General features: G+C 37.8%; 1 long non-coding RNA gene and 1 pseudogene across 1 annotated transcript; both read left to right on the top strand.

Annotated features, from left to right (window-relative positions):
- The first annotated feature begins 20,296 nt into the window (after window positions 1-20,296).
- LOC132521883 (NADH dehydrogenase [ubiquinone] iron-sulfur protein 6, mitochondrial-like) lies at window positions 20,297-20,651 on the top strand (annotated as a pseudogene).
- Window positions 20,652-41,412: 20,761 nt separating this feature from the next.
- On the top strand, window positions 41,413-43,407 carry LOC132521882 (uncharacterized). The gene is made up of 3 exons (XR_009540980.1): window positions 41,413-41,455; window positions 43,063-43,147; window positions 43,284-43,407. It is a non-coding gene; the product is annotated as an uncharacterized LOC132521882 (long non-coding RNA).
- Window positions 43,408-72,089: the final 28,682 nt, after the last annotated feature.

Below are 72,089 nucleotides of genomic sequence, written 5' to 3'. Positions count from 1 at the left end.
TTTAGAGCCAACTACTTTAATTTCAGTTGTCTGTGTGGTTAGTAATTGGATAGACATCCACCTGTCCCAGTTGTATTAGGCTGAGATCCTTCTCATACTGATGTTGCTACTGAACTCAGGTTCAGCTGCTCACCACTCAAAACCCAATAATTAGAGAGGCAAGTGTCAATAGAAAGAAAAGTTGCTTTAATCAGAAAAGCCAGCATCTAGCACAACCTTCCAAGACTTAACCAGGAAGAAATCGAAAATATAAACAGACGAATCACAAACACTGAAATTGAGAGTGTGATTAAATGAACAAAAGTCCAGGACCAGACGGTTTCACAGGTGAATTCTATCAAATATTTTGAGAAGAGCTAACACCTATCCTTCTCAAACTCTTCCAAAATATAGAAGAGGGAGGAACACTCCCAAACTCATTCTACGAGGCCACCATCACCTTATTACTAAAACCAGAAAAAGATGTCACAAAAAAAGAAAACTACACAACAATGTCACTGATGAACATACATGCAAAAATCCTCAACAAAATACTAGCAAACAGAATTCAACAGCACATTAAAAGGATCATACACCATGATCAAGTAGGGTTTATCTCAGGAATGCAAGGATTCTTCAGTATACGTAAGTCAATCAATGTGATACACCATATTAACAAACTGAAGGAGAAAACCATATGATCAGCTCAATAGATGCAGAAAAAGCTTTTGACGAAATTCAACACCCATTTATAATAAAAACCCTCCAGAAAATAGACATAGAGGGAACTTACCTCAACATAATAAAGGCCATATATGACAAACCCACAGCCAACATTGCTCTCAATGGTGAAAAACTGAAAACATTTCAACTAAGATCAGGAACAAGACAAGGTTGTCCACTCTCACCACTATTATTCAACATAGTTTTGGAAGTTTTAGCCACAACAATCAGAGAATAAAAAGAAATAAAAGGAATCCAAATCAGAAAAGAAGAAGTAAAGTTGTCACTGTTTGCAGATGACATGATACTATACATAGAGAATCCTAAAGATGCTACCAGAAAACTACTAGAGCTAATCAAGTAATTTGGTAAAGTAGCAGGATACAAAATTAATGCACAGAAATGTCTTGCATTCCTATACACTAATGATGAAAAATCTGAAAGAGAAATTAAGGAAACACTCCCATTTACCATTACAACAAAAAGAATAAAATGCTTAGGAATAAACCTACTTAAGGAGAAAACAAGACTTGTACGCAGAAAACTATAAGACACTAATGAAAGAAATTAAAGATGATACAAACAGATGGAGAGATATACCATGTTCTTGGATTGGAAGAATCAACATTGTGAAAATGACTCCACTACCCAAAGCAATCTACAGAATCAATGCAATCCCTATCTAACTACCATCGGCAATTTTCACAGAACTAGACAAAAAATTTCACAATTTGTATGGAAATAAAAAAGACCCCAAATAACCAAAGCAAACTTGGGAAAGAAAAACAGAGCTGGAAGAATCAGGCTCCTGGACCTCTGACCATACTACAAAGCTACAGTATTCAAGACAGTATGGTATTGGCACAAAATCAGAAAGATAGATCAGTGGAACAGGATAGAAAACCCACAGAAAAACCCATGCACACATGGTCACCTTATTTTTGATAAAGGAGGCAAGAATATACAATGGAGAAAGACAGCCTCTTCAATAAGCGGTGCTAGGAAAACTGGACAGCCACAAGTAAAAGAATGGAATTAGAACACTCCCTAACACCATACACAAAAATAAACTCAAAATGGATTAAAGACCTAAATGTAAGGCCAGACACTATAAAACACTTAGAGGAAAGCATAGGCAGAACACTCTATGACATAAATCACAGCAAGATCCCTTTTGACCCACCTCTAGAGAAATGGAAATAAAAATAAACAAATGGGACCTAATGAAAATTGAAAGCTTTTGCACAGCAAAGGAACCCATAAATAAGATGAAAAGACAACCCTCAGAACGGGAGAAAATATTTGCAAATGAAGCAGCTGACAAAGGATTCACCTCCAAAATTACAATCAGCTCATGCAACTCAATATCAAAAAAACAAACAACATAATCCAAAAACGGGCAAAAGACTTAAATAGACATTTCTCCAAAGAAGATATACAAATTTCCAACAAATACATGAAAGTATGCTCAACATCACTAATCATTAGAGAAATGCAAATCAAAACTACAATGAAGTATCCCCCCACACCAGTCAGAATGGCCATCATCAAAAACATCTACAAACAATAAATGCTGGAGAGAGTGTGGAGAAAAGTGAATGCTCTTGCACTGTTGGTGGGAATGTAAATTGATACAGCCACTATGGAGTACAGTATAGAGGTTCCTTAAAGAACTAAAAATAGAACTACCATACGATCCAGCAATCCCAGTACTGGGCATATACCCTGAAAAAACCATAATTCAAAAAGGGTCATGTACCACAATGTTCATTGCAGCTCTATTTACAGTAACCAGGACATGGGAGCAACCTGAGTGTCCATCAACAGATGAAAGGATAAAGAAAATGTGACACATATATACAATGGAATATTACTCAACCACGAAAAGAAATGAAATTGAGTTATTTGTAGTGAGGTGGATGGACATAGAGTCTGTCACACAGAGTGAAGTAAGTCAGAAAGCGAAAAACAAATACCATATGCTAACACATATATATGGAATCTAAAAAAAAAAAAGTGGTTCTGAAGAACCTAGGGGCAGGACAGGCATAAAGATGCAGACAGAGAAAATGGACTTGAGGACACGGGGAGTGGGAAGGTAAGATGGGACGAAGTGAGAGAGTGGCATGGACTAATATATACTACCAAATGTAATATAGATAACTTGTGGGAAGCAGCTGCATAGCACAGGGAGATCAGTTTCGTGCTTTGTGACCACCTAGAGGGGTGGGATAGGGAGGGTGGGAGGGAGATGCAAGAAGGAGGAGATATGGGGATATATTTATATGTGTAGCTGGTTCACTTTGTTATAAAGCAGAAACTAACACACCATTGTGTTATAAAGCAATTATACTCCAGTGAAGATGTTAAAAAATAAATAAATACAATGAAAAAAGAAAAAGAAAAGCCAACAATCTGGGAAGGAGATGGACTTGTGTCCTGAGACCAACTCCGAAGATTCTGCTCAGCCATGAGCGTTTTTAAAGGGAAAAATGAGAGAGAGAATCTCAGTGAATCATCAAGACAGGAGGTTGAGGTCTGTATCCCTCTCTATAGTTAGATTTTTAAGTTTAGAGGGGAACAGAAATAGGCAAACAGGAAAGGGACAAAAGAGCTGCTTTCATTTTTACTCTGTAATCCCTAGAGTTTCCAAACCTGGTCTATAAAATCTAAAGTCTGGCCCTCTTTTTGCCTGAGAGTTCAGATTCTCATTAATTAAACACCAGTTAATGAGAACACAACTAATCACAACCTCAGCTAACCAAAAGTATTTGCTAAAAAGCAATTTAGAAGCAGACAAAAGATCATCCTAATGTGGAAACAGACACACATCTTTCAGAGGTTGACCCAAACCCATGAAATCCCTCTAGCTCTTGAGTTTCCTGCAATCCAGGACAGTGAGCCTGTTCGGGCAGATGGAGCTGCATCATGGTTTGAGCACTGGAAACAACCCAGGTTGGATTTTTAGAATGTGGCTTGGAACCCAATTTCCTTATTTTTTTCTCAGTGTTACAATGTCTAAATGACTTAGACTCCTTGAGTCTCAGTTGTTCACCTGTAAAACGGGGTGATAATTAATGCTGCCACGAACAGTTTGCAGCGGGTTGGAGATGTTTACTGTAAAAGCCTTACACAATATATTGGAAAGCAACTCTTCTGCCCTTTTCCTGTTTGCCCATTTCTGTCCCCCTCTAACCTTGAAAGAACCTAATTATAGGAACGAGATCACTAGTCAGTTAACCTAACTCCTAACTTATGCTCTCCTGAGCACACAACATGCCTTGCCTAACCTGTTGATTCTTTTCCTAGATAAAAAAAAGAATCAAGAATTAAGCAGTTAAAAAATGACTAGCTCTCTACCCCCAACACCCCCACCCCTCCCCAAGGAATCCTGTAGACAGATCATGTGGGCAAGACAACATCTGAAGAGAGAGTCAGCCAGTCTGCACGCAATGGAGAAGGATGCAGAACCCAACATCCTGCCTCAATGATTCACTGAGATTCTTACCACCTCCCCCCATTACTTTCTTTTAAAAACTGTCATGACTGAGCAGAATTTTTGTAGTTGGTCTTAGAACACGAGCCCACCTTCTCCCCAGATTGCCAGACTTTCTGATTAAAGCACCTTACTTTTCTACTGACACTTGTCTCTCAAAGTATTGGCTTTTGAGCAGCAGCAAGCAGCTGAAGCTGAGTTCGGTAACATGTTCATTGACAAATTACTTCACAAAATCGTTCACAATTAGTCCTGAGTTCCTCTTAATTGCCTGGCACATACTTGCAGAGGTTCATTCCTGGATTCCTGGGGGGCAGGGGTTAAGAAGGGGTGTGGGACAAGCAACTGCAAGTATGTTTGGCATATAGTACCTGATCATTAGATAATGGCTATTATGACTTCCTTCATATCACACAAAATCCTTAGTGAGACAGATAAAGATCTAGTATCATAATGGCTTTGTTGTATTTCTCTGTGGGGCATGGAGCCATGGGGGCTTGATTTAAATATTTTAACAAGATTTTCAAAGAGGAATTATTTTTAATGTGGTTTAGCTTAAAGCTTTAACTGAGAAATTCAGCTAACTGAAGCCCTCACTTATATTCACCGAGATGATATCAGAATGATTTCTCTGATTTTGGTGAAAAAACAATTGAAGAAAAAATGGTCCCAATGACACAGGGCCACTTTTCTTAAGTAAAAATTAGATCCAATCTCCATCCTACACAAAATAGTTGCTATGCTCGTAATATTCTTTTACCTATGGTGGGTTTATAGAAAAAGTAAACAAGATATTTTATAATCCGTATTTAGCGATGTGCTTATATAATTAGAGACATTTATGAATCATCTTCATTATGCATTTAAACAGTTCATAAAAGTTATGAGTCCAATGTACTTACAGCTTTTTGTTGTTGTAAACCTTTAACTACAAATGCAGTAAGAACAAAGCAACCAAAATGTGCATATTCTGGAGGCTTCACACCAGCCCCTGCTTCAATCGTGCATGAATTAACAGAAATGAATTTGCAGCATTTTATTTCTTGGTGTAATGGAGCTCAAGTATTTCATAAAGCGTAACTATACAGAAAATTCCGAGCTCATTTTAGAATAATTAGCACATTGATGTTACTTGTGTAGTTAAAAGGAAATGTTAAAATTTTCCCCTGGTAAGCACTTTTTTTTTTTTTTTAGCATCTTTATTGGAGTATAATTGCTTTACATGGTAAGCACTTTTTGAAGGCTCACTCTGTTCTCCAAAGTGAGCAATCTTTCACTCAGAAGAAAGCTGGAAGCTCTGTTTTTCCTGCATTTCATCTTCTTCCTCTTGTACCTCGATTACAATACTAGTGTATATTCAGACAAGTCTTAATTACAGCCTGAAACAAGTGAAAGAACCCCTGTAGATTAAGCAGATAACTTTTTTAAATGATGCATTTACCTCCAGTTCCTCCAGCTCAGTCCTCTGAATAATTAAGGCTGAACTACAGGAGACCTAACATCTGCACAAGAAGATGCCTTCATTTAACATTCTCACCACAATTTGACAGTCTCATATCTCTTTCCCCCACCCCTTCCGTAAAAGGAAAGTCACCCTCCTGGGAGGAATAAGAAACTAACATTTACAGAGTTTCTACTCTATGTCAGGCAGTACTGTGTGAGGTCTGTCACCTTCCACACTTTTTGAATGTTCACACAATTCTATGAGGTCAGCAAGGAGCTTAGTCATTCCTGTTTTGCAAATGAGGATAGTAAGTCTCAAGAATGTTAAGTAAGTTTCCCAAAGTCACAGATCCCGGGGAAAAGGGAGGATTTAATTCAAATTGGTCAAAATCTGGACTCTGTTCTTGCTACATTCTGTGCCAGCCCAAGGTGACTGACAGCTTAAGGGAACAGAGGCTACTTGAGCATGGTCAACAAAAATCTCAACATAAATTCATTTACTTTTATTTAATTCACTAAAATTATACATTGCGTAGAAAGTTGTTAGAAAAGCTAATAAAATTGCAACCTCCTTCCTACTCTAGGAAATATGAGCACGAGATGGCGGAGGGCTTTACTGCCAAAAACCAGAGGGGTGACCAAGGGGAACTTGGTAAAGTCCAGGAGCTTCTCTCCATTATTGCTGAGATCTGATGAAGAGATTTGCACTATAAATTATTTTGACCTCCTAGAGATAGCTTCCCAGATAAGATTTTGATATTTGAAACTATGACAAACAAAAGGAAAAATTAATAAGAAATGGTATGATTGTTTCTCATAGCCATTGACTAGCACTTACTGAATGACTACAACATCATAAAAGTGATGCTGGGTTTTGGGAATAAAACTGAAAGAATTGGATGGATCTTGTTCTTACAAAGCTAGAGTAAGCATGAGAGATAGACAAAAAAAAAGTAGATACTTGACAATCTAATGAGGTGTATGTAAGACAGGCATCTAGCAAGATAGATGCTAAGGTCAGATGCTTTGTTTTGTTCACTGATGTAACCCAAGAGCCTGGCATAAAATAGAGTCTCAATAAATCCCTACTAAACGAAAGAGAGCTGGGGAGCACCTAAGAGTGACACTGCATGCAGATTTGGTAGTGAGTGATCAGGGAGGTGATGTGAAGTTTCCTGAGAGGGAGTGATAGCTTAAAAAGAAGGAGAGAGAGAGTAGGAGTTAATCTGGTAGTAGGTGATGGCTGAGAGAATGATATATGCAAAGGTCAACAAGAGATAAATGACATCTACTTCTCTGGGAAAGAAAATGCTTCCACAGTCTTGGTGCATGGGGTCTCAGGGCCAAGTTCAGGGGCTGAACAGGGAGGTAAAGAGTGCAGTGAATGCTTTTAGCAATGGGTGTGAGGAGCTAGAAACCCTCTGGATTAGATTGCTGGGTCTCATCTGCTGATTACAGCAGGATTTTCCAAAATACATTTCAAGGATTCCTTTCTTAAGGAAATTTAGAAAATGCTGGGGTAAATAAAGCTTGTTTGTTTGTTTTAACTTACTATAGAAGTTTAATAAATCTGTCAGTTGGAAATTTTGCATATATCATTTTTAAGCTTAATTGACCATAAGAAGTAACTTAGGAAATCAGTTTAGAAAACACTAAACCTTAAGATGTTGTACAAAGTCAGCTACAAAGCTCAAATCTGCCCTATTCATTGGTCAGTTCTGAGATTTGTTGGGCAGTGTCAACTGAAAAACAACATACAACCTAAAACTTGAGAATTATATATTACTTGGTAGACAAGACTGAGGACTTAAGCCTAGGAGACAGCATCTCAGATGCTCTGAGGGACTGCTTCGAAGAGGCAAGGGAGGGGCCAGGATCTATAGGAGTTTTTGTAACAAAGACCAGGTAGTCAGAACATCAAAAGATTACTGTTAGTTAAAGAAAACCAGACATCTCAGGTTAAGGAATTTAGCACTTCTCTACGTATGGGAAGATGTAAGAGTCTGGGATCACTGAAATCATTCCTTTGATATGCACCTCAGCTCTCTGGGGCAAGGATCCTGTGCTTTCTCATCCTGAGTCTCCTCAGGATCGTTAGGGGTGGCTTCAGTGGCTGACTGCTAGATGGGGGGCATCCTGTCTCTATCATGAGCTCCCTCAGTGCTCACCTTTGGGAGCAGCTGTAATGTGATGGCTTGATGGCTGAAACGTCCTTTGTTTATGAATATGGAAGCAACGTTTTCTCATTTCATGTGGTTGGGGTGACCTCTGGACACACATGTGCCCATGAATCACCAGTCTTTTGAGCATTCTGCCATATGGCCAAATCTCTACACCTTGGTTTGAGTTTCAGATTTCTACTTACCCACTCCTACTGGTTTCACATTCTTGCTGGGAATAGATTTTTGACCAAACCTTCTCTATATTTTTGGAATCACATCACTGTTCCTAATTCTAACAAAGTATCCTTTTGTTCCCAGTGAAAGGCTCTTGTCTTGTCACATAAAGAATTCAGAAATGTGACAGGGATAAGAAAGTAAAGTGAGGATTTATTTAAGCAATAGTACACTCTCCAGGGGAGAGCGGGCAGGCTCAGGTGAGTAGCTGCCCTGAGTTTCTTTGGCAAGCTGGTTATGTGAGGCATAGAATGAAAGGGCAGAATATTCATTGGGGAAGGGGGGACTTGGGGTTGTATTCCCTGATTTTCATCTCAGCTCCACCTTCACAAGGGGAAGAGGGATTTTTGTCCTTATTTAGTCTTTTTTTTTAATTAATTAATTTATTTTTGGCTGCATTGGGTCTTTGCTGCTGTTCGCAGGCTTTCTCTAGTTGTGGCGAGTAGGGCTTACTCTTTGTTGCAGTGCATGGGCTTCTCATTGTGGTGGCTTCTCTTGTTGTGGAGCACGGGCTCTAGGCTCAGTAGTAGTTGTGGTGTGCAGGCTTCAGTAGTTGTGGCTCACGGGCTCTAGAGTGCAGGCTCAATAGTTGTGATGCATGGGCTTAGTTGCTCTGTGGCATGTGGAATCTTCCTGGACCAGGACTCAAACCCGTGTCCCCTGCATTGGCAGGCAGATTCTTAACCACTGTGTCACGAGGGGAGCCCCTGTCTTTATTTAGTCTTTACTGGAAGGGTCATGGTCTTGGTGCATGATGGGAACTTCCTATCTGCAAGGCTAATTTTATTGTAATGAGAGCATAATGAGCAAAAATTACATTAGGATGCCGGAGATTCCCTCCTTTTCCCGTCTTTCTTTGTCTGCCTTCAGGACACTGATCACCCCAACATGTGTGGTTTCCTGCCACCTGGCCCATGCCCTCCTTTCTCTGCTCATATCTAGCTACCTGCCTGCTTTAACACTTTCAAATGACTGGAACTTGCTTCTCTATGTTCTTGTGATGTACTTATCACAAGAGATTCCCCACTCCAGGCTTACACGTATTATGGTTCCATCGTGAATACGCTTTGTATGCTGACTGAGCCTCTTATAGAATTGAAGCTCCTTACGTATCAAAAGTTCATGCATCACAACCAGACCTACCACCAACCTTTGAATGATACTGCTTACAAAACTGCTGATCATCCACCTTGGAGTTTGGCCCCTCAATGAAGTCAGAGACCTCAGCTCTGGTCTTCCTGGTCTGGGCACATTCTCTCTGACCTCCAACCCTCACCATGCTGTCAAAAGCTGTCATGCTTTGAAACTAAAACACCCTGAACAATACAAGAGAAAAAATAGGCACAAATAGTTACTAACATAGCAACATTTGTTTTCACAAATGTAATGTGTTTTAAAAATGCAACTTGTTTTATAAAACTACAACATTTGCTCTTACACATTTGTTGACTCTGGTTTATTTTGCTCCTTCCAGATCATTGCTAGTCAGTGCAGCTAATTTCTACAGGAGGCGATGACAACCCCATTGTCTTCTAATTCAAATTTCCTTTTCCTTGGTGCTTCCATAGTAGATGACTCTGTCTTCTTCAGTCATAGGTGATGATCTTCATTTCTTATCTTCCCAATTGAAGGTCTTTATACTCCTTATTCATCATATTTCTTTGAACAGATTTTAGATAAGCTTCAAGGACACATCTTGGGCATCTGATAAAAATGTCCACAATTGTGGTTGTTTTTTGCTAAATTCCTCTTACACCTCTTATAAATATTGAGATTATTACTCTAAAAACACTTAACTTGAGGAATATTGCAATGGTGCTATAGACAGAAAACCAATAATTTCCCCAAATCTAACCTAAAATTGCCCATACATTTTTCCAAAATTTTGACAAACATTCTCAAAAGAAATAGCAAGTTTTTCACTAAAATATTAATATCTGTACAATTCTATGAAGAATTCTGATAAAATGCTAAATTGAGGTAACCCATATTCAAGGCCTAAAAAGGGCCTGCCCTTCTGCCTGTGTGTCTATAGAGAGAGCCAGCCAAGTCCAAGAAGGATGCTGAATCCACTTATAACCAAGCCACAGGGACCAGGAAGAGAAAGAGAAAGGGAGGTGACAATTCCAAGAAAGGTTGCATTCAACCTCCAGTTAAAAAGAGTCAGGGAACCCAGGCACCAGGTCCCATGGCTGTTTGGGCTGATCTCACATTGATGGTTTGAGTTATCAAGTGTGGTTCTAGCTACTAGTGTTAGTAACAAAGAGAACCAAATTGTGGGTGAGAGAAAGTCTGTTTATGATCCTAACCAAAGCAAACTATAATCTGGCCTTGGCTTGAAGAGGAATTTTGTGGGGAGACAGGAAAGATGCTATTGGAGACTTTGGACAGCCAAGGCAATCTTTCTTGTCTTAGAGCCCCATCTGCAGAGGCCAAAGTGGAGGCTCAACTCAAAAGGGCAAAACTCTGGAGTAAACACGTGGCTACCCCCAGATTCTGTTTTCTCTGCCAGCACTAAGGAGCCTCAAATCAAAATCCTAATGCAGCAGGAAATTTTGAGATGGAAAGATAATGTTTATGATATTAGTGTAGTAGTTAAGATAAAACAAAACCAAAGGAATAAGAAAAGTTGTGTGTGATTGAGATGTGACAAAAGTAGAGGCAGCATGTGGCTTAAGAAAACTTTGGCCTTCTCCCCAGTTTGGGGGAGAATCACATGCCAAAGTCATTGCTCATCTCAAGGCCTCTGAAGACAGTCTTAGGGAAGGTCTGTACTAGCAGGAAAGGCCTAAGAAGTTCTTAACTCTCTTCAGTTTAGGAAAAGCCTTTGACAGAAAACAATGTGATGGGGGACTTATCCCCACTTGGTTTGGGATCATGATCCTTCAGACAATTTGCCTCAGATGCTAGGCATCCTTATGAGATAAAATGGTACATAAAACGTAGAATAGTCTTTTCAAGAACTGGTTCAGGAACAACTGGATATCCACCCACAAAAGAATGAAGTTGAACCCCTATCTCACACCATACACAAGAATCAATTCAATGTGAGGCGATTGAATCAGTAACTAAAAACCTCCCCACCAAAAAATGTCTGGGGCTATTCTATCAAATATTTTAAAAAGAATTAAGACCAATCCTCTAGGGACTTCACTGGTAGTGCAGTGGTTAAGACTTCATGCTCCCAATGCAGGGGGTCCTGGTTTGATCCCTAGTCATGAAACTAGATCCCACGTGCATACTGCAACTAAAAGTTCACATGCCACAACTAAGGAGCCAGCGAGTCACAACTAAGGAGCTTGTCTGCTGCAATTAAAGACCCAGCACAACCAAATAAATAAATATTTTTTAAAAATTCAAAAAAGGAAGACCAATCCTCTAAAATTCTCTTATAAATAGAGTAAGAGCTACCATTTCTAACTCATTCTATTATGTCAATGTAATTCTGATACCAAAGCTAGTTAAATACATCAAAAGAAAACAAAATTACAGTCCAATGTCTCTTATCCAAATAGATGATAATGTGCTTTAAATATACTAGCAAACTGAGTCTAACAATATATTAAAAGGATTGTATCATGAACAAGTGATATTTATCCTAGGAATACAAAGAGTGTTCAATATATGAAAATTAATAAATGTAATATACAAAATTATTGAAATGAATGAAGAAAAAACACATGATCATCTTAATTAATGTATAAAATGCATTTGAAAAAATCCATCACATTTTATAATTTAAAAAAATGAGTAGAAGTTACTTCTTCAACATGATAAAGGCCATTTATGAAAAACTCAGAGCTCATATCATGCTCAATGGTAAAAAAGTGAAAGCTTTTTTCCTAAAATCAGGGAAAAGAAAAGTATGCCTGTTTTGTCATTCTATTCAACATTATCCTGAACATTTCAGATAGAGCAGTTAAGCAAGAAAAAGAAATAAAAGCCATCCACATTGGAAAGGAAGAAGAAAAAACTGTTTGCAAATGACGTGGTCTTTCATATAGAAAATGCCCCAAAGACACAAAAAATATTAGAGTTTGTAAATGAATTCAGCCAATTTGAAGGGTACAAGATCAACACTCAAAAATGTGCTGTGTTTTTATATACTAGAAATGAATAATCCAATAAGGAAATTAAGAAAACAATTTCATTTATGATAGTATCATAAAGAATAAAATGCCTAGGAATAAATTCAACTAAGGTTCAAGACTTGTACACTGAAAACTACAAACATTGTTAAAAGAAATCAATAAATACTTAAATAAATAAAAAGACATCCCATATTTATGGATTGGGAAACAGAAGATTGTTATGATGCAATACTTCCCAAAGCAATCTACAGATTCAAAGCAATTCCTTTCAAAATCCCAATGACCCCTTTTGCAAAAAATGGGAAAGCCAATCTTAGAATTTATATGGAATTGCAAGGGACTCTGAATAGTCAAGACAGTACTGGAAAAGAAGAACCATGTTGGAGGACTCACACTACCTAATTTCTAGACTTACTCCTAATGTACAATAATCAAATAGTGTAGTACTGGCATAAGCATAGACCAATGGAATACAATCAACTTCCAATTTGCCCTTCTATATACAGTTGACCCTTGAACAACGGGTTTGAAGTGTGCAGGTCCACTTTTACATGGATTTTTTTTTCAATAAATACTTACTATTGTTCTTCATAATCCGAGGTTGTTTGAATTCCCAGATGTGGAACCACAGATACAGAGGGCTGACTGTAAAGTTATATGCAAATTTTCCGCTATGTAGAGGGTCAGTGTCCTCTAACCTCTATGTTGTTCAAGGGTCAACTGTATTACCATTTGATTTTTGATGAGGGTGCCAAGGTGATTCAATGAATACAGAACAGCCTCTTCAACAAGCGATGCTTGGATAACTGGATATCCACTTGCAAAAGAATAAAGTTGGACCCTTACTTCACATCATATGCCAAAGGAACTGAAATATGAGTAGAGAGCAAATGTAAAAGCTAAACCTATAAAGCTTTATAACCTTGAACTTGACAATGATTTCTTAGATATGACATCAAAAGTGTAAGCAGCAACAACAAAAAAGATAAATCGTGCCTCATAAAAACTTAAAGTTTTGTGCATCAAAAGAAACTAACAGAAGACTGAAAAGGCAACCGAGATCATGGGAGAGTATGTTTGCAAATCATATATTTGGTAAGGGACTTGCATCCAGAATATATAAAGAACTCAACGACAACAATCAAATTTTTAAATGGGTAAAGGACTGAGATAGACATTTTCCCAAAGAAGATGTGCTCTTATTTTTAATCTTTAGAGAGATGCAAATCAAAACCACAACAAAGTGTCATTTTACACCCACTAGGTTGGCCAGAGTCAGAACAAAGGAAAATAACAAGTATTGCCAAGGACGTGGAGAAATTAGAACCATTGTTTACACAGCTACCAAAATCAACAGCTAACACACATCTCCAAAGCCTATCAAGTAAGAAATCTGTTAATCTTACATATAAATAAAATAAGCAAGCTCATAGAATTATGTGTGGTTGATCTATGTCATTTGGGACTAGAAGAGTCATTAAGTTCAATAAACTCTGGGTTAATAATGAGAACGTCTATACAGCATTTCCAATTTCACCACTATGACCTCTGTAGCTGTAATAGTCAATGAGGTAATATATTAAACAACTGTTTTGACTTTTTTCCCTGTCGATGAATTGACAACTCCACAGGGAGGAGAAGTTACTCAGCAATAATACTTCTTTTAATTTATGCAGTAGTACTATGAAATGGGTATCATACCCTCACTGCTTGAGGTTCAGATAATTTAAGTAGATTGTCTAATGTTACGTAGTCAATAAGTGTCCAGGAATGAAAGCCTTTGATATCTTGCTCTTCCTGAAAAAACATACTGCTCCCTGTAGCTCTCATGGAGTATTTGCAAAAGAACTACCCTTAAATTTTCTCTATCACGTTTCTTTCAGAAGATAAGCCCATTTATTCTCTCTCTGAGGGGAGGAAGCTGGAAAGGGGTATAGGTAATCTGGCTGGGGAGGGCCTGACATGCCCAGGGCCCTGGTAAGGGTACATAGGATTTCTGTGCACAAGTTGCACCTCGTCTTTTGTTACTTGTTTCGTGGGTAATTGGAGCTGCCATGGCCTTCTGAGCTTCTGGTCTATATTTAGGCTGGGGAGGGATCTGTTCTTTCTGGCCCAGCTTCTTCAGCTGCCTCTGCTTAGGCCTTTTTCTTCAATGGGGAGGAACTAGAAACAGGCAGTGTGGACCTCAGGTTACAGTTATGCTCTGCAGTCATTTTATCTCAGTAAAGCTTATATTGCTACCCCCTATTTGGCCATCAGTTTTTTTAAAGTATTTTCTAATATTTTGAGCTCTGGAGCAAAGAAAGGATGGGTCTTGGCATTTCAAGTTCCAACAGATCAGACACTAGTCCTCAAAATGTTTGGTGCTTGAAGACCATCTGTAACTTGAAAACTATGCGTGTAAATTTGCTCGTATTTATAAAGAACCTTGAAATGTTTACATTTCTGAAATCCTAGAGTTCCCTTCAAATACTTGTTACCCATATATCAAAAGCATTCAGAACAGTCTCTGACACATAATAGATACAATATATACATATATGTAAAAATGAATGAATGAGGAAGCAATCTGAAAAGCAGACCAAGATTTACACACATAAATGTTTACAGGAACATTACATGCTGAGATAAAAAACGTTGGAAATAAGTGTCTGAAAAACAGAACTCTGATAGGCCTTATGATGAATATCTATCATTCAACAAAATATGCAGCCAAAGATTTGCACTTATTAAAATATAATGACATTTTAAAAATGGAACTGATACAATACAAACAAACAAAATAGGACATACAGTTACTTACCTGCATTTTAATTCCCTGGAACTTAAAAGTATTTGTAGGAAAGATGTAGACGTATTGGAGAGCATTCTAAGTTGGAAATCTGAGTTCACATCTCACACTGTTCCTTCCCAAATCCCTCTGTGGAATAACACAGTAATCAAAGGTAACCACCTGTTTGCAGACAGAGATGCAGCGGATGGCCAGACAGGGTGCTCACTGCAATGGACTGCCCTGATGAGGGGATTAAAGGGCCAAAACCCAGCCCAGTTTCCTCTAAGTCATTCACCCTGAACAATACAGCAGTCATCTAGGGGAAACGCACCCTTCTTACCAACACCATGTGGCTTTGTGTGGCAGAGCCTGATCCCAGCTCTCCTGAGATTGACTGCAATTGTAGGTCTTCTCTTTCCATACCACCTAGTGAGAGCTGATGGATCAGCAATGGAAAAGAAGGTTAGCTTCTCCCAGACTACGCAACTCAAACACAATGCAACTTCCTTCTTTGATAGGCAAGAGGTTAATTTGTTGAAAGAGTAAATATATGATTTATCAAGCAGGAATGCAATCAGAATTAAATAGTTTTGATATAGTTTCCCTCAAATAACCACCTGTAGGATTCATTTTGCATCTTCTGTCTGGAGTAAAGTTGAGGAAATGAGACACTGATGCTTGATGTTCGAATGGATTCTGGCCTCTGGTTAGTGAACCTCCAATGCCTAAAGGACTCCTGCAATATTTGTGCAATTCACATTTTTTAGTCTCTTTAGCATGTGAATTGATACCAAATAGTCTACTCAAAATACCCCTACATCTTGTCTGTTGTTCAATTCAAACAGACAGTAGGACTATGACCCAGTAATCTTTATCAATCTTTCAAGGAGATTTGAAAGCAAATACTTCCTCTGGTACTGACTGCATTTTGCCGACTATCGCAGGTGTGCATGGGACTATATGTAGCAAATATTCAGGGAGGAAGGCCACGTAGCAAATCCCACCCCTTATTTCAGTAACAGGAAAAGCAAAGAGTAGCAAATAAAAACAATAGATAGACTTTATAGGGTGCTATGACTTGAGTAGTTGCACCATTCAGACAGGGAAAAACCAAGGACAGCAGAGAACACAGTATCCCTTTCAGCTGGAAAATGTGACTTGTCTTCTGCCAGGCTCTGAATGATGATCTGGAACCCGACTAGCTGGCAATTGGACAAGTACATGCAAATACTTGTCTAACATGGCATACAAAAGGCACAACCAGTTTGGAGAGACTTGGATCACTGTCTCATAAATTTTAAGTACATACCTTACACTTGAGTAATACCACTATTAGTTAGCTATCTTAGACTCTTAAATACTTGCACAAGGAGACATGTAACACAGTGTTCTTTTCAGAACTGTTGATAATAGGAAATAATTACAGGAAATTAAAATGCCTACCAGAGGAGAAAAAATAATTAAGTTGTTGCTCTTCTTTCAATCCATCAGTTTAAAATAACAAATTAAATGAAGCACAGATAAATAAATTATATATACATGTATCAACATTGATATATCACAAACATAACAATGTGAAAAGTTGCAAAGGGGCATATTGTACAATGTCAGATATGAAAAACCACATAAAATATTACTAGACTTTTTTATAGACATAAATATATGTTGTAAGGAATAAAGCAGCTACAGAAGGCCACATACCAACCTCAGTAAAATTGTTACTTCTGGCAAAAGGGAAGGTTGAGCGGCTTCAAGTGTACCTGAAGCTTTTATTCCTACAAACAAAAATGATATGAAACAAATACAGAAAAATGTTGACATTTCCTAACTCAGAGTGGTAAACTTGGCTTATTTTTATATTAATGTCTGTCCTTTTTATATGACTGAAATGATTCAAATGAAAACAAATTAAATGTCATAGAAGTTAGCCATGGCATGGTTGTCCTCAAAAGTTTATCGCTGGCCTCAACATTAAAGCCTACCTACTAGACACTGGCATTTGAAGTTTTCTTCCCAAAATGTAGACCGATTCAATAGCTTCATTGCTCAGCCTCTTGGAAGGCAGTGTGCAATGGTGGAAGTCACATGGAAATCAGAGTCAGACAGACTTCATGGTACGAATTTCTTGGATTGATTTTAACCATGAGAAAATAATATTGCACAAGACAGAGATCTGTATCTTAATGGCTGTTAACTCCTTACCTTTCCCAAGACGAACTTTCTAGATTGGCCAAGTAAATCTTGGTTGAAAACAAGCTACCCATACATTTTTATAGACTGTGGTATCCCTATTTTAAGTGCTTTCTGTGCTGTGAAAGTTTAAGTGCTCTGCAGTGTTAACTAGCCTTTAAATAATTCAAATCCTTTCCATTTCTGCCTTCTGTGTAATTACCTACAGCACTCATTTCAGTATTTAATCCTTCACGTCCCCATTATGCTGCCTCATTATGTGACCCTGGAAAAGTCAATATACCTTACAAACCCTCAGTTTCTCGGTCTTTAAGTTGAGATGTTGTAAATGATCATTCAGCTCCTAAAGGATTTTTGGCACTACTATTTTACAAGTTCAGGATCTTATAAGTGTATAACTTGTCTCTGAAGTAGAAAGGGATGTTATAATATTATGCTCCCATCATGTAGATCTGCAGCTTATCTAGGGTGGCAGATGGGAAAGATGAGTGAGAGGACCAGTATAATCCCCTAGAAACCTAACAAAGTTCTTTGATGGAGAAGGGTATTTTCCGTTGAAACAAGCCTATTCTATATTGTAATGTAAATTTATTTTAGAATCACTGAAATATATACTTATATAGAAATACACATTGTTTGAGAACAAATATGATAAACACGTGTGTGATGGTGAAGAAATAGAAAAAAAATGAGTGAGGAATCATTCCAGTCCAAACCGACTGTTAACAAGGGGCATGATATGTCTGTTAACTCTGAGGGATGGTCTTAGTACACTACAGTTTAATTTTAGAATGCTGTTGTATATGACAAGTGTATATAAGGTTGTTTTTTGTTTGTTTGTTTGCTTTTTTCTAAGTACAGCTAAGTTAAAAGACAAACTATTTCTTGTTTGTGGGTCTTAATAACTACATTGGGCTTGAACTCTAGATTTTTTTTTGTCATGTTTCCATTTTGAAAACATTCTTCTTGAAATCTCTATGCTAGAAAAGAGGATTTTATCAAATTAAGTTCATTTTAATTTGCCTTTGGGCATCACTAAATTGAGTCGAGTGTTAAATAGCTGATCCTGGTTATAAAACTTTAAAAAAAATCTTGTTTCTCAGGTTTCAGAAATGACTAAACACTACAGATAGCCAAGCCAACAACAATACCATTTACTTCTCCAAAAGGTAATTTATGCAACCTTATTAATACTCCTCATATTTATGTTTTGGAAAAAGTAGGGATAAATAAAGTCTTTGGCAAGAATGAACATTTTACAATGTCCATAATAAGGTGCAGTGAATACGTATTTTTGCCAAATTGTCAAAAAAGACCTAGTTTTTAAAACTAGCTGAACCTTGAAGCCAAAACTGATTATCTCTATCATAGAATTAACTTCTGAGATCAAGAATAAATCTGGAAGAGTGAGGTCAGCAAATTGATGGAGTAGGAAGCTCCAAACTCCTGTTCCTTCACAAAAACATTAAAAATAAGCAGTACTTGTCAGAATCTACTTAGTCAGAACTCTGGGAAACAGTCAAAAGTTTACAGCAACCAAGTGAATGCTGAATCAATAAGAAGAAAACTTAAAAATGGTAGGAAAGTTTGTGGTGATTTCACTTGCCCTTGGCCACCCTCTTCAGCTTGATATTGGTCTTAAAGATGGCACCCTGAAATCCCAGTGTGGGATCTTGGTTCCTGATTCCAGGTGGAGCTGAATAGACCTTATTTCCTATGACTGGTGTTTATATAAGAAAAAAATAATTTGGACATGTTCAGAGGGAAGACCATGTGAAGAAATAGGGAGAAAAGCCTATCTAAATGCCAAGGAGAGTGACCTCAGAAGAAGTCAATCCTGCCAACACCTTGATCTTGGACTTCTAGCCTGTAGATCTAGATTTGTGAGAAAATAAATTTCTGTTGTTTAAGCCACCTAATCTCTGGTACTTTATTATGGCAGCCCTAGCAAAATGATTCAAGTGACAAGACCATTCAATGGGGAGAGGATGTATTAATAGAAAATTATTGTTTATGGTACAGAGTTTAGGATTGAGGTTATAAAAAAGTTCAGAAAATGGACAGTGATGATTATTGCCTAATAGTGTAAATACATTCATGCCACTGAATTGTACCCTACATATGGTTAAAGTGTTAAATTTTATGCTATGTATATTTGGTCATAATTAAAGAATAAAATACATAGAAATTACTTAACCAAGGAGGCACAAGATTTACACATTAAACATTTTGAAACATTGTTGAAACAAACTAAAGAAGACTTAAATAAACAGTATGTCATCCCCTTGTCATGGATTGGAAGACTTAATATTGTTAAGATGTCAAAGTGATCTACAGATTTAATGGCATCTCTGTCCATACTCCAGGGGACTTTTTTGCAAAAATGGAAAATCCAATGCTCATATTTATGTGGAATTGAATTGGGCTCTGAATAGCCAACAATCTTGAAAAAGAAGAACAAAACCAGAGGATATACACTTCCCAATTTCAAAACTTTCTACAAAGCTATAGTAATCAAAATGGTGTGGCACTGACACACATAAACATATAAATCAATGGACTAGAATTGAGAGTGCAGAAATAAACCCATACATCTATAATCAATTGATTTCTGACAGGGTCCAAAATCATTACATGGGAAAGAATAGTCTCTTCCACAAATGGAGTTGGGAAAACTGGATATCCACAGTCAAAAGAATAAAGTTAGACCCAACATTTTACCATATAAAAAAATAATCTCAGAGTGGATGAATGACCTAAATATAAAACCATAAAACTCTTAGAAGAAACTATGGGGGAAAATCTTCATGACATTGGATTTGGAAATGGATTTTTAGAAATGACAAGGAAAGCAACAAAAAAATACAGAGATAAATTAGATTTAATCCAAATTCAAAGCTTTTATGCATCAAAAGACATCAAGAAAGTGAAAAGAAAACCTAGGGAATTGGAGAAAAGTATATACCAATTATAATTCTCATAAGGTTCTAGTATCTAGAATATAAAAGAAATTTTACGAGTCAACAGGAACAAGACAAATAACTCAATTTAAAAATGAGGAAGAGACTTGAACAGACATTTGCACAAAGGAGATATGAGAATTGCCAAAAAGCACATGAAAAAAATATTCATTACTGAGCAGTGCGCATGTGTGGGTTCTCGGAGCTGCAAGCGTCCATGCACCGTCCAAGGGTCAGCCTGAAAGATGGCCACGGCAGTGACCTTCCTCCGGCTGCTGGGCTTGGTGGGGAGTGGGCGCCAGGTGCTTTGGGGTGTGGACCTCGCAGATCACGGAGAAGGTCACGCACACACTGGCCAGGTTTATGATGATAAAGACAACAGGAAAGTTCGATTTGTAGGTCATCAGAAAGAGGTGAATGAGAACTTCACCAACCATCTGATAGCAGAGCAGCCTGTGAGCCAAGTCAGCAGTCGAGTGATATAGTGTGAGGGTGCTGGGGTACCCTTGCCCACCCCAAAGTGTACATAAACCTGGACAAAGAGACAAAGATGGGCTGTGTGGCTACTGTGGACTCCAGGTCAGACAGCACCATCACTAGGGGGTACACAGGAGTGTTGCAGGAAGGGTTACCCTTCCAGGGCCTGAGAGTGGGCTCTTGTCTAACACTCAGAAATGAATAGTCCAAGGAGACACACATGCTGACAAAGCAAGAGACTTTACTTGGAAGGAGGGCCCTGGGCAGAGAGCAGCAGGGTAAGGGAACCCAGGAGAACTGCTCTGCCTCATGGCTCACAGTCTCTGGTTTTATGGTGATGGGGTTAGCTTCCTGGTTGTCTCTGGCCAATCTCTGGCTTGTCCCATAGTTAGTCTGACTCAGGGTCCTTCCTGGTGGCACATGCGTCGCTCAGCTGAGATGGATTCCAGTGAGAAGGGCTCTGGTAGGCTGGTCGTCTCCTCCCTCTTTGGGCCCCTCCCAAATTCTCCTGGTTAGTTTTCAGCAGCAGCACCATGTTCCTTATTGGGACCTCCTGTTGTGAGACAACTCAGGCAAGTGGGCCTGGCCAAGGCAGCTGGTTTTGGTCAACTGTTCACTAACACTTCCATGATGGTGTGACTCATGAGACCCTAGTGCTGTAAGTATCCCATCACTAGTGCTGAAGGAAAGGTGTTGTTCTCAAGGAAAAAACAAAACAAAACCAAAAAACTCAATATCATTCATCATTAGGGAAATGCAAATTAAAATCACAATGAAGTACCACTTCAGTCACAGTAGGGTGACTAAAACCAGAACACCAGAAAATGACAAGTTTGGCAAGGGTATGGAGATATAGAGCCCTCATAAAGTGCTGGTGGGATCCTGTAAAATGGTTCAACCACTGTGCAAACCGTTTTGGCAGTTCCTGAATAAGTTAAACATCCAACAGCCATATAAGCCCATAATTACACTCTTTTATGTCCAAAACAACTGAAAACAGCTACCCAAACTAGTATACCTAAGTGCATGTTTATAGCAGCAATATTCACAGTAGCCAAAAGATAGTAACAGACTGAATGTCCATCAGAAGATTAATGTATAAGCAAATTGTGATATATATACAATGGACTATTACTTAGCCATCAAAATAAATGAAGTACTGATGAATGCTACAGTGTGAATAAATCTCAAAAGCATTGTGCTAAGTAAAAGAAGCCAGATACAAAAGGTCACACTGTAGAACTCAAGTTATATGAAATATCAAGGATAGTTAAATCTATATATAGAGAAATCAAACAGGTTGATGGTTTCTAGGGTTAGAGGGGAGCAGGGAAAACTATAATGGTAGTGAGTTCTACTTTGGCATGATGGAAATGTTTTGGAACTACATAAAGGCGGTGGCTGTAGAATATTTTGTGAATGTATCAATACCCACTGAATTGTTCACTTTAAAAGGGTTAATTTTATGTTATATGAATTTCACCTCAGTATATTATTTTCTAAAAAAAGAATAATCCAGAATTTTATTTTTAAAGTATTATTAAAATATAATACAACTTTTAATAATTTTCAAGCTTTTCTAAATTTTGTTAAATCAAAAAGAAAATATTATATCTAAATTAACTACTTAATGCACTCTTTTTTTTTTACATCTTTATTAGAGTATAATTGCTTTACAGTGTTTTGATAGTTTCTACTGTACAACAAAGTAAATCAGCTATATGCATACATCTATCCCCATATCCCCTCCCTCTTGAGCCTACCTCCCACCCTCATTAACCCACCCCTCCAGGTCATCACAAAGCATCAAGTTGATCTCCCTGAATGCACTCTTTCTTAATATTTATGTCACAACCAATTTATGTTGCTATTTAATTATCTGAGCGTTCTCATTGGGTTTTTTTTTGTTGTTTTTTTATTGTGGTAAAAGTCACATAATATAAAACACACTATTTTAACCATATTTAACTGTACATTTCATTGGCACTAAGTATATTCACATTGTTGTGCAACTCTCACCGTCATTCATCTCTCAAATTTTTCTCCTTCCTAAACTGAAACTGTCATACAGGGTAAAGTAAGTCAGAAAGAGAAAAAAAAAACAAATATATTAATGCATACATGTGCAATTTATAAAAATGGCACAGATTAACCTATTTGCAAAGCAGAAGTAGAAACACAGACATAGAGAACACATGTATGGACACCAAGGGGGGAGGGGGAGGTGGGATGGCTTGGGAGATTGGGATTAACATATGTACACTACTATGTATGAAGTAGATGGCTGGTGAGGACCTACTGTATAGCACAGGAAAAAAAAATGAAGAAGGTACAATCTGTTTGCAGAAAATAGGAATGGATAAAGATGTGGTACATATATAAAATGGAATCTTCATTGGTTTTTAATTTTTATTTATTCTTTATTGTTTTTAATTGTGTTAAGAACACTTAACATGGACTCTACCACCTTAGCAAACTTTTAAGCACACAATACAGTATTGCTAGCTATAGGCACAATGTTGTAAAGCAGAGCTCTAGAACTGAATCATCTTGTATAACTGAAACTTTATATCTGAACTGAAACTTCCCATTCCCCTCCCACAAGCCCCTGATAACCACCATTCTACTCTTTCTCACTACAAATTTAACTCTTTTAGATACATCATATAAGTGGAATAATACAGTATTTCTTCTTCTGAGTCTGGCTTATTTCACTTAGCATGATGCCCTCAAGGTACAGCCGCTTGTCACTAATGAAAAGATTTCCTTCCTTCTCATGGCTGAAGAATATTCCATGTATATACATATACGACATCTTTATCCATTCATCACTTAGGTTGCTTCCACATCTTGGCTATAGTGAATAATGCTGCAGTGAACACAGGAGTATAGATATTGCTTTGAGACCCTGCTTCCCATTCATTTGGGTATATACTCAGAAGGGGAATTACTGGATCATATGGTAGTTCTATTTTTAATTTTTTGAGGAATCTTCATACTGTTTTCCATAGCGGTCACACCATCTCACATTACCACAAACGGTATACAAGAGTTCCAGTTTCTCCATATTGTCACCAGTACTTTTTTCTTAAAAAAAAAAAAATGTCATTCTAACAGGTATGAGGTGATAGCTCATTTTGGTTTTGACTTACATTTCTCTGAGGGTTAGTGATGTTGAGTATCTTTTTATGAACCTGTTAGCCATTTGTATGTCATTTTGGCAAAAAATGTCTAGTCAAGTTCTTTGCCCATTTTAAAATTGGATTATTTGGGTTTTTTGCTAGTGAGTTGTAGGAGATCCTTAAGTATTAGGGCTTTTAACCACTTACCAGATATATGGTTTGCAAATATTTTCTCCCATGGGTCTTCTTTTTATTCTGTTGATTATTTCCTTTGCTGTCTTGATGCTTTTTAGCTTGCTGTAAACCCCCTTATCTGATTTTGCTTTTGCTTGGGCTTTTGGTGTCATATCCAATTAGTCATTCCTAGACTGGTGTCATGAAGATTTTCCCCTATGTTTTCTTCTAAGAGTTTTACAGTTTTAGGTCTTATGTTTAAATCTCTAATCCATTTTTATTTTATTTTTTGTAGTTATAAGTATACAATTTTATTCTTTTGCATGTGGATATCCAGTTTCTGAACACCATTTGTTGAAGAGACTATTTCATTGTGTATTCTAAGCACCCTTGTCAAAAATTAGTTGACAGTATGTGTATGTGTTTATTTCTGGGCTCGCTATTCTATTAGTCTGTATGTTTGGTTTATCTGAGTATCATACTGCTTTAATTACTGTAGGCTTATATGTATTTTGAAATCAGGAAGTGTGATATTTCTAGGTTTGTTCTTTTTCAAGGTTGCTTTTGTTATTCAGGGATTTTTGTGATTTCATGTGAATTTTAGGATGGGTTTTTCTATTTCTATAAAAAATGCCATTAGGATTTTGATAGGGATTGCTTTCAATCTAGATCATTCTAGGTAGTAAAGACATTTTCACATTATTAAGTCTTCCAATCCATGAACAGAGGATGTCTTTCCTATTATTGGTGTCTTCTTTAATTTCTTTCATCAGTTGTTTGTAGTTTTCAGAGTACAAATCTTTAAACACTTTAGTTGAGTTTATTGTTAAGTATTTTATTTTTTATGCTATTGTAAAGGAGATTGTTTTTTTGATTATCTTTTTGGCTAGTTTGTCATTAATGTATAGAAATGCAATTGATTTTTATATGTCAATTTTGTATTCAGCTACTTTACTGAATATATTTATTAGCTCTCACAGTTTTGTGTGTGTGTAGCCATTAGAGTTTTCTATAATAAGATCATTTCATCTGCAAAGATAATTTTACTTCTTCTTTTCTGATTTGTATACCTCTTATTTCTTTTCCTTGTCTAATTGCTCTGGCTAAAAGTTCTAGTACTGTGTTTAATTGGAGTGGTAAGAGTGGTCATCTTTGATCTTAGGGGGAATGTTTTTGGTTTTTCTAACATTAATTATGATGTTAGCTGTGGGCTTTTCATAAATGGCTTTTATTATGTTGAGGTAAATATTTTGTATACATAATTTATTGAGAATTTTTATCATGAAACAATGTTGAATTTTGTCAAATGCTTTTTTGCATCAGTTGAGATAATCATGTGACTTTTATCCTTCATTCTGTTGTGATGTATCACATTAATTGATTTTATATGTTGAACTATACTTGCATCCCGGGGATAAATTCCACATAGTAATTATGTATGATCTTTTAAATGTGCTGTTGAATTCAGTTTGCTAGTATTTTATTGAAGATTTTTGTATTTATGTTCATCAGGGATATTGACCTGTAGTTTTCTGTACAACCTTTGTCTGGCTTTGGCATCAGGATAGTAGCAGGCCTCATAAAATGAGGTTGGAAGTGTCCACTCTTCCCTAAATTTTTTGGAAGAGTTTAAGAAGATCAGTATTAATTCTTCTTGAATAACATATAGACCAAATGGACCTACAGATATAGAGAGCATTTTACCCAAAAGCAACAGAATACAGATTTTTCACAAGAGCCTGTGGTACATTTTCTAGGGTAGATGACATTTTAGTTCACAAAATAACCCTTAATAAATTTTGAAAATTTTAAATAATACCAAGCATCTTTTCCAACCACAAGAGTATTAAAGTAGAATCAATAATAGAAGGAAAACTGGAAAATTCACAAATGTGTGAAAATTAAATAACTAACTCCTGAAGAACAAATGGGTCAAAGAAGAAATCATAGGAAAATTAGAAAATATTTTGAGAAAAATGAACATGAAAACACAATATATCAAAACTTATGGGATGCAGCAAAAGGAGTACTAAGAGGGAGGTTTATAGATATAAATGCTAATATCTAAAAAGAAGAAAGATCTTAAATAAATAATATTTCATACCTCAAAAAACTAAAAAAGGAAGAAAAAAGCTAAACCTAAAGTTAGCAGAAGGAAGGAAATAATAAAGACTCAAGCAGAAATAAAGCATAGAATACAAAAACAATATGTAAAAAAATAAACAAAATTGAATTGGTTTTTTTGGAAAGATAAACAGACAAACTTTAAGCTGGATTAACTAAGAAAAAAGAGAGAAGACTCAAAATTAGAAATGAAAGAGGAAAAACTATAAATTATACCATAAAAATAGGATTATGAGACAATTATGAACAATTATATACCAATAGGATAATCTAGAGAAATTGATACATTTCTAGAAAAATACAACCTATCAAGAATGAATCAAGAAGAAATATAATATCTGAACAGACCAATAATGAATAAGGAGGTTGGATCTATAATCAAAAACCTCCTAACAAAGAAAAGCTCAGGACCAAATAGTTTCAATGATGAATTTTTTATTTGTTTTTAACGTAAATTTAACAGGCTTCACATCAACTTTGATGATTTTACAGCATTTTATAGTTGCAACAGTAAGGTACATTTATACTTTAAGTAAGTGGAAACTTTTCTATGTATAAAGTAGGCAGAAAATTGTTCACTTCAACTTATAGGTAGATGTCTTTCTATATCTGGAAAAGAATATTTAGGCATTAACAAATCCAAATAGTATGTGTTATTTACAGTACTAATGACATTACTGTGTTTAAATTGATGTTAACATATCTGATCACAGGATCAAATTACACTGAAGTAGACATTCAGCCTTTTGAAGACCAGAGTAGAAACCAAATACCTGATTTTGGTCAAATATCAAGGTCAATGCCAAGCTTTAGTGCATTCCTAGTTTGTATTTATTATATACATTGCAAGAACTACTGTAGAAATTTTTCTGTGTTGTATATCTTAAACTTGACCCAAGCTCTCTTGTCTTAAAATGATTTGAATAAAAAATGTTTACATATTATATTTTTAAATTTTTTACAAAGCATTTTTCCTACACATGAAGCAAGGCAGTACTGGACTAAATAATATCAGGAATCTACAGACTCAGAAAATTTTTATGAAATAAGAGAGACTATTTTAAAAATGTAAGTCATATCATTGGAGAAGTTATAAAATTTGCAAACTAACTGCTTTGGAAAATATTTCTTGGATTCTAAATTTTAAAAGAAATTTTAGTTAAGTGCCAAAATTGTAATATAGCCAAAGAGATCAACAATATTTTTCAAAGGTATGGCTGTCACTCTGTTTTGTTTTTAGTTTTAATGCCTCCACTGATAACATGAATTGTGCTCAACTGTGTGCAGAAGAATTGATGCTTTCTGTAGCCTAGGATACTACTTTTTTAAAAGCTGATTTTTTTTTCTTTAATGTTGTGTCAAATGTCCTGGAGTGAATGGATTGAGTTTGAAATTAATGAAGAGTTCAAGTTCTAACCAAATCAGTCATGCCTTAATAGGGTGGTCAGAATTTCCAAAAGAAAAACAAAAAGAAAGAAAAAGAAAAGAAAAACAAAGCACTTTAAATGCACACTCACAAGTGTACTTTAATTTTTAAAAGTCCCCCGCCATTATTCTCTACCCCACTGTGACCACAAAACCTCTGCTTGCTAATTCACAAGAGGCCTTCAGCCTTGCTGTGACAGCTGTAATCAATGACTTTGAAGACAAATATATTAAAGATAAGAATGTTTGACCTTCTCTGTGCAGATTTGATAACCAATCCCAAAGTCCCTCTAGTATACGGTCACTAGTGGTCAATGGGAACTAAGCTATTTCAGGCTAACTTAAAACCATCATTTGCTCTAAACTACTCGGAGTTATATTTTATAGCTATGTTAAGCAAATAAAACCATATTTTTGAAGTTTGAATACACTGAACATAAAAACCTTGGGGACGAATACCAATACCTTTGCTCGTTATGATATACTTCAACCATTTATAGCCAAAATATACCTATGGACAACATGTTTTCATCTTCTCAGACTGATGAGATGCTCAAGGGCACAACTCTTTAAAATGATTTGAAGGAAAGTATCAAATCTCACTTACTCTGTCTGCAGAAGATATTTTCCTGACTTTGGAGTGAAAATTTTCTGCTAAACACTTGAAGGAAACCCTCTTCTAAGCTGCAATAATAGGTGATATCGACTGAGAATTTAGTATGTGTCAGACATGGGTTTTTGTCATCAGACATATTGATCCTCAAAACCTCTAAATGTCTTACATGTATTATCTCAATTCCCACAGTGTCATAATGATGGAAAGACTAGCATTCCTTTTTCCATGTGAGGAAATGAGACACAGAAAGGTTAGGGAACTTGCCAGAAAGAACTCAGCCTAGCAGTCATGTAGCCAGGACTTAAACAAAGGTAGTCTCATTCCAAGGCCCTTTAGTTCCCCCTCTGCAACTACCTCTGAGCTGAATTAACCACTGCACAGTCTTTGGTAGAAGAACTCAAGGGGAACTTTGTGAAAGATTCCATCCCATTGTCCTGCATTCTTCCACATGCATTTCTGAGGCCATTATTTGCACTAATAAGTGCACCCCAGACTTGAATAGAAAAGTAATCTTTGTTTAGGTAACTCACTAAAGATTCCTCTCTCTCCCTCTCTTTCTCTTAGAATCTCTTCCCACTCCCAACAACTTGTTTGACCATCACTCCTTCCACTCTGGCTGACACTCACCCTACCCACTCCAGGTTGACAGGACATCTTGCTATTCCTCTACTCACCTGGCCCACTCCTACTTTTCCTGCTGGCTGTTTGCTGTGCTTGGAATGCTCCTCCCTTGATATCCCCGTAGGTATCTCCTTGAACCTTTTCAAGTCTGCTCAATTTTTACCTTCTCAATAAAGCCAGTGTGGGCCTCCCTTTTTAAAACTGCAACCCCCATCCAACCCCATCCTCCCATCTCCCTTAACCTTTTCTATTTTTTCCATAGTACTTCTGACTTTAAAATGTATTATACATTTAGTTATTCATTATGTGTATGTGTATTATCTGTCTGTACCTTCTAGAACAGAAATTCCACTTCATTTTTGTTGTTGTTTCTCTCATTGGTACATCCCAAACATGGCCAGTGCTCAGCACACACTTGATATTTGATAAATATTTGTTAAATGAATACATAATTTTAGCATAGAACTTTTTCACAAACAAGCAGATTCATTCTTGTCTTTCTATCATCATTATATGAGCCAAAAACGTCCCTTGTGCCTCCCTAGGACAAAATTAATTTGCTCTATGAGTACTTTTATTCCATTAAATACTTTTGTTTTTAATTTAAGAAAAATTTGAAATTTCAATTGACATTAAAGGAAAGGATGATGTTAATGTCCAGTCAAAGAAAATATGAATATAAGAGGTTGAGAAACACTGCTGTAAAGCACCTGGCTCAGTTCCAGCCATGTAGCAGTGCTCAATAAATTCTGATTGAATGAGTGCTCATTAAGTACTATGGGGTGCAGAGGAGATTAGAGACCACATGTTGAATAGTAATCACTGACAATAGTTCACATTAAATTCCATGTAGGAATATTGTGTTTATTGGAGCAAGCCCTAAATAAAATAAGCTAAGGCTTCGAAATGACTAAAGAGGACCATTTGGGACCCAGACATAGTGAAGCAGAACTCCAACGTACTAGTAGGTCTGTAGAAGCTGTTAATAAAGATGACATTATTTGGAGGCTTACTAAGAAATATGGAGTTACTGAAAAGTTAGAAAGCTACAGTGTTCTGAATTATATGATGTCACCATTTTCTAGCCAAAATTCACCCTCTCCAGGCTTCTTTCTCATCACTCTCACACTCCCATCCTATAGATACTTTTCAGGTATTTATTCTAAATATTCAAACGCAGCTTCCTCCCTCGGATCTGTGCATTAACTCTCATAGGACATTCTACTTTACTCAGATAAGTTCGTTGGCAGTGTCTCCTGTAAGACTGAGCTCAAAGTTTACTTGTTCTATGCTTTCCATGACCTCTTACCTGATCTAGGTTAGGCATCTTTCCTCTTTGTTCCCACAGCCCCTGTCATATCGTTTATCATAAGAAACTGTAATTGTCTTTTAACCTACATGTCCAACCCTGGACATACATTGTGGGTTTTATCTCTGTGCCCTTAATGCAGAATATAGGACCAGACACATAGTCTGTGCTCTATAAATCAACTTGATTTTTTCTCTCTGCAAATACATCATAAGAATCTTGAAGACTGGACTGTATTTTTTGCACCTTTGTATGAACTGCATCTTAACACAGCATCTGGCACACTTAAGTGCTCAAAAATTCATCTTGTCATTATTAGCAATTGACTGGAGTAAGATATTATTTATGAGGATCACACACTATAGATCTGTTAAGGATTAGTTGAGAAGGAACAGTATACAAAATGTTTAAAAATATTAACTAATATGTTGAGTCCTCTCTTACTTTTCCAGGAAAACTCTTACTCATTTAAGATTCAAGCCTAGCATCGCTTCCTCCAGGAAGCCTTCAGAGACTCACCCTCACATTGTTTCCAGGATATGTTGCTTGTCTCTATTCCCTAGCACTCTAAAGCATGCTATTAAAACTGTTCCCATCAAGGTCAACAATGAACCATGGATATTGATTCCTTGTGAACTGAATTCCTCCTCCTCATTTGAGTTTGCAAACAATTTCTAAATTCTTAGAATTCTCTATTCTTTTGGCTTCCTTGACGCTGCCCTATCTTGGTTCTACCCCATTAACTTTATTTCTTCTCAGATTTTTGCTCAGGTTTGTTTCTCTTCCTCTCAACTACATCTTATTTATTCCATTCTTTCATTAACCGGTTAAAGAGTTACGGAGACCTGCCATGGGACAGACACTAACCCTATTGGAACATTTCTCTGTGTCTAACATTTTAACAGTTAAATAAGAAGGTATTTGCTTTATAGAAGGACCCAGCGTTGTGCCCTGCTCTCTTTTCTCTCTTGGAAAACGCGACCACTTGCATGGTTTTAAAGCTCACTAATTTTATATGGAAGACACCTGAAATCATATTTCCAGTCTTGATTGTATTCTTAAACTTTGACTCTGCATCTCATATTTTTAAAAAATTTTCCCATTAAGATGATCCTCTGTCATACCAAATTTAAACTGTTCTTAGATGCTGACCTGATGCCAGGACACAATAGCATCAAGATCTCTTTGAAAAACTTTTGGCCTCAACGTTTCTTAGTATAGAATCTCAGGAAGAAGACTTTATAATGAAAAAAATTACCCATTTTAAATATATTTCTTAATCACAACATGTCACTCATATCCAAACAGTTCATAATATAATATACATAAACATAAACACACACATACACACACGTCACTAAAGATTAGTAAGTTGACCCAATGTCCCAATGTGATTTGAAGAGAACCAAAAGACAGTTTCAATTTAATACTGATAAAGTTTTTACTGGCCCTTGATACCATCTTATGGGTGCTGTGTCCATCCCTCTTGCAAAGGAAGGATACTTTGTGTTGCAGCAAGACTTTTTGTTTTGCAGATTTGAAGACTTTTCCAGCCTCTTTGTTATCTCTCCATGTCAGCATGGAAATTTTATCCTTCACTTACTCCCTAGTTTAGCTCATTCTAATTTATGGTTTTAGATACCAAATTCCAGCTTCAATCTTTCTCCTAAGCATCAGATTCATATTTCTCTCTGCCTATGCAATCTTTTCTCTAATCATCTGAGATACATTGTAAATGTAAATACTTAAAAATTGAACTATTTGTTTCTCACTTTCTCTCTCAATATGATTCTTTTTTCATCTTCCTTATCCCAATAAATGTACAATATACACCCAATTCTTCAGGCAAAAGCCTAGGAGAAAACCTTGATTTCTCTTTTTTTTCTACATCCCACTTTTTAATCCACCAACACATCATGTTGACTCTACTACCCTCAAATACACCTTGAATCAACTTGCTTTCCAGCACTTCCTTCATTATCATCCTAGTCTTTCATCTCTCTTTCTTACCTATTGAGAAACCCTCCCAAATTGTTTACCAGAGTTCACTCTGACTTCTTATTGTCTCTTCTCTACCCCAAGGCCATTGTGATACTTTGAAAAGAGAAATCAGTTGATGTAGCCTTACTCACTGTTCTACCCCCATTAAAACCATAGCACTTGGGACTTCCCTGGTGGTCCAGTGGTAAAGAATCAACCTTCCAATGCAGGGGATGTAAGTTCAATCCCAGGTCAGGGAACTAAGATCCCCCATGCCATGGGGCAACTAAGCCCGCACACTGCAACTACTGAGCCCACGTTCCTCAACTAGAGAGCGCACATGATGAAAACTACAGAGCACACACACTCTGGAGCCCACGTGCCACAGCTAGAGAGAGAAAACACGCATGCCATATCTAGAGATAAGGCCACGTGCTGCAATGAAGATCCTGCATGCAGCAACAAAGATCCTGCTTGACACAAGATCTGATGCAGCCAAAAATATAAATAAATAAATAAATAAATAAATAAATAAATAAATAAATAAATAAAATATTTTAAAAAAAAACCCAAAACATAGCACTTGATAAAACCCAGTCTCTCTAGCCCCATCTCTGCCCTTGTTTCCATAAACAGCATCTTCCCTGATCTTCCTGCTGTCACTCAGATATGCCAAGTTCATTCCATCTAAGCGATTTTCACCTGCTCTTATCTCTGCTTAGAATATTCTTCCCCACAAGCATTGTAATGTATGGCTATACTCTAACGTCACCCATTCAGAATTTGTCTCTCGCCATCCTATCAGAAATATCATGCCTTTTATCTCTTTCCCTACATAGCTTTATTTCCTAAAATCACATTCATGTACTCATGCGTTGCCTTTCTCATCCACTGAATATATGCTTTATGAAGTATTTTCCATATCTACAGCAATGTTTGTGGGAGAGTAAGAGGTCCAATATTCGCCAAAAGAATGTGCCATCGAATAATGCAACTCTCCATCACCAACATGGAGAAGCCAGAGGAAGTACCTGTCAGGTGGGCAAGACCAGGCTGACACTGGGAAACTAGTACTATACCAGGTGGGGCAGAAACATGCAGAGCCAGAGACTGATGACATCTGTCCCAGAGGATCAAAATTAAGGAAGCTTCTTCATGTCCTAGAGGAAAACACTGGAAACTACCAGAATAATTATAAAGACAAAAGAACCAAAAGAAAGGATCCAAGAGGATTTCTGCAGACTCCTATTATTTTGTCCTTTGTGGTATTTGTGGGAAACAGTTTCTAGACCAAGGCACAAAGTCAGATCAGACCAAACTGCTTTGTCACTCAACACCCTAAGACATCTCAGTCAGTTGGTTCTTGCTGGTCTCACGAGGAAAGAGTCCTACCAGCTCCAGAGAATTGTCCTTGAGTTAGATCTTCTACTGAAATATTTGGTATGTTCTCTTTCACACACTATTTTTTTCCTTATTCAACTCATTCCTGCCAATCTCTTTCTTCATTCGCTAACATAAAATCATTTCTAACACAGTATTGTAATAACACTCAGTATTTCAATTAAGGTCTGCTTTTATCAGCTAAATAAACACTTCTAGGCTAAAGAAATCCCAGGCTGGTCACAAGTCTCTTTAAGGATTGACTGCTTTAAAAGTCTAAAAAGCCTTGTGTGCTCATGTATGTGACACTATCATTCTTTACTTAGGCACCTGTATTCATTTCCTAGGACTTCCATAACAAATGACCACAAATTTGGTGGCTTAAGACAACAGAACTTTATTTTCTCACAATTCTGAAGGCTAGAATATCAAAGTGTTTGGTTGGTTCCTTCTGGAGACTCTGTCAGAAAATCCATTCCATGACTTTCACCTAACTTCAGGTGGCTGCTGGCAACACTTGGTGTTCGTTGACTTGTAGCTGCATCACTCCAGTCTCTGCCTGTCTTCACATAGCCTCTTCTCTGTGTGTCTGTGTCTGTTTTCCCTTTTATTCTTTTTTTTTTTTACAGACTTACTGGATTTAGGGCCCACACATACAGAATGATCTCAACTCAAGATCTTTAACTTAATGACATCAGCAAAGATTTTTTTTTCTAAACAAGATCACATTCCCAGGATCTGTGAATAGGGCATGAACATATCATTTGGGGAGGAGGAGTCACCATTCAACTCACTGCAGGACTCTAATTTCAAAGGCTGGTTCAAACCTCTCCCCATGACTTCAGCTCGCTGTCTTAGACTCATTTCCTGGTGTCAACAATGTCCACAGCTGGATTTATGGGAAGCACACAGGGTCACCCTCCCTCCTTCCAACACTGCCTGCTACACCAGTGCAAATGACCCAAATGACCTTTTCCAAGAAGTAGATGATAATTTGAACTGATGGTTTCCCCTCCCTAAGAGAACATTAGTACAGTCCCATTTTGTCTCTCTTACGGCAATAAGTCTAAGCTGTGTTCTTCCATCTACTATTGTGTAAGTTCCCTAATCAGATTCAAGCTCTAATTCCTACCAAACTCCTCAAAATATTTCCTCTGGAATTTAAACTCTCTAGGAAGAATAAAACCCCCATGTTATATATTCAACCGCTTCACTGAATATTCCCTTTGCCTTCTGTTCTACAAACCTGTCTCTCCCCGAGGTCACACTTCCCTTGCAGCCCTCTCAAGAGATGAGTCTTCTTATCTTGCTGGGTCTGGGATAAATGTCCTCCTTGGTCTCTGCTGCCAGTTCCAGAAGATGGCTTCTTTCTCCTCCCTAAACCTCCCAGGTCTTTGCTGCATATACTCTCATTTTTTTTTAGAAGCAATAAACAAGCTTTATTGAAACATAGATTTCTTTCTTTTTTTTTTAAAACCAGGTGTCTTTTTAAAAAATTGAAGTATAATAAATTTACTATGTGTTAGTTTCAAGTACACAGCAAAGTGATTCAGATATCTATATCTATATCCATATATATCTGAATATATATACATTTTTTTCAGATTCTTTTCCATTATACTTTATTATAAGAGTAGAGTTCCCTGTGCTATACAGTAGGGCCTTGTTGTTTACCTAGTTTATATACAGTAGTGTGTATATGTTAATCTCAAACTCCTAATTTATCTCTCCCTCCACAAATAGTACTCTCAAATTATACCTCTCACTATGTTTCTTTGTCACAATTTTCTATCTTTCTGATCAATCCCTCTCATTTTTTAAAGTCTTTAGCACCCGTATTAACTCTTAACGTCTCCACTATACTCCTATTATCATTTTCAGTACTCAAAATCCATCTAATATTTGGCTTCTCAATAGCTTGTCTTCCTCTCCCAATCAACTTATAGGACACCCCACCTTTCTTCCTTTAACTGTTCATAACCCCCATATCATTTTGTTTTGTTTGCTTTTGTTTTCAGATTTTCTCTTTACTAGTAACTAAAGCATCACTAAGAGCTCCAATCCAGCATCCAGTCTTCTGGGTAACAACACCTGCTTTTCCATTCAAGGACAGCTTCACATCTATTAACACTGCCACCTTCTACCCCCTTCTTCCTTCAGCTCATCACTTCTTTTCTTATCCAGTTCAGAGTCTTTGGTCTACTGTTATTATCATCACTCCTTTCATTTGCCATTCTCTTCCTTGTCTATCATTCTCTCTATCACTCTCCTTTGCAAAATCCCAACCCTGGTTTAAATCCAACTTTTGCTGTTCTCTCTTGCACCCATGCAGATGATTGAGGCTGAAGAAATCACAGTACCTGCCAGCTGGACTTTAAATTTATGATCTAAACTCTGCTTAGGAAACCTATTAGCCCAGCCAGTTCACTCTCCCACTCTCCAAAACAACTATTTCTCACCTTTTCTTCACTCTTTAAAATACGAAATGCCTTCCTCCTTCTCATTATCAGCTGGTGGCCTTGCTTCTCATTTTTCTGAGAAAATAGATAAACAGAGACTATTTTCAGTCTCATGACACCAAATCTATCAACCCCATCTGCACTCTTATATCTGACCATTCTTCTCATACAGTGAATGAACTTCTCAGACCCCTATTTAAGTAGATCTCTCTACTTATGATCTGAATCCCATTTATTCTTTTCTCTAAAGTATTTTGCACCTACAATTTTCCCATTTCCCCTGTTTCCTTTTAGGCAATCAACCATTCCTTCTCTATTGGATCATTCTCATCAACTTGAAATTACACTTAATTAATGCCCAATCAAAAAATTTTTTTTTACCTTGCTTTCATATCTTCTCCAGTTACCATGCTTTTTTCTTCCTCTTTTTGTCAAAATTGACAGCAAATGTTGTTGCTTATACTACCGGTTTTCATTTTATTACTCTGCAGTCTCTCTTGAACTCAATCCAATTATGTCTTTATTCCCATCATTGCCCTAAACTACCTTTGTCAAGGGAGCTAATTCAGTGGTCAATCCCCGGTACTGATCTTACTTAACTCTTCATAGCATTTGATGCAGTTGACCTCTCCCTCCATTTGGAAACAATTTCTGCACTTGGCTTCTGAAATATACAATCATTCCTGCTTTTACTTCTACCTCCCCAAACTGTTCATTTGTTAAATTCTATTCTTTCCAACTACTAAATGTTGGGAATTCCTCAGGGCTCGGTCTTCAGACACCTCTAACTTAAAATCACTTCTTATGTAAATTCATCATTCATACTTGAAAAACCATTCAGATGAACTGATGACTCCTAAGTGTTTATTTCAGCTCTTATCTCACCTTTGCACTCCAAATTCATCTACTCAGCTACTTATTTGAATCTCTGATTGGAGGTCAAATGTGCATTTCAAACGTTACACATCCAAAATTCAAATTCTTGGTTTACCTCTCAAGTCTGCTGCTTCCAAAGTCTCCCTCAACTTCGTAAATGACACCACCAACCACCCAACTTCTCAAAACATTTTAGAAGCATCCTTAATTTTTCTCTTTTTCCCTCATTCTGTCTGATGCATCAGCATGGCATGTTTCTTCCAAATACATCCAAATCCTATTTCTTACGAATGCCACCACTTCTGTCCTGCCTCTGGTAACCATCACCATTGATCTGCTCCACAGTAATAAGTTTCCTAAATGCCCCTCTGCTTCCTCTCTGCCCTCTACCATCAACTATCCATGCAGCAGCAAACAAAATCTTAAGAATACATAAGGCAAATCAAGTAATCTTGCTTTATTTCTCTCTAAGTAAAATCCAAATCCTCCACTATGGCCTCTAAACTTTTGCATAATCTAGCTTCCTACCTCATCTTGTGACCTTCCTATCAGCTCATTGTACTCTGTCCAAACTTGCCTGTTTTCTGTTCTTCAAACACACCAAAGGTAGTTCAGAATGCCTCAAGGCCTTTGACACATGCCATCTGCTGCTGGGCTCTTCCCACAGAAACTTGCATGCTCTTCTGTCTTCACTCCAGCCTTTTTTACAACTATCACCTACCAATATTGGAGTCCCTTACAATCCTTTCCAAAAAACTCCTCTCTCCCCAATTTCTTTCTCCCCATTCTTTGCTTTACTTTGTTTTCACAACATTTATCATCCATTGACCTTATATTTTTAAGAATAGTTTTAGATTTATAGAAGAATTGCAAAGATGCTATAGAAAGTCTCCATATTCTCCACATCCTGTTTCCCTTGTTATTAACATCTCACCTTAGTACATTTGTCACAATGAATGAAACTATACTGGTTTCACCACTGTTATTATGCAAAGTCCATGCTTTACTCAGATTTCCTTAGCTTTCACTTAAGTGTCCAGGATCCCATCTAGGACACCACAGTACATTTACTTGTCTCTCCTTAGGTTCCTCTTAGTGTGATAATTTCTTACATATTACTTGCTTTGGATGACTTTTAAAGTTTTAAGGAGTACTGGTAATGTACTTTGTGACATGTGTATCTATGGGAATTTGTCTGATTTTTTTTTTCTCATTTTTAGCCTGGAATGACATGTTTTGGGGAAAAAAGACAACAGAGGTAAAGTGCCCTTTTCATCCCATCATATCAAAGATGTATACTATCAGCATATCACTATTGATGTTGACCTTGACCACCTGGCTGAGGTTTCACCACTGTAAAGTTATTCTCTCCCCACCCTTTTTCATATTTTACTCTTTGGAAAGAAATCATCATGTGCAGTCCACACTAAAGGGGTGGGAAGTTATGCCTCACCTCCTTGATGGCCGAGAAGGTATTATAGTTATATTTGTTAATTGGTGTATTTTCTCCCTCCCTCATATAATACACGCCCAGGTTGAGAAGCTGATTCCCATTGCTTAAGAGATTCCAGTAGAGCTCCTAACACAACCTGGTTCTTACTAAATATTAACCGACTGAATGACAGTCTCCCACGGGATATGCCTATTCATGTGTCTGAGGCTCTACACAGGCACTTTCATCTACCCCTTCATTTACCTCTCCTTGCCTTTTCCCATATTTGGGAGATAAATTCTCACCATTCTTATAACTCAGTTCTTTATATCTGCCTGCATTTAAAGACAAATTCTCATATACACTGCAGTCTACTTAGCATATAACTATATTATTGTGCATATTACTCAAAATTGCAATTAATTCTTCCCACCTCTGCCTGCTGACACTCTGATGAACTCCTTGAGGCTTGTTCACCTTTGTTCACTTGAATGCCTAGCAGTGAGACTGGACTAGTGTGAGGTGTTTCTCAACATTTGTTGATTGAAGGAGGTGACACTAGACAAATAGCTTGAACTCCATTGTCACACGGTTCACTTTTTCTAGACTATTCCAGGCCCCTGACCTGAGTCATCTGCTCACAACACATCCAAATCCTTTTTTTGACTAGAGAATCCTGATACGAAATGGCTCTTTCTCTTTCTGAAATCTACATCAGAGCTTTGTTGTGTCATAATCAGCAGGACCCCTTTCATGACAGGAACCCTGGAAGGATTGGCTTATGAGTTGAGGCCACGGCAGAATTGAGACTGAAGAAATAAGAGAGAAGAAGCTGAAATCCAAATCCACAAGCATAACAATCTAGTCAGCATTTTAACCAGGGTTAGGGCAAGTAACATGAGAGAAACAGGAAGAATATAGGGAAGCTTTGGGGGTGTGCTTCTTTTTTTTTAAATCCCAACGTCCTTATATGGGCAGGCTGCATTCTCTGAACTCAACCTCTGTGATTTTATGGTACACTGGTCTCAGCCTTCCTGCAGGTGGACTCTGGTACTAGATACTGAATGAGAATGAAGGGAAAAAGAAGCTTCCAGAAAAAAAGGATTGCTCATCAGAAATCATACATGACAATTTTCCATGCCTACCTACAACACAGATTCCAGGAATTTGGTAACATTCCAGATATCCAGAATAGCATGAATATCAACTCTTCTCATGAGTTACAAAATATGATTTTTTTAATTTACTTTCAATTTTAAATAATTTTTCTGGTTACAAAAGCAAAAATATTTACTCTAGAAAATATGGAAACATAAAACAGTTGAGAAAAAAATAAACATTTACTTGTATTTACTCACTTTGAAAAAATGTGTTGATATTTCAATGTATGTGCTTCTCTTTAGGTCTTCATAAGCACATTTAAAACAGCTGAAATACAATATATAATCACTGTGCTGTATACCGGGAAATAACATAGAGTTGGAAGGCAATTATACTTCAAAAAACAAATAAACAAAATTATAGAAAAAGAGTTCAGGTATGTGGTTACCAGAGGTGGGGCCCTTGAGGGAGAAAGAATCAGATGAATGTGGTCAAAAAGTCTGAACTTCCAGTTACAAGATAAATAAGTCCTAGAGATGTGATGTATAACATGATAACTATAATTAGCACTGCTGTATGTATCAATATTATATATGAAAGTTAAGAGAACAAATCCTAAGAGTTCTCATCAAAAGGAAAAAAAATCATTTTCCCTGTTTTAAACTTTATATCTCTATGAGATGACAGATGCTCACTAAAATTACTGTGATTACTTCATGATGTGTATAAGTCAAATCATTATGCTTAAACTTATACAGTGCTGTGTGTCAATTATATCGCAATAAAACTGGAAGAAAAAATCAGTTTAAACACATTTATATGTACAACTTTGTACCTTGTTTTTTCAGATAACATTATAAAAAACAATTTTACATATTAAAGGAAAAACAACTTCTCAAAGACAAAATTTTAAATGACTCTGAGTTGTCTCATCACATGGATAACCCATGGTTTTTCAGTTCCCCCGTTGGGAGAGGTTACACTTTCTTGCCATGACAAATTACGTTGTAATTACACTTTTGCCCTAAGACTGGCCTCAACAACAGTGATAAGCATGAAAGCCTGAGGGAAAACAGAAACAGAGTGACTTTACCAGAGCCTCTTCCCCCAAGAGGTGATAAGTTAGTTGGGTCTTAATATGAATTGGCAAGGTGACAAAGAGGGAGGAAGGTGTTGTAAAAAGAAGGAGTAGCATCTGAGGAAATACAGAGGCTTAATAATTCCGGTGATTTGGAGTCACTACAAGGGCATTTTTCTATTTTTAAATAATTTTAATTGTTGGAGGGTCCCTTTTTTTAAATCTCAAGCAAATATTTTCTCAATATAACTCTCACAACTAGTTCTGCTTTCCAGGGCAGCACAGAGTAAGTCCGTATCTCCTGCAATATGCCAACCCCTTAAACATCCGCCTGCAGCTACTCAGTTTACTCTTAGATTCAGGTGATTGTCAGAGTTGTGAATGAGTGAATAAAAGGGAGTCTGTGATGCCGGCAGAGCACTAAGATGGAGCCATGAGTTGCTAGAAAGACTATGCACGTCTCTACCTGGATGGAATGTGCACTCTGAACTGGGCCAGACCCCAAAAGCATCCTGAGAGATGGCTTACCCAGCGAACTCTTGCATAGTAACAGCCTCAGCAACCAATCATGTGTAGACGAGAATGGCTCTGGTCCGCCAGCACCGATCGGAATTCTTGCAAAACAATTTATGTGAATTTCCTCCTTTTCCCTTTAAAAACCCTTTAGTTTTCAATCCTCCTCAGAGCACATTTGAGTTTCAACCCAAATCTGAGTCTCCTGACTTTCAATTTCTAAGGCCCCAGATAAATGCTTTTGTTGCCTTATAGCACTGGTTTTATATCTCAGTCCACAGAGTGAAAAAACAACAACAACCACCTCAAAGATTGTCTACTCCACTCTTCTGATTTCGTAAATCAAGAAAAATTAGGTCCAGAATAGGATAATCCCCAGTCCCCATATTTGGTGGCAGAGCTGAGTGGATAAATCATATTCCCAACCCCCAATCCACTTCTCTTTCCAACACGCTGCTGTCACTTCTCCGTGGTGAATCTTCCCACTTCCTCCAAGGACCCTTTTCTCAGCTCTTCTGGATTTCGGTCTCCTTCTCCCAATTAGCCCCAGTAATGTTTTATAGAAAAAAATTGAACCCTTCATATTTTTCATAGCTGTTTTACGTAACACTGCTCAGTGGATTCTCGCAATTTCCTGACCCAGCATGTCATCCTCTCTCCACAGATGAGAAAACTGAGGCTCTGAAACATCAGGCCTTGCAAAGTATTACAAAGATGGTAAGCAGTAAACATAGGATTTAATCTCAAATTTGTCTGTAGTTCCTTGAAGGGGAGCAGAATTGGTTGCACAAAAATATGTCTCTTTGGTCTAAGAATTATTTTAGACTGATTATTTTTTTAATTTTATTGAAGTATAGTTGATTTACAATGTTGTGTAAATTTCTGCTGTAAGCAAGGTGATTCAGTTATATATATGTATATATACAATCTTTTTCATATTCTTTTCCATTATGGTTTATCACAGGATATTGAATATAGTTCCTTGTGCTATACAGTAGGACCTTGTTGTTTACCTATTTTATATATAGTCGTGTGTATATGTTAATCCCAAACTCCTAATCCATCCCTACCCCACTGATTATTTTTTAAGAAAGAGTAAACACAGGGAAAGTTCTGAAAACCAAGCCAAAGTTACTTTTTGCAAGAAACATTTACATTTATAAAGGAAGTCTCCATTTGTAAGGGTGTCTTCTTTTCTGTACCATGAAGAGAAGAAAGACTCTCAATCTGGACTCTCAACCTGCAGAAACACTTATCAATGGGGAAGGCTAGGACTTAAATCTGCAAAACAGCCACACCCTGGTTTACTGTGTTTTTCCTGGTCACTTCTTATGACAGCCAACCTCCCAATCTTCTTTTGTCTTTAGCTGGAGATGGTGGCTTGGGCCACTTCAGGGAGTTACTCAGTTTTCCTGGGTATTTCCTATATACGCAGGAGGTATACATGTTATTAACCTTGTTTGTTTTTCCTGTTAATCTGTCTTTTATTATGGGGTGCGGGGAGGGTCTCAGTCAACAACCTAGAAGGGTAGAGGGAAAATTATTTTGCTTCCCCAACATCTTCTAATTCAAATGATATTTGTCCTATTTTGGGTTTTTTTGTTTAAAATCCTCTAATTGTTATACAACTAATTTATAGTAAACAGTAACTAGAATCCAGATGTCCTGGTTTCGGTCATTGTTTTCCCCTTCTTAACCACATTATGACACCATATAGAAGCAATCAGCCCCAAGTAAGATCTAGATCATTGTACATGGTCCGCTTACACAATCATTTAAATTCTTCCATCAGCCATCAGCATGGGCACCAGACTGGATACCTGTATCTCAGTGCTAAAAAGTCTCTGGTTTTAGCCTGCATTTGACTTTTCAGGGATCCCTGTGTTTTGCTAATGCCTTGTTGAATCAGGTAAAAGATAGCTCAGGTCTTCTCCTCAAGCCAGGTTCCTAAATACTCTCAACAGAGGCAGCACGAAGGGTTAAGCAGCAGGGTTGTTTCATCCCTGGATAAATGCTAGGTTTGTTTGACTTTTAAATTAATAAGTGTTGTCAGCCTTAACGAGAGCATTGTGAGATGTTTGGTAAAATGGTTAATGTACTACTATTTATTTTAATTCCAAAAAAGCCACAGACTATATTTAAATGTTCTCTGCTTAACATGTTCTCCTGTTGTCTTTCTTCTTAAAAATAAACAAGGGGAAAAACGTGGGTAAGGGGTTGGAGACCTTCCCAGAGACCACTGGGCAGGACTCCTGGAACCAACACCAGCACTGCCTACTTGGGAACCTCCAAAACGTATGTGCCCTTCTTCCCCCCTCTCACAGGGACATCGGCACATTGAATTCACATTGGAAAAACTTTCTAAAGTCACAGAATAAGAGTCACTGATGCTTTGTAAATATAATGCAGGTGAGATATATATTATGTATGTAACCATTTAGCAGGAAGTGAAAATATGACCACAATGCATTTTAATCCAAATAAAGTTTCAAAATGGAATCTACTTTACATTGAATTTCCCTCTTTTTGGCTCTTCTGTTTAAAGAAACAGTTTGGTGCAATGGGGAAAACAGGAACCAGAATGAGGATCCTGGAGTGGTGATAATAAAGTCAATGCTGTGGAATCAGGGTGCAGGTCACACACCAATTCTGCCTCAAGTTCTTTCAGGTAAGAGATGAGTTCATTCATTACTTTACTCAAGAACTTTTTATTCAGTCTTTCAGCACTGCCACTCCCACTTCTAGGCCTGAAGACTGTGAACAGGAAGTCTTCATCCTGCCCTCAAACGTCTAACATTCTAGAAGAGGGAAAATGAAGAAGAAATTAGAAGGTCAACAATAAAACAAGCCATTTCTAAATAGTGTCACTTATTGTGAAGGCCATACAACAGGCTAAGACAGAAAGTGATTTATGGTACATAAAAGGATTGATGCTAGGTTATGTATGTCTCAATGGGGAGCTCTGGGAAATTTCATGGAAAAAGCACCATTTTAACTGTCCTTTGAATAATGGATTTTTCATGCAGAAACAGGGGCAATATCATCTCAGATGGAGAAAATGGCAAAAGCAGTGCTGGATACAAGGAGGGAGCTGTTCTTATTATAAGTGTGTAAAATAGAAAATCTGGTGGCTTTCCCTACCTCAGAGATGTCAGAGAAATGAAATTACTGTCCTTTCCATGGTCTTACAGATTCCAAAGAGCCCATCTTTTTTCACTTTTATTATTGGTTATAATAATCCCTGCCTTCAACTACCTAAAATATCTTTCTAAAACACTGCTTCTAAAATAATTTTGACCACAGCCCCCTTTAAGAAAAACTTATTTTGTGATCTAACACCCACATTTCACAAAGCAATACTTACTTATACTATTTACAATGCATTTTAATGTTTTCTTTTCCATTCTACTTGATTCTATTTCATTAAGAAAACATGGTCATCTGGAACGTCTCATTTAATTTCATGGTCCTCATGGATTCGAAACCCCTGTGTACAGCCCCCAGCTATAAAGCAGAAATGTCCACAGGACTTCCCTGCTTTCAGGGGCTCCTTATTGTCTTTAGGATAAAGTCCAAAATTCCAAGCAGGGTTGAAGGTCCTGACAATCTGGCCCTTCCACTACCACCCCCAGATTATTTCTGGGCCTCCTGGCTTATTTATACTATACTTCAAGCCTGATGTCATATGTAATTCCTGCAAAAATAAGCTTCCTCCACAGCTGCTAGTCTGAGCTTGGTTTCTAGCCCATACCCTCTCATATTTCTCTGAGTGTACTTCCAGGGAAGTGCTCAGGTTATTGCATTATATATTTGTTTTTCTTCTGTGCCTCTCTGCAGCCGAGACAGGGTCTGAGTTTTTAATTTCTGTATCCTTAATTCATGGAGCCCAGTAGGTGTTCAAGTAATGTTTGATTATCGAATAAATAAATGTTTCAATTAATAGGCAAATGAACATAAACTCTTCCCAAGGCACCTATTAGTTCCATATATCCACATAAATTTTCCTAGCTAGTTGTGAATCATCTAGAGATTTTGTTTCCCTTAGTATGCTCTCTGCTTCCTGAGAGGTGACATTCTGACACATAAATGAAGAATTTGCCAGTGTGTTTTAGTTGAGTACAATTTTTGCTTCTGTGGCTGGTTGGTAAGGTTCTGGAAGCCCTTCTTTCCTAACAATCTCAGGGGTTGGAGAATCTATGTTGCCTCCTACTGTGTTAAAGGGTGGAGAAGGTTAGTTGGAATATCCTTGTTTCAAAGTATCTTAGAAGGTTTATGTATCCATGACAATTACCAGAAGAGTACAGTTTTCCAGTCCTTTAAGAGTTAGGCTCATTCCTGCACATTTAATGATTGATAGGAGGCATCCTATAGGATATTTGAATGGGTAGTTCTGAGATAAGGAAGGTTGTGTAACAGTAGAGCATGTGGGTTTATCAGATTTCAGTATCTGGGAAATATGTATGCTGAATTTTTCTAAACGTGGATAAAAATTACACAGAGTTTATATAAGAATACAAGTCACTGCTTTCTCAGAAAATAAGACAATGCAAAATAGCACCCTTATGTTCAGGTGTGCATGAACCTACATACTAATATGCTAATTAATAGATGAAATTGTGACCTTCTTTTATTATGAACCCAGTGGGAATTCCATTAGTGACTTTCCTGGGTGAAGAGATTGATAAAATCGTGGTGAGACACATTGTAAATTCTTTACAAATTATGAAAAGCAAGGGAATTTGACTGTTTGTCCTTTGAGTTTGGCTTACTTGGGAACATTAAAAAAATAAAACCATAAAATGCAAAAGATACCACTCTTGTCTCTGTAGGAGAAAAAGAAAGAAAATTCTAGGGATGAAAATGACTTTAAGCTGAGCTGCATTTTTTGCTCATCAAAGCTGGTAATAACAACAGTAACATCTTACCATCACTCAACTAGCAGCAGCAGCACAGCCGCAGAGAGATAATGCCCTTTGACACTGGGATACTTGCTCTTCTGGCAGCAGATGACTAAGTAGAGCCTCAGCAACCATGAAAGGGAAAGGAGAAGTGAGCGTGAATGAGGAAGAAAAAATGGGGAAAAGTGTTACATTCTCTTATGCCACCTCTCCTAGTCTCTGTTTGTGAGACTTCACAATTCTAGGTTTTTCTTTTCACAGAAGAATGTTTCTGAATCTTTTTAGATTAAAAAGTTATAGCAGCGGTAAAAAATCTCATTAGGTTTGGGCTTCCCTGGTGGTGCAGTGGTTGAGAGTTCACCTGACGATGCAGGGTACATGGGTTCGTGTCCCGGTCTGGGAAGATCCCACATGCCGCAGAGCGGCTAGGCCCGTGAGCCATGGCTGCTGAGCCTGCGCATCCGAAGCCTGTGCTCCGCAACGGGAGAGGCCACAACAGTGAGAGGCCTGCGTACCACACACACACACAAAAATCTCATTAGGTTTAAATTTATAGATGCAGACCAAATGTGTCTGTGCATACGAAATGTAGGGGAAATGTCAGTGGATTTGTATATTGCCACTGCTTCTTTGTCCATGAGGATGAAGCTACACTCCTGTATCATCAAAACCATGTTTAGCGATCTGCTTGTACTTTCCTTGTAGCAACTAAGACAACTCAGGAGATCAGAGGTGGCTTTCTGTGCATAGTGGATTGCAGTGACCATGTCAGGTGTTGCGCTGTAGCCCCCCTTCAAAGGCCAGTGATGGGCTGCTGTAGGAGAACAAAGGCCTGGCCATCTTGGCCCAACTCTACTGAGCCATTCAAGCTCCCAAGCTTCCTGGGAGGTCAGTGAAGGCTGTCACTGGACCTGCATTGGGGTTAACTTCCCCTCTGCCCACTCACCTCTCTGTCGCCTACCTTTCACAGGGGTTGTTCTCAAAGGCCATTCCAGAGAACCCAACTTGCAACATGGAAGTATGACAAATGTTTGTTGGATGGTGATGATATGGCAAACGACAACAGAACTTATTTTCTCAGTTGAAGATAAATGCACTTTCTATTTTCTGGGAGAGTGTTAAGATATTTTACCAATTTACCCTTTGACAGCAGTAGGTTTTGACCTGTATTTGCAGAACTTTTCATCTAGTTTGATGCTACAAAATCAAATAGAAGCCATTGAGTTGGGAATCAGGATGATGCTATGATTCAATGCACAAGAGTCAGACAGTTTAGATACAGTCCTCATAACTTAACCTTGATGTGCCCTTGGGTGGGTGAATCAACGTCTTTAAAACCAGGTGTGCTCACTAATGAAACAGGGATACTAGCAATACTACCTTATACACAGAGTTTCCACGAGGACTAATAAACATATGAACACAAAGTGCTCAGCACACTGCACAGCATAACATGAGCATCCATTGTATGTTCTCTCTTAAACCTGCTGAGTGATGCAGCGTAAAACCCCAAGTCCCCAGTGCCTACAAGGCCTTAAGTGACCTGGCCTCCTGTTGTTTCTTCAGCTTCATTTTTCTTAGCACCCTCCCCTCATTTGCTCTTTCTACCACACTGGGTTCTTTGGTGTTCTGAAACATCTCACTACCAAAACCCTTTCTTATGATTTTGCATTAGTTGTTCCTTCCCTTGGAATGGCTCTCCCCCACATCTTTTCCAGGTCGTTTCTCAAAGGTCACCTTTTCAATGAGATTCAGCTTGACTATCCTATTTTAAAATCACAACTGGTCCCCATGCCCTGCCCCCAAAATCCTGATACTCTATACCCAGCTTTACAGTTTCTTTTTCTCATTGCACATATGCACTTTCCAACTTTGTAAAGCAAGCTATAAAACAAATACAAGAGGAAATAAAGTACTTTTACTAAAAAATATATATATATAATTTATATGTATATATATGCACACATAGCTATACATGTGTTATACATGTCTTTGGTGTGTTTATATACATACATGTATATTGTTGTTTAGTTTTTGTTCATTTATGAAGGTGGGAGTCTGCCTGTTTTATATACTGTCTCATTCCAAATATCTACAAGAGAGTCAGGTATATAATAAGTGGTCGGTAATTATTTGTTAAATAAAAGCCTAGTAATTGGGACCCTGAAACAAATACTTCCAGTGTATATTGTACTGATTATTAACAAACTAGAGATGTTTCAACCAGGTGAGTTTTCCAAAATTTGTCTTGCATACTCTGTCTGTGCTAGGCACAATGCTAGTTGAAGGGAATATGGAAATGAAGATGCAGTCCCTGCACTTCAAAAGATCACGGTGGAGCATCGTGTGCTGTACAACCAGGAACATGTTCCCTGTTACCCTCAGCTTAGAGTCCAGTCTAAGAATAACATTTCCTTGAAGAAAGTCACCTTGTCCAAGGCCATGTGTGCTTCCTGGAGGAAGCCTGCATCCAATGAGTGGTCAAGGAAGGACTATGCAGAGGGACTGGTCCACTGTGAAGGACCATCACAGTGCTCCTGATGAAAGGGATTGAGGTCTTCATCGTGGCTGCAGCACAGCCCAACCCCTCCCTCTACTCAGTCTTGCTCCCTTTACTCCTCTGTGGTGTTCATGTTAAACATTTCCCCAACAAGCTTTCTGCATCTTAATCTCCATTTCAGAATCTGCCTAATCTCAGGTCCCAAGCAGCCTAAACTGCAACACTCATATTTTGTTCATTTTTCTATTGCTGTGCAGCAAATCACCACAAACATAAACAGCTTGAAGCAAGACAAATTGATAATCTTCTGCATGATGTTCTTCTGCACAATAAGAGTCTAGCATGTCTCACCTTGGTCCTCCACACTGGGTATCCCAAGGCTGACATTAAAGTGTTGACCTTACATCATCATCTGGAGGCTTTACTAGAAAGGATATCCACTTACAAACTTTCTCAGGATGTCACCAGAATTCATTTCTTTGTGGTTGCAGGACCAAGGTCCCCCTGTCTTGCTAGCTGCCCACCAGGGACTGCTCTTGGCTCATAGAGGCCACTCTGAGGTCCTTGTTCCATGGCTTTCTCCATCAGCCCTCTCACATTCTTACTTTGGAATCTCTGACTTCAGAAAGCTCTCAGTCCTTTTTAAGGACTTCCCTGATGAAGTCAAACCCACTCAAGAAATCTCCTTCTTAATTAACACAAAGTCATCTTATTGTAACCTAATCATTGGAGTAATAGCCATCATATTCTCAGATCTCTCCCACCTTTAAAGGGAGAAGGTTATATATCAGGGGTGGGAATCTTGGTAGCCATCTGAGGATTCTGTATACCATACACATTCTTGGGAAGGGAGAGAGAGATGCAAATGATTACAGTGTGATCTTTGCTCTATTTGAGGAAAATTCATAGCACAGAAGTAGTGCAGAGAGTCATTGAAAGTCAAGAAATGTCCTCTCTAAGGAAAGATGGTATTTGATTAAGAAAGTGAAAGCAAGAGGAGTATTCCAGGCAAGGGAGAGAGCCTGAACCAAAGCCTAGAGACAGATGAAAGCATGATGTGCCCAGAGCACTACTAAGAATTCAGAATCCATTGAACATCTGTGTCCATGGCCTGGAGTTACATATCATGAAATGTACAAAAATGGAAGGCCTCAAGAGGCTTCAAATTTAAATGTCAGGTAATTCCTTAAAAAAATGATCAAACTTGTAATCAACAAATGTGGCCCAATCAGTATGAATTTACAGATGGGTATTAATTACTTGGGGAATTCCAGAAGTCAGAGAAAAATTATTCTTTAAACCTTAAATATAGAGAAGATTTGTGTAATGGTGAATTGAAGGTGGGAAGTCTGCATTTCAGGCTGAGAAAATAACATGAGCCAATTCAGGAGATAAAGGGATTTTCATACTGAGAAGACAAGGATGACAGAATTGAATGAAGGTTGGACCATATACTAGAAGACTCTGAACATCAAACAGAGGAGCTAACATTGGAAGGAAGGGTATACAGAAAGCTAGTGTAAATTCTTATAAAGGGAAGTTATAGGATAAAAAACTACATTTGCACAATTATTCTGGGGGTTATGGACAAGGTCATTCAGAAACTCTTGTTTCTTGTGGTCATCTAACTTCATGGGTTTTTAAAATTTCTAAAACTTTTATACTAGTTTGGTATGCTGGAGGCTCTCTTCCCAGCTATATATCACTGCCACATTGCTTGTGATTTATTGCTCTTATTGTATTCCTTACATCATTTCAGTGGGATTTTTGAGTAAGGGAGAGGTAAACACATATGTTTAGTTAAGTTTCATGAGCCATAAACTCTATATTTTTTACACAGTGAAGGTTATTTTCTATATGTATTTTTTAACATGTCACATTTAAATTTAAGCATTACCTATGCTATTTTTTAAAATCTCCATAAATATGTTTTGATGATTGTATTGCACTTCATAATATAGTTATATTACAATTTACTTAGCTTATCATGGAATATTTAAGTTGTTTCATCTATCTATCTATTAATTTACTTATTTGATTTCATATATAAAACTCCATCTCATGAGGAAACACTGAAGAATGAAACTTTCACAGAAAGTTTTCCCATTATAAAATAAATTTTAGAAAAATGTCACCAGAAAAAATTAACTAGGAAAAAGTCTACAATATTATTTTTTTAAACTTTGATATTTTATGAACAAAGAAAGAGAGGTGAAAGCGGGGCTTATGACAGATCTTGGTACCACCTCCACTTCTGGAAGAAGAAAAGAAGAAACTTCTGACAAAGCCTGAAAACTATGACTACTAATTTGGAGAGAACTAAACTGAAAACATAAGAAAAAGTATCAGAGAAAATTGGAAATTGTTTTTCTTAATACTATAAAACCCTCCTAATTGGCTTAGTGTCTCATCAAAAGTGGGGAAAATGAGATTTTTTTTCTAGAGCCACATGCTGGACTGAGGGAACCAAGGAAAGGCCAGGTTATAACCTTACTGCACACACTCATATAGACACACACACCTACTCATGCACATATGCACACATATACACGCACATACACATTCCTAGGTTCAGAGTATCATGGTGCAGACATTTAGTGAAACTTAAATGAGCAAAGACCAAATTCTCCAGTGAAGCTGGATTAAACCACAGCTGCGTTCTCCCTCTCCTACCTGAACTGCAACCCCCTGATGCATTTTACAACAAAAGTGTATATGATGGATATGAATTACAGCACAGAATGAAAATAAATGGGTGGGAAAAGAATTCAAAAAGGAGAATAAAAGGAACATAGGATACAAAAACAAATCACACTGAAAAATATGGCGAAGTAGAAGGACGTGCTCTCAATCCCTCTTGTGAGAACACCAGAATCACAACTAGCTGCTGGACAGTCATCGAAAGGAAGACACTGGAACTCACCAAAAAAGAACCCCACATCCAAAGACAAAGGAGAAGCCATAATGAGGTGGTAGGAGGGGCACAATCACAGCAAAATCAGACCCCAGAACTGCTGGGTAGGTGACTCACAGACTGGAGAACACTTATACCACAGAAGGCCACCCACTGGAGTGAAGGTTCTGAGCCCCACGTCAGGCTTCCCAACCTGGGGGTCCAGCAAAGGGAGGAGGAATTCCTAGAGAATCAGACTTTGAGGCTAGTGAGATTTGATTGCAGGACTTTGACAGGACTGGGGGAAACAGAGACTCCACTCTTGGAGGGCACACACAAAGTAGTGTGCACATCGGGACCCAGGGGAATGAGCAGTGAACCCAAGGGAGGCTGAACCAGACCTACCTGCTAGTGTTGGATGGTCTCCTGCAGAGGTGGGGGATGGCTGTGGCTCACCGTTGGGACAAGGACACTAGCAGCAGAAGTTCTGGGAAGTACTCCTTGGCGTGAACCCTCCCAGAGTATGCCATTAGCCCCAACAAAGAGCCCAAGTATGCTCCAGTGTTGGGTTGCCTCAGGCCAAACAACCAACAGGGAGGGGACCAAGCCCCACCCATCAGCAGATAAGCAGATTAAAGTTTTACTGAGCTCTGCCCACCAGAGCAAAACCCAGCTCTACCCACCAACAGTTCCTCCCATCAGGAAACTTGCACAAGCCTCTTAGATAGCCTCATCCACCAGAGGGCAGATAGCAGAAGCAAGAAGAACTACAATCCTGCGGCCTGTGGAACAAAAACCACATTCACAGAAAGATAGACAAGATGAAAAGGCAGAGGGCTATGTACCAGATGAAGGAACAAGATAAAACCCCAGAAAAACAACTAAATGAAGTGGAGATAGGCAATCTTCCAGAAAAAGAATTCAGAATAATGATAGTGAAGATGATCCAGGACCTCGGAAAAACAATGGAGGCAAAGATCGAGAAGATGCAAGAAATGTTTAACAACCACCTAGAAGAATTAAAGAACAAACAGAGATGAATAATAAATAACTGAAGTGAAAACTACACTAGAAGGAATCAATAGCAGAATAACTGAGGCAGAAAAATGGATAAGTGACCTGGAAGACAGAATGGTGGAATTCACTGCTGTGGAACAGAGTAAAGAAAAAAGAATGAAAAGAAATGAAGACAGCCTAAGAGCCCTCTGGGACGACATTAAACACAACAACATTCCCATTATAGGGGTCCCAGAAGGAGAAGATAAAGAGAGAGGACTTAAGAAAATATTTGAACAGATTATACTCAAAAAATTCCCTAACATGGGAAAGGAAATAGCCACCCAAGTCCGGGAAGTGCAGCGAGTCCCATACAGGATATACCCAAGGAGAAACACGCCGAGGCACATAGTAATCAAATTGGCAAAAATTAAAGACAAAGAAAAATTATTGAAAGCAGCAACAGCACCATCAAACCAGCTCTACAACAAATGCTAAAGGAACTTCTCTAGGCAGGAAACACAAGAGAAGAAAAGGACCTACAAAAACAAACACAGAACAATTAAGAAAATGGTCATAGGAACATATATATCGATAATTTCCTTAAATCTGTATGGATTAAATGCTCCAACCAAAAGACACAGGCTTGCTGAATGGGTACAAAAAACAAGACCCATATATATGCTCTCTACAAGAGACACACTTCAGACCTAGGGACACATACAGACTGAAAGCGAGGGGATGGAAAAAGATATTCCATGCAAATGGAAATCAAAAGAAAGCTGGAGTAGCAATGCTCATATCAAATAAAATAGACTTTAAAACAAAGAATGGGGCTTCCCTGGTGGTGCAGTTGTTGGGAGTCCGCCTGCCGATGCAGGTGGCACGGGTTTGTGCCCCTGTCCGGGAAGATCCCACATGCCGCGGAGCGGCTGGGCCTATGAGACATGGCCGCTGGGCCTGTGCATCTGGAGCCTGTGCTCCATGACGGGAAAGGCCGTGGCGGTGAGAGGCCTGCGTACCGCAAAAAAAAGAAACAAAAAAAACAAAGAATGTTACAAAAGACAAGGAAGGACACTACATAATGATCAAGGGATCAATCCAAGAAGAAGATATAACAATTATAAATAAATTTGCACCCAACATAGGAGCACCTCAATACATAAGGCAACTTCTAACAGCTATAAAAGAGGAAATCGACAGTAATACAAAAATAGTGGGAGACTTTAACCCCTCAGTTACATCAATGGACAGATCATCCAAAATGAAAATAAATAAGGAAACAGAAGCTTTAAGTGACACAATAGACCAGATAGATTTAATTGCTATTTATAGGACATTCCATCCAAAAACAGCAGAGTACACTTTCTTCTCAAGTGCACACGGAACATTCTCCAGGATAGATCACATCTAGGGTTACAAATCAAGCCTCAGTAAATTTAAGAAAATTGAAATCCTATCAAGCATCTTTCCTGACCACAAAGCTATGAGATTAGAAATGAACTACAGGGGAAAAAAACGTAAAGAACACAAACACATGAAGGCTAAACACTATGTTACTAAATAAGCAAGAGATCACTGAAGAATTCAAAGAGGAAATTAAAAAATACCTAGAGAAAAATGACAACAAAAACACGATGATCCAAAACCTATGGGATACAGCAAAAGTAGTTCTAAGAGGGAAGTTTATAGCTCTACAAGCCTATCTCAAGAAACAAGAAAAATCTCAAATAAATAATCTAGCCTTACACCTAAAGAAACTTAGAAAGAAAACCAAACAAAACCCAAAGTTAGCAGAAGGAAAGAAATCATAAATATCAGAGCAGAAGTAAATGAAATAGAAACAAAGAAAACAATAGCAAAGATAAATAAAACTAAAAGCTGGTTCTTTGAGAAGATAAACAAAATTGATAAGCCATTAGCCAGACTCATCAAGAAAAAGTGGGAGAGGACTCAAATCACTAGAATTAGAAATGAAAAAGAAGTTACAAGAGACACAGCAGAAATACAAAGCATCCTAAGAGACTACTACAAGCAACTCTATGCAAATAAAATGGACAACCTGGAAGAAATGGACAAACTCTTAGAAAGGTATAAACTTCCAAGACTGAACCAGGAAGAAATAGAAAATATGAACAGAGAAATCACAAGTAATGAAATTGAAACTGGAATTAAAATCTTCCAACAAACAAAAGTCCAAGACCAGATGGCTTCACAGATGAATTCTATCAAACATTTAGAGAAGAGATAAACCCAGCCTTCTCAAACTCTTCCAAAAAATTGTGGAGGAAGGAATACTCCCAAACTCATTGTATGAGGCCACCATCACCCTGATACCAAAACCAGAAAAAGATAGTATAAAAAAAGAAAACTACAGACCAATATCACGAATGAATATAGATGCAAAAATCCTCAATAAAATACTAGCAAACAGAATCCAACAACACATTAAAAGGATCATACAAGGGATGATCCAAGGATTCTTCAATATACGCAAGTCAATCAATGTGATACACCGTATTAACAAATTGAAGAATAAAAACCATATGATCATCTCAATAGATGCAGAAAAAGCTTTTGAAAAAATTCAACAACTATTTATGATAAAACTCTCCAGAAAGTAGGTGCAGAGGGGACCTACCTCAACATAATAAAGGACATATACAAGAAACCCACAGCAAACATCATTCTCAATGGTGAAAAACTGAAAGTGCTTCCTCTAAGATCAGGAACAAGACAAGGATGTCCACTCTCACTGCCATTATTCAACATAGTTTTGGAAGTCCTAGCCTCGGCAATCAGAGAAGAAAAAGAAATAAAAAGAATACAAATTGGAAAAGAAGAAATAAAACTGTCACTGCTTGTAGATGACATGATACTATACATAGAGAATCCTAAAGATGCCACCAGAAAACTACTAGAGCTAATCAGTGAATTTGGTAAAGTTGCAGGATACAAAATTAATGCACAGAAATCTCTAGCATTCCTATACACTAATGATGAAAAATCTGAAAGAGAAATTAAGGTAATACTCCCATTTACCATTGCAACAAAAGAATAAAATACCTAGGAATAAACCTACCTAGGGAGACAAAAGACCTGTATACACAAAACTATAAGACACTGATGTAAGAAATTCAAGATGATACCAACAGATGGAGAGATATACCATGTTCCTGGATTGGAAAAATCAATATTGTGAAAATGATTATACGACCCAAAGCAGTCTTCAGATTCAATGCAATCACTATCAAATTACCAATGACATTTTTTTCGGAACTAGAATAAGAAATCTTAAAATTTGTATGGAGACAAAAAAGACCCCAAATAGCCAAAGCAGTCTTGAGGGGAAAAAAAGAAGCTGGCAGAATCAGACTCCCTGACTTCAGACTATATTACAAAGCTACAGTAATCAAGACAATATGGTACCAGCACAAAAACAGAAACAGATCAATGGAACAAAATAGAAAGCCCAGAGATAAATCCAGGCACCTATGGTCAACTAATCTATGAGAAAGGAGGCAAGGATATACAATGGAGAAAAGACAGTCTCTTCAATAAATGGTGCTGGGACAACTGGAGAGCTACATGTAAAAGAATGAAATTAGAACACTCCCTAACACTATACACAAAAATAAACTCAAAATGGATTAGAGAACTAAACATAGGAAAACATAGAAAGAGGAAAACATAGAAAGAACACTCTTTGACATAAATCACAGCAAGATCTTTTTTGATCCACCTCCTAGAGTAATGGAAATAAGAACAAAAGTAAACAAATGGGACCTAATGAAACATCAAAGCTTTTGCACAGAAAAGGAAACCATAAATAAGATGAAAAACAACCCTCAGAATGGGAGAAAATATTTGTAAATGAATCAGCAGACAAACGATTAATCTCCAAAATATATAAACAGCTCATGCAGCTTGATATTAAAAAAACAACCAACCCAATCCAAAAATGGGCAGAAGACCTAAATAAACATTTCTCCAAAGAAGACATATGGATCACCAAGAAGCACATGAAAAGCTGCTCAACATCACTAATTATTAGAGAAATGCAAATCAAAACTACAATGAGGTATCACCTCACACCAGTTATAATGGGCTTCATCAGATAATCTACAAACAACAAATGCTGGAGAGGATGTGGAGAAAAGGGAACCCCCTTGCACTGTTGGTGGGAATGTAAATTGATACAGCCACTATGGAGAACAGTATGGAGGTTCCTTAGAAAACTAAAAATAGAATTACCATATGACCCAGTGATCCCACTACTGGGCATATACCCAGAGAAAACCATAGTTCAAAAAGACACATGTACCCCAATGTTCATTGCAGCACTATTTACAATAGCCAGGTCATGGAAGCAACCTAAATGCCCATCGACAGATGAATGGATAAAGAAGATGTGGCACATATATACAATGGAATATTACTCAGCCATAAAAAGGAATGAAATTGGGTCATTTGTTGAGATGTGGATGGATCTAGGGACTGTCATACAGAGTGAAGTAAGTCAGAAAGAGAAAAACAAATATCACATATATGTGGAACCTAGAAAAATGGTACAGATGAACCAGTTTGCAGGGCAGAAATTGAGACACAGATGTAGAGAACAAACGCATGGACACCAAGTGGGGAAAGCTGCAAGGGCTTGGGGTGGTGGTGTGACGAATTGGGAGATTGGGATTGACATGTATACACTGATGTGTGTAAAATTGATGACTAATAAGAACCTGCTGTATAAAAAGAAAAGTCATTATCTTTATAAGAAATATGTGTAAACAAAATTGCCTGAGGTTATCAAAGTTTATGTCTCTACAATTTTGGAAATATGTTAGAATTTAAGATAAACAGAATAAAACTGTAATTGTTATATCAAAAAATAAAAAAATAAAAATTTAAATAAAATAAATGACAGACCCAATCTAGATGGAAGCATCATATAGTGAATTAAAGAATATTTCCAAGTAGGGCTTTAAGCTAGAAATAAACTTTATAACAATATGAAATAATGAGTAATACTCCTTGCTCTGGCCTTGTATTATCGAATTATGTCTGCTATTCTATCTTCCTCATTACCTCATACAACATGCATAAGCCAACAACAATATAAAACAAACGTGTATAAACAGTGCATAGCATAAGAAAAAGGAAATGCTCTCCTCAAAATATGTCAAAGAAACAAAAGTATGAACATGTATACTTTTGATGAAACTGCATCCTACAATTATTACCAAATACAACATCTATCTGCATTTGGTGAATAGTGACTTTTGAGTTTTCCTTGAGTAAAGTACTGTTTGACTTCTTTTTATATCTAAAGTGTACTTTCTGTGGGTCTTCTACAGCCAAAAAAAAAAAGAAAAAAAAAAAAAAGGAATGTTGAAGCCTCTGCCTCCCTGAAAATGAGACTGCTGTAGTTACAGGTGGAGACTCTCCCAGACTCCATCCACTGAGGTCTCATGATACCCAAAACCAAATTTCATCCATGGCTTGCTGTACAGCTTCATTATATAATCAAGACCAACATATGAATTAGACGTTAATACTCCATTTCCTTTGATAAAACTAACATACCGAAAGCAACTTGCTCAAGATTAAATAGCAAATAAGAAAAGATCTAAGCCCTGAAACCAAGTCTGTCTGATTCCCGAGTCCTCGTTCTTCCTAATCAGTGACGTCAACTTGATTTGCTTTTCTCTCCTGGTCTTCTGATGATAAATATACTGGTTTTGAGTTCACACTCTGTTAGTGGCAATTGCTCTCAGGCAGCTCACATGTGTCCTGATGGTGTGATGTGTAACCATCAGCCAAACACATAGGAAAACGGAGCAGGTGAAAAAAATCACATGAAGTGTGTTACAGAGACACCAGAATGGTTTCCATATTTACTCCTGGAATTCCCTCTGTAATTCTTCTGGGTTTTCCATCCTTTGTCCTCATTTTATAAGGGGGGAGGTCCTGGAAAACAAGTTAATAGAAATACTATTTGCCAAGTTTCATTAATGGCTTTACATTTAGTGGCATAGATTCTGGAGCCAGATGGCCAGCTTGCATCCACTGGACACAGCCGTAAAAGAGGTCTTGGATTAAAATACTGGATTTTAAAACACACCTCCCTGTTTTCCCTTATATTTAATTTTTGTGATTTAATATGCAAAACATATTTTGATGGGCTTAATATCTTGGGGTCTCAGCTCAGGGATTTTAAAAGACTAAACTTTGTATTATAGTGGAAAACAATAATGGGATAATAACAATAATGAGATAGGACTAGTTTTATGCCTTGTATACGTTATCATTTGCTATGAACTTGAGTTTCCACAAAGAAGAATACTAGATTAAATGTGTGCCTTAATAATTATATCACTTAATACATTCTATGACTCTAAATGTTAGTTTTCCTTCTCTTTGCTCCCAAATTTCATGGCAGAATTCTTACAGAATTCTACAGCTCCTAGCAAATGGGCCAACAGAACCTGGTGCTTATTACTCTTTCCATGTTTCAGAATCATTGATTTTTTTTTTTTCCTAACTATGGATTAGGTAAATCAACAGTATCTTTCTCTTTGTCTGTCACCAAAGGGTACTTATTTGGAGGCAAGTTACAAATAGCAAGTCATCCTAATATACTGAGTCCAAAGATCTGTTCTAAGTTGGGTACTTGTCACAAATTCTGGGATTTCTAGCATGCCTAAAGAACAGTGGGGCAAGCAATTGGAGACCTACTTGCAGGAGAAAACAAGACTCACCCTGGAAAAGAACCCAGCCAGTGTGGAGTGAAAGTTCAGATATACAGACCTGACTGTGGGTCTGGGTTAGTGGGGAAACTTAATGTACAATATGATGTCTGTAAACCATCCTGGACTCTGTCCCAGCTTCTACAGATCACTACCAGAGTACAGATCCCTATAGTGAGAGGAACACAATGAAGCTACGTGGTAACTGGAAAGTCCTTTTGTCACAAAACTTTATAAAGCTCTAAGAATACATAACATATAAGAGAAAAGAATTTGAAAAAAAAATAGATGTATATGTATGTATAACTGAATCACCTTGCTGTACACCTGCAACTAACACAGTATTGTAAATCAACTATACTTCAATAATAAAAAGAACACATGATTGTGTTGCATATAAAACAAGATGGTACCCCAAGTGGAGATAACAACTTTTTCCCACAAATGGGGGGTTTTTACAGTATGTGTACATACAGAATAGGATCAGAAACCTCATTATATATTGATGGCAGAAGACACCTGGCCTTCGAGTATCAGTGCATGGGCTAGACTAGGAAGGATGTAGGGTAAGACAGCAGAGTAGCTGCTGGAACAAAAGAGGGAAAATATGGGAAATACATGGTTGAGTGAACCACTCTCACAAACCCACATGTGATACCCCTTGAGGATGTCTGCAACCAGAGGAGCTTGAGATGCTACAATATGAATGAAGATAGATACCTAGTTCTGTCTGTTACCATTTTTTGATCCGGTTTATCCCCACATGGAAGCAGCCATAGAAATAAGTTTTCAAGAAGTTTATTGTCATCCATTTCCTTTGTGTGTGACCTTGCCCTTTGAAACTAAATTGATTCCTTAATAAAAAAAAAACTGCAGGAAATTTTTCTACCTGCAGCAGGACAGGACCTTAAATGGCTTGAAGCATTGGAGATATTTGGTCTCCTGAAGAGGTTCCTCATTTAATCTCTTTATGAAAGACATTTTGAAACACCTTTAATCCAATTCCACATTGGCACATAAGACATGTGACCTCAACCCAAACATTGTGCTGGGTTCCCCATGCTGGCAACTCTGAGGGTCCACACCTGCTAAACCCAACTACATCCTTGGGGGAAAAGTTCCACAGAGACAACATCCCCTTCCTTGGATCAGGATGTAGAAAACAATCACCCATTTTCATTGCTAAACTAGAGGGATATAAAGGGAAAATGGGCCAATCTATTATTGCAAAACATAGATAAATGTATCTCCATAGTCATTAGGAGGCCTGGGATTGCCTCTGGCTATGACACCATCTTCGGATCATCCTGACCCAGATTGCCTGGCTCTCATAGGGACACTATTAGCCCTTCCTTGTTCCAGATCTGACCCTGACTACATCCATCATCTGTCTCCAGAACTGTTCTCCTTATTTGACTGTAAACTCCTCTGCATGAAGGACTATACCTCACTTATCACTTGTTCAAGAATAAATGGTGATTCATCATTAATAAAATTAATGAATGGGCTTCAGCCTTAGTGTCAATGTAAAGATGAGCAAACTCTTAATTATAGGTTTTGTACAAAAGCCTAAGAGGACTTAAATATGGGCCGGCTCTTCCTCTGTGGTTCTATCCACTTACTTAGAGCACATGGTTGATCTGGCCTCTTCAAATTCTAACTTGTATCAAACTTTGTGTTCAAAACTTTTAAATTATCGCTCTGAATCCTTCTGTTTTCCACTTAGTGTTCAACAATGGAACTTGGAATGTGGAATGCCCCTGCCAGCTTCTCTCAAATTTTCTTCAGCTTTCAGTATTCACAGCTGCAGAGAACCCAGAGCTGTTCCTATTAACATGTCAATGACATCAAACAAAGAGCTTCCTAAGTAGACATTTAGGGGAAATTTCTAGTGAAGGGAAAATTGCCATAATGTTGGTAAGTGGGTGAGCTGCCACTGTCGAGGGGAAGGAATTATGGGTGAAAGGATATGCCTGACTAAATGCAAAGCCCATTAAGGCACATTGCAATGAAAGTTTATTCTGTAAAGACCACCCCTGGAAAATGAGCCTCCTGGGAGACAAAGCCAAGCACCCCATCGTGTCCCTGGATGGGTAGGAAAGACCACTGCTAGGTGGGGTTGCAGAGAGAGGAGAGTGAAATTCTACACTGGCTTCTCTTCTCTCTCCTTTCCACTAGGGCCCCTTTCTCCACTTTACCTACTTCTGACCAGTACGATCAGTTCCAACACTCAGCTCAATCTCCTCAATGTGGGGAGAAGGTATACATTCTCACTTGTGTTCACTCCACCTGATATAAGTTTTAAACTCCAGACCATCCTACTTATGTGTTGTTGGTTTCTACCCCTGTATAGTTTCTGAGCTCAAACTTGTATTCTTGAAACAAAGTTAGTGAAGAGAGTGACAGTCATGTCTATTGATCACCTACTCTGTGACTGATATTAAGGTAAATGATGTATGTGCAATCACATTTAATTCCAGAAAGAAATTTATCTACCTCCTCTAGAGAAAGTAAAGCTATTGATTTTAAGCCTCATATATGTCTACCATTTGTTCCCAAATGCACCCTTTAGTGGTCTTTTCTATAATCCAGTTATTTTTTCTGTAGGAGGTTCTTCATCCTCTCACATTTTATTCAGCATCCTGCAACATCCCGTCTCCCCTTCAGCTTTTGACCCCACTTCTAGTCTTAGTGGGTTTTTTTTTTCCTATCTGAAGCATAACTATGTGGAAACTCCACTTTCTTTCCAATAGCCATCAGTTAGATTTTCAATCAACAAAATTATATTGAATGACTGCCAGATCTTATTACATTAGGTGCTGGGAATATTAGGAATAATTAGATTTAGTCCTTACCACCCAGGAGGTAACAGAGACATGTAATCAAGTAAAAGATGATACAGTGGAGTATATACAATGAAAGAAGCAAAAGCAGGTGGAGGTTTTGTGGGGTCAGAAGCTTAACAGTTTGGGATGTACTCTCCAAGAAAAAGAATACAAAACTCCAAATTAAAAGATCACTTTGAATGTCAATGATAAAAAAATTCAAATACAAATTACTTTAAAAATGAACGAATGTCATAAAAATCACAAAATCTAGAAAACAACATAGCTTTAATTAACTAACTGACATAACTCTATAATACATACCTTTGTCTACATTTATAGTTGTAAATTTTTTTATTGCCTTTTTGTATGACATCAATTTAGTAACATTATAAAGAGAATAGAAATATTATTCAATATTTCTTCTAGCAGCTTAATCCAAGTAATTTTTTAAATTTTCTGATAGTTTAGAAAAGTTTTATATATATATATATATATATATATATATATATATATATATATATATATCTTTCATCTACCAAGTTCTTGTTGATAATACCACATACATTTTTAGTATGGCTTTCAAGTTTAGGGAAAAATATATCAACCTTATTTGTTATATGAACTATGAGATTTGGGAGAACTTCCCTAGACTAGCCTCCTGCTCCTCATGGATCAAACCTGGTTTCCACTTAGCTGCATACATACTTCTTTTCTGGCACTAAAAGACATCTATTTTGTGACATCCCTTGAGCCCTGTGTCTTTTTTGTCACTTTGTCAATTGATCTAACATGGCGAGTGTCTGAGCTACTCATAGCTGCTGTATATTAAAGTGACAGTTGAATGATTCTAAATATACCAAACTATATACATTTCTGACTCAACTTCCCCTTAGCTGGATCCTAAAAATGCCCATGCCACTCCAATTAGTGGGGAAAAATATCAGGGGAAATTGGAATGCAAAGATACATAAGACCATGGTTAAAACACCTCTTTCCTGTAAAAGGTGTTCACTGCCTGCAGTGCTGGGCTCCTGGCTTAGTGGGGCTCCTCCTTTTTTGTTTGCAGCATCACCCTCCAAGGGCACAAGTGCATCAGGTATTAGAGCAAGGGAGGGTACCCTCTAAAGAGATGCAGGCAAGTGCATCAGTTGCCCTGCTACTGCAGGAGAAGGGCGATGCTCTTAGATTCAGGCTGTGGTGGAGTTAAAGCAGAGACCCGAGACTAGGAGCCTCTGTTGTTCATCTCAGCCTTCTCTCCATCCCCACACCAGCCCCTCCACAGGCTTTAATTTCTTGTTCAGTCTCTTGGGAAGTTTACAAAGCAAGACTTCTGGCTTGTGTGTCCAACAAAAAGGAAAACCTAGAGTTCCCCAACTCCCTTCTACTGTCTTGCTATGATTCTTTCTTGTTCTTGTAGATTTTTCTAATATTGCTCTTTGATTTGTGGCCCTGCTCTGGCTTCCCTCTGAGGATTACTGCTGCTTTTTCTAGTTTTCTCAGTTTGAGTTTTAATTCTTACTGTATTGTGAGGAATTTCTCTAAGGATCCGTTTCTGGAGCCTGTTTAGAGATTTGACAATTTTTTTTTCAGGGTCTGTTCTTTCTTAACACTCACAGGAAATCAGGGTATTTCTGTGTCCCATTCTCCCTGGAAAGGTCACCTTGCTGGTTGTATTCTAGGGTTACCCCACCTCCCGTCCCAGGCACCCAGCTCCACTGTGTACAAATGACTATTTTCCACTGAAAATCCAAGTTCAGTACAATCATGAAAAGAAGACTGTAGGAAAATGGAACAAAACAAAAGGGAATAAGAGGATCATTCCAAAATCAATAAAAGCAATAACAGAAAGTCAGAAACTTAAAGATTCAGCTCATGGTCCACCTCTTCTTTGTTGCTTTGCTGATCCTTCATCCTTAAACTATCCTCTCTCCTCACCCCAGGCTTTTCCCCTGAGTATCACTCTTAGATGAAGCAGGTGATGCTGTGAGGAGTGTTAGAACACTGCCAACTTTTCAGCTAATACATTCACTGAGATAAGGGAAGGAATTCTCACTGTTAGCTCTACCATGTGTTGAGAGGAAGCCACTGCATCTGTTCAGATTGAAAAGACAGAACTCAGATCAACCAGTAGGTTAATGAAAAGTGCTCTGGGCCATCTCTGCAAGTGAGACATTCCCAGTCACTAGAGGGGATCACACAGAGCCTGGGCACTACTTGTCAGGAATACCATGGAGGGAATTTCTGTGGGTCGAAGTCTGGACTAGATGATAAATATGGTCTATTTCAATGCACAAATATTCTTTTATTTTTCAAGGTGCCTTGAAATCCAATAGAAATATGAAAAAAATTTCAATGGAATGCTCTAATTTGCCAAACTACAACCAAACTCTAATATGTATGTTTTATTCAATTATTTGAAAAATTCAATGGTAAACACACACATTGTAGATAAACTAAATACTGAGTTGGAATTGGGACCAAACTTCATCTTTTCTTAAATGATCATAATATGATCATTTAAATAACTAAATTAGTTAACTTAGTTATGTTAGTTAAATGATCATGATATGTTATTTAATTTAGTTATTTATGTTAAAATAAAAATCTTAATATTCACTAAGCTGAATCTGAATTAAACCAACATCCTTAATTGGATCCTCAGTTTACTGTACAAGAAAAAAGAAACTAAGTGACATTGTTGGTGTGCTTATTAAGTGGGATAAAGTATGTGAAAATTGTGACAAAGGGTCAGGTGCAAGGAAAGAGCACAATTAAGATTACTTCCCATCTCCTTTCCTTTCTTTGATTGCTTTCTTGGGATATGGGGTCTTTATGACCTCAGTCAACAGGTAAAGTATTTCTATAATATCCATCTTGTCTACGTTGGAATGGCATTTCTCCTATTCACAGATAATGTCTCCTCAGAGATTTGAACTTTTCCTGTATAAAATACATCCTGAAAATGCTACTTATTATTTGATAAAAATATCTTCTACACTCACCCTACGTATAGTCAGAACTTGTGAGCGTATTTCGCTGGTTTTCACATAGCTCACATAGTTGGAAGCCTGTTGAGACCCTACTGAGAGGTGTTTGGGCAGAAATTAGTAGGTTATATACATTAATGGTTGGACAAAGGGGAAAAATAAATCTCTGTACAGCAGTAGCCTGAAACAACCACAAAAGGGAAGTCTAGACACCATGGTTGCACAGTCTTATCTGACATTTGACTCACCCATAGTGCCTGTCCTTAGACCTGAGCTCCATGTGGTGCCCAGTCAAGGCTGGCAGGTGTCTCCTACACAGAGAGTGAAGTGGTTGCCTGAGCATTGCTTCAGCACAGGCACTGATGATGTGCCAGTGTGACATGTTACAGAGGACAGAGGATGTCTTAGTTGGCATGTGATTCACTCCGAGTAGTTGTTAAGGCTACTGCAGCCACATGGGTTAGTAGTAAGAGTAATAGTTATTATGTATCAGGCACAGTGGTACTCAGCTACTTACAAGCAACGCATCATTCCCATCATACTTGGCCCCATTCTTGTCCCATTTACAGATGAGCCCTCTAAGGCTTAGATACCTCAGAGGATTTGTCTGAATATAGCATTAAAGGCAGAAGCAGATTCAGGTCACTATGTCTCAAAAAACTTCTGCTCTGTTCTATTAGACTGTGTTGTCCATGGGAAAATTAATACAGTATAATCATTCAGCCTAAGCATTGAGAGTCCCTTACTGGAATTCTGCAATGCTGATTTACTTTCAGTTAACTTTTCCCCACATTGGAATGCAACATTATTTTTGCATATCACAAACCACCCTAAAATTGCATTTAGAAGGCTACTTCCTCAGCTGACTGGTTGTCCCTTAGCTAAGAGAAGGTAACCTCAGGGTCTCTCTTCTATAAAGCAACAGGAGTTGGCCAATTTGCTTAGATGCAGCTAACTACCCAAAGTCTTTTCTTTTTATTATTATTTTTCTTTTATTTTAAAGTCTTTATTGAATTTGTTACAATATTGCTTCTCTTTCATGTTTTGTTTTTTTGGCCAAGAGGCATGTGGGACCCCGACCAGGGATCAAACCCCCATCCCCTGCTTTGGAAGGTGAAGTCTTAAACCACTGGACTGCCAGGGAAGTCCTTTGCCTTCTTCTTTCAAATAGTCTATGAAAAATTATTGTATGAGAAAATGATTGGAACAGCAGCAGAGATAATCTTGAAGTATGTCTTGGAATTAAGTTTTGGTAAATAATGATAATGATAATACTACTAACTAAGCAAACACTTGAATGCTTCCTAAATGGAAAATTTTCATGGGTGAACACATATCCATCGAGTTATGATGTCATTTCACTTAAACACACTTTTTTTATAGCTTTGTTTTAGTAAATGGAAAATAATGTAAAGTCCAGGGTTTTCATTACTTCATTTCCAGCTTTCCTTTTTTTACCTCTGTTTTGTCAACAGTAAATTTCTCCTATGACAAATATCCACAGGGTCATCATACAATCCAAGGGTGGGGAGCCAGGAAAAATGGGCTATATATTGACTGTACTATTCATTTAGACTTCTGAATTATTGAAATCACTTAATCTCTGTGCCATCATCGTTATTCTTTTACACAATGGAGACATATGTCTTGTCCTAACACAACCAGGGCTATTATGAGAATCAGCTGAAATGAAAGTGATTTTACAATTTAAAGGAATTATGCTAATATGAGGTGCTGTTCTTAAGCAAAATAAATGAGCAAAGACAAAGGACAGGGTCATATACTTCTAAACTCTGTTCTCTAGCTACATATAATGGTTATTAATAATTCAACAAGCCCAGAATTGTTATATTCTTTACTTCAGTATAATAGAGTGTAGAATAAGAATAAGGTCATCTTTTATTTGTTCTTGTAAATAAATGGAATTCATGGTTACAGTTGATTATTTCCGGTGAGTACTCCATTAAATGTCTGCATGACCACAAATCCAGTCAGACCTCAAGCAATGTAACAGGTTTATCACTTTAAAAGCAACCTCATTTGAATAATTAGAAACTATATGGAAGGTTAAATGAAACATCAAGGCTTGAACATTTCTTTTCTATCAGTGGGACCATCTGTTATTATAAAGCATTTAATCATCAAATATAGGTGGGAATATACTATGTGTCACACCTTGGAGCAGGTACTAGGGCAAATAATGATGAGCAAGAATTGCTCCTGACCTCATGGGGCTTATGATCTAGTGTACAACATAGATGTGAATCCTGTACTCTTATCAATTAAAGTAAAAATTACAATAGAAAATCTATTACAGACAGACATGCATAGTATTATGAGAAAGACCACTTAATTGGAAGATTTGGCTCAGTTGGGAGGGCCAAAGAGTCCATCTCTGAAGAAGCAACAGCTGATTCAAGCTCTGAAGAAAGGGTTAGTGTGAACTAGATGTAGAAGGGGGACGGGAACAGCACACACTAAGCTCAGGTAACAGGTGAGGGCAGTGGGTGTGAAAATTCCCAGGAAGTAAAAGTCAGTATGTCTGGAATAAAGAGATTAAGTGAGAGAGACTAGTGTGTACAATGAGGCTGGAGATAAAGCAGGAGGCCAGATTACTCAGAGCTTTGTGGTTATAGTAGGAACTTGGACTTTATCATACACATAATGGGAAGTCATTGACGTCAGTAAAGGGCTATACTCTGAGGGATGGCATGATCAGATTTGCAGTTATTAAAGTACATATCTGGCAGGATGACTACTGGATTAGAGGAGAACCAGTGCGTGTATGGAAGACCAATTTGGAGACTGTCGTAGCTGTCTGAACCTAAGATGATGGTTCTTTGGAGTAGGGGGTTGTCCCACTTAAGACAGGTTTATGCTGAAATAAAAAACAACCCCCAAAATTCAAGGACATAAAAAATCATACAGAATTTTATCAGTCATTTATTTAGTATCTTCCACAGACCAGACAACTGCCCAGGGCTGCTCTCCCCTGGGCACAATACTTCAGGTTGCTCTGACCTCATGGCAGCTACCAGCGCTTCCACAAATCCTAGATAGAAGAGAAAGTCTGGAGAACTATATACTGACTTTTATGTACTTCCTCAAGGAAGTGACTATGTAACTCCTGCTCATGTTTCATTAGAAAAAAAATAAGTCACTTGCACCATGCCTTACATCAAGTAGGTAGGGAATGCTCCATGCAGGAAGCAATAAGCTAGCAGCCAGTCTGTAGCCTTTCCTTGAACCCAGTGGTTCTCAACTGGGTGTGATTTTGCCCCCAAGGAGACATTTTGCAATGTCTAGAAACAGGTTGAGTTTTTACAACCAGGTGATTGGTACTAAACATCCTACAATGCACAGGAAAGCCCCCTATCTGGCCAAATATCAGTAGTGCTAAGATTGAGAAATCCTGCTCTAGCCTCATGAATAACTGAAAATTTAATGCATAGTTGTATCTTCCTTGCCATTCTAAATCAAGGAATATGTAGAAGTGTTTGGTACCCTGCTGAGCTTGCTAAGTACTAAAGCATCTGTATCTAAGGTTGTTCAGTGAGGAACCTATATTAATGAGATGCAGCTGCACTGGGCCCTGGGTACTAGTCACTTATTCCTGAAAGAGCTATATGCTTTTCAAGGGATAAAATGTTTAAAATGCCACAGTTGATGGCTTCCCTGAGATGAGGGTGTCCATCCACACCTTCTCAGTACGATCTCTCATGAAACATTCATGCCAAGTGTAAAGCAACATTGAGAAATGGGAAACTTCCTGGAGGTTATGATCCCTTTGTTGTTGCTATACATGCTGTATTGCTCTTGTCTTATATCCTTTCTAAATGCTATGTATATTTTGTGCTGGGTAAAGCCTATTGTATCTTGAAAGTGTGGTTATCAATCCAGGCCCAGGACCACTGCTCCCTTTTGGAGAGGGCACACTGTACTAGAACTCCAACTCTTGGTAAACAGCTGTAGCACCTACCTCAAGTGTTTGGAATTAAGATGAAAAGAATGAGCAGTTTGAGACATACTTAGGAAGTGATACAGATACTGTTGTTCTCTCCCAGAATCTATTTTGCATCATCTTCTTTGCCAGTGAAGACTGGATTTTGTTCAGGTAACTTCTCTCCCCTCCAAGCTTCAGGGTAAGCTGGTTCCAGATCCCTTGCCAGTAATTGATTTAGGTATGGGCATGTAGTATAATTCAAACAAATGATATGTATGGGAGAAGCCAGAGAGACTTCTGGGAAAGCGTTTCTGCATTCTTAAGAAGAGGTGCTTAAGAAGAGATGACCTTTTTTTCCACTGGGCATTGTTGAATTTATATGTGAAACTGAGATGCACTTCAGCAATCTTGCAACTATAATAGAAATAGTCTGAGGACAAGGCAGATATGTTAATGACAGCAGAGAGAAAAGTGAAGAAAAATATTGGTTCCTGATGAATTACCTCTGACTTCACCAACCCTGGAGCTCTCTTACACTAGGGCTTATTATTAACTGACATTTAAAAAAATTTAATTTTAAATAAATTTAAATTGACGTATTTTTCTGTTAGGTGCAGCTAAAGCACCTGAAGTGATACAGAATTTAAAATCTATAGGAATATAATGGAATAGACATGAGGAGTGAAGAACAGAATATTTAGATTTCTGGGTGGTGATGGGGGATATGGTGGTCTCAGTAGATATGTACAGGAGATGCAAGGTTTAATTAGGAACATCAGAAATTTACTTTTGGATATGTTGAGTGTTAGCTGCCATAAATGATATTAGAAGAGATTTCTAGTGGACAGTTGAATATTTATGCCTGTAGTTAAGAGATCTGGGGTGGAGATATCCATTTGTAAGTTTTCTGGGCAAAGGTGATGATTCATGGGTGTGGGTGCCTAGCCTAGAGAAAATGTATCAAAAGAGTAGCCTAAGACAGAAGCCTTCAAAACTTCAGCCTATATCAACATCCACCTAGAAAAGGAGGAGCTTGTGACAGTGGCTAAGAGGAGTAATCAAACAAACAGAATGAAAGCAGAAATATACTGTGTCACAGAAATCCAGAGAAGAGAGTGTTTCAAGGAAGGGGGAGAGGTTGACAATAGAAAATGTTATAAGAAATAAAAAAGGTGAAGAGTCAAACATTTCTTTTTAATTTTAAAAATATTGAAAATGAGATTTATAAGATTTATCATATTTGTGTAGCACAATTTTTTCACAAGTATTCTCTCTTTTGAGTCTCCTGACAACTTAGAAATGGTTAGAATAATTATTGTTGAATCAGTTCTGCACAGGGACAGTGATACTTAGATATGCTAAGTGATTTGACCCATGTAGTAATGGAGTAGTCAGACTGGAATTCAAACTCACAGCGGACTAACTCTTGGTCCAGGTTTTTTCCATACTGCCCCCAAGTCCTACTACAATTTGCCCCTTTGCCTGCAACAGTGAATTAATTTTGAGTTCCCCAGGAGGAAAAGAAGAGACAGACAGACAGACAGATAGACAGACAGGCAGACAAAGTAGATATACATTAAACACATAATAGTTTCAGGCACTCTGCAACCTGATTTACAGGAAGGAAAAATGTCCTGAGAGGCCTTTCAACCATACATCAGACATGTAAGGACAAAGCCAGCAGTCTGACAGGATAGGATTCTGAGAGACTGAGAGCTGAGGACAGGGACAGATGGAATGAGATGTGTTCACCATTTGCGGTGGGGGGCAGGACTTTTATTGTTTAGTGAACCACATTATTCCCTTTGGAAACATTGTTTACATGTGCTCAAAGCAACTATGTAAAATAAGTATTGATAAATGTATTAGTGTGCTAAGGCTGTCCTAACAAAGTACCACAAACTAGGTAGCTTAAGTAACAGAAATGTCTTGTCTCACAGATCTAGGTGATCGGTAGGGTTGGTTTCTTTTGAAGACTTCAAGAGAGAGAATCTGTTCCGTGCCTCTCTCCTACCTTCTAGTAGTTTGCTGGCAATCTTTGACATTTCCTGGCATGTAGAAGCATCGTTCTTATTTCTATCTTTATCTCCACATGGCATTCTCCTTCTGTGTGTTTCTCTGTCCAAATTTTCCCTTTTTATAGAAGGACACCAGTCATATGGAATTAGTGTCCATGCTTATGACTGCATCTTAACTAATTGTATCTGCAATAACTCTTTCCAAATAAAGTCACATTCTCAGGTACTGGGGCTTAGGACTTCAGCATGTGATTCTTTTTTTTTTGAGGACACAGTTCAATCCATGATAAACTTCTCTTAACAATGAGAAAAAATGAAGTCTATGGTTATCTGATGATATGTATACACACACACATACACACACACATACACACACATGCACACACACATATATGCACACACACGCATATATACACACATGCACACATATATACACACACATAAACACACATATACATACACACATATACACAAATATATACACACATATACACAGACATACATATACACACACGTGCACACACATAATACACACATATTTACACACACGTGCACACATATATACACACAGACACACACACGCACACACAGGTGTGTATATATGTGAGACTTCAAGTCTCCCACGTCAGAGGTACCCTGAAACACATGGTGTTATTATTTACATGGAAAACAGTAGCCAGAGCATTATTGTGCTGCTGCCATGCCCTGATCCCCTCAGGGTGACATACTAAAGTCAGGGTTTTAGCTGCACACGCATACACCTCAGAAAGGAACCATAAAATTTGGAGACTCTGAACTGTGATGGTTCTCCTTGCACATCTGCTCATCCCACCCCCTGGAGAAAGATTACTAATTATCCTGAAACATAAGAAATTCTTCTCTAAGGGAGAAGGCAAAGGCATCTCTAGGTTTCTTGTCTTGGAATATAAGCCAGTGTCTCTAGAGAGGGGAAGAAGAATGTTTTACCTTCACTGCCCTAGGGCTTTTTGAGGCTCAGAGAGTCTCTGCATCTCTCTGGAGGGAAACATTATCTCTAGCTTCCAAGGGTATTTACTATTCAGACATGTCTCTTGTTCAGAAGGGCTGGACCATGCAGGAACATGAGAAATCCAATGTGAATTTTCTCCCAACATTTCATTACAAGAGCTCAATTGTGAAGGTGATGAAATTGATAACTAGGATAATGTTCACATTGAATTTTATATACATCTTTTAAAGGACTTAACATATTTCATTTTAGTAGCTTATTTACATGTGTTTCTTATTAGATTATAAAATTCTTAATATCCTAGACCAAGAATTCTATTTAAATATTGTCAATGACTAGCAGAGCACTTGCTAGCTTATAAGCATTCATTTAATTATTGTTTTTTGTTTGTTTGTTTGTTTGTTTTGCTGTACACCGGCCTCTCACTGTTGTGGCCTCTCCCGTTGCAGAGCACAGACTCTGGAGGCACAGGCTCAGCGGCCATGGCTCACGGGCCCAGCCGCTCCGCAGCATGTGGGATCTTCCTGGACCGGGGCACGAACCTGTGTCCCCTG

This window comes from Lagenorhynchus albirostris, chromosome 6 (assembly GCF_949774975.1).
Source record: "Lagenorhynchus albirostris chromosome 6, mLagAlb1.1, whole genome shotgun sequence".
Taxonomy (NCBI): domain Eukaryota; kingdom Metazoa; phylum Chordata; class Mammalia; order Artiodactyla; family Delphinidae; genus Lagenorhynchus; species Lagenorhynchus albirostris.
Note: the sequence above shows the minus strand (reverse complement) of the source record. Positions and strands in the feature narration are given on the sequence as shown.